This window comes from Zalophus californianus, chromosome 9, assembly GCF_009762305.2.
Source record: "Zalophus californianus isolate mZalCal1 chromosome 9, mZalCal1.pri.v2, whole genome shotgun sequence".
NCBI classification, from domain to species: domain Eukaryota; kingdom Metazoa; phylum Chordata; class Mammalia; order Carnivora; family Otariidae; genus Zalophus; species Zalophus californianus.
The window spans coordinates 95,152,220-95,224,308 of record NC_045603.1 but is presented as its reverse complement, the minus strand read 5'-3'; the positions used below and the strand labels follow the sequence as shown (position 1 = coordinate 95,224,308).

The 72,089-nt window shown below is 35.3% G+C and overlaps 1 protein-coding gene and 1 pseudogene across 4 annotated transcripts; both read left to right on the top strand.

Annotated features, from left to right (window-relative positions):
• Nucleotides 1–28,718: 28,718 nt before the first annotated feature.
• LOC113923317 lies at nt 28,719–28,795 on the top strand (annotated as a pseudogene).
• An 889-nt stretch (nt 28,796–29,684) lies between these two features.
• KLRD1 (killer cell lectin like receptor D1) lies at nt 29,685–67,151 on the top strand. 4 transcript variants are annotated; one of them, XM_027594119.2, is made up of 9 exons: nt 29,685–29,823; nt 33,047–33,265; nt 40,313–40,509; nt 61,471–61,569; nt 62,934–63,026; nt 63,171–63,233; nt 64,757–64,908; nt 65,764–65,867; nt 66,704–67,151. In XM_027594119.2, the coding sequence occupies exons 4-9, from the start codon at nt 61,563–61,565 to the stop codon at nt 66,822–66,824; spliced, it is 540 nt and encodes a 179-aa protein (XP_027449920.1). In that variant the 5' UTR covers nt 29,685–29,823; nt 33,047–33,265; nt 40,313–40,509; nt 61,471–61,562; the 3' UTR covers nt 66,825–67,151. The 4 variants fall into 4 exon arrangements, with proteins under 4 accessions (XP_027449920.1, XP_027449921.1, XP_027449919.1 ...); XM_027594120.2 differs by lacking the exons at nt 29,685–29,823; nt 33,047–33,265; nt 40,313–40,509 and adding exons at nt 44,424–47,054; nt 56,674–56,755; XM_027594118.2 differs by lacking the exons at nt 29,685–29,823; nt 33,047–33,265; nt 40,313–40,509 and adding an exon at nt 44,425–47,054.
• Nucleotides 67,152–72,089: the final 4,938 nt, after the last annotated feature.

Sequence of the window (72,089 nt, the reverse complement as noted above, 5' to 3'; positions counted from 1 at the left end):
AGGGAACACAAGCAGGGGGAGTGGGAGAGGGAGAGGCAGGCTCCCCGCCAAGCAGGGAGCCTGATGGTGGGACTTGATCCGAGTACCCTGGGATCATGACCTGAGCCGAAGGCAGACACTTAACGATTGAGCCACCCAGGCGCCCCTGCATTTTCAACAAGGCTTTATGTATGCAGATGAAATCTCTGGAACCACTAGGTAAAGTGTCACACTTGCCCAAGAATGAGAGAAATTCACAATTCGTGTAATAATGTCCCACAATACGATATATCTAGGCCCCCAAAGAAGTGAAGACCAGGAGACTCATTTGGGATACTTTCTTTGTAGAACAGATTCATTGGAGCCTATCCAAGGAAGTTCTAAAAAGTTATATTTTGGGTTTCTTTTCATTTTCTAATCTTTTTTGAAAACTTAGGCAATATTGGGGTGTTATAATGTGCTGTAATGTAAGGGGTTTTGTTTGTATATCATTGAACAAGATGACCTGTGGCTTTATAACCATGTTGAATTGAAATCACCATCCATCCTACTGAATGGGGTTAAGGGACATGGTGTTTCCTTTTCTGGCTGCCCGTTAGCGCAAGTGGCAAGCATTTAAAAACCACTCATACCAGGGCCCCACTTCAGCATCACTCCTGGGAAGGACACGGGGAGGGTCTGAGCATCTTTACTTTTAACCAACCCCTCAAGTGATCTCTAGTCAGGGTTGTGAACAATTGGGCTGCGCTTGTTGCACAACACATCGGTATCAGTTCTGGCACTAGGAACTTCTCCCCTGAATTTGCTTAATTTTCCTTCTATGTAACAGACAGAATAAGTCTTGCCAGATCCATACTTCCTTCTCCAACTCTTGCAGTGCCGCAGACCCTAAGACAATTTTAGTTAGTGATTTTGATTTCTGCTACAGACGAGTAGAGACTATAGCATGAGGCTTCTTGCACATCTTTAAGAAAATAAGTCTCCTGTCTTCTGTCATCCGTGGCTTTGATGCCATTTTGATCTGACCGAAAGACTTTGATGAGCTAACTTGCAAGGCATCCTTATCCTAAACTCTATCACAGCAAGGGAGTCCAGGTTTTTGAAACACTTGCCAAGAGTTTGTATGTAATGAACACTTATGGCCGCAAGGTGGCGGGCCAGATCCACTTAATAACTCAATGCAGTCGATCTCCAAAGGTGGAGGCTATCATTTTTCCCATTTGTCACTAATAAAAGAGTGTGCCACCTTACCGTAATCAAAGGCCATATAATCTTAGGACTAGACAAAAATATGAGAGGTCATCTTGTTCATTTACCGTCAACTCTTTTTTAATCTTTTCCCAAAGGAGGGAGATGCATTACACATTTTTTTTTAATTGTTATTCCAACTCTGGTATCTCTTTCAGAATCTAGATAAATACCAACACTCTTATCTCAAACACATGGAAGTGTTTCTGCTGAAAAAATTAACAGTGATGTATATCTAAGAACTCAATTGCTGAAGGAAATAGAGGCCTAGTTAAAAGGAAATAATGTCACATGAATTTGTTCCCTCATTTGTTGTTTGAGCTACCTAAAAGGTAGAAAAAAGTGGAAGACCAAATAAAGATTTATAAGGGGAAAAAGCAAAATGCTTAGTTTCAACTCTGATTTTTACACCTCTGAAAGTATTTGCTTCTGTAAAAGTTGAAGTTTTATTTGTAGACTACCATGGCAATTCAAAAAGCGGGTGCCAATTATAAATTCTTTTAAACATCTCTCGAACTGACCTTGCCCTCATTTCCTCCACTTATGGAGGGTTAGAAGCTAATGAAGAACTTCCCGTGCTAAGGTGGCTAGCAGACGGTGAGGCAGGGAAAGAAGGGAAAGGAAAAAGAAATAAACATTTTTAGCATCTTTTTTCCAAATGTACTCTATTCCTTGTTTGTTTAGAGATTAAGCTTTCGTATAGGGATACAAAGACCAGAAACGCATTTTGGTATTGCCTTAAAAAAAAAAAAAAAAAGGCAAACAACATAAAAATTAAAAAATAAAAAGACTTCTGCAGCCACAAAATATATATCTAAGTAACGTTGTTTATAATGTCCAAATCTAAAGAGAGCACGTGTTACAGTTGTAGCCCTCTGCTTATCTCCCCAACAGCATGTGTCATATGTCCATTGCCCTCTCACTAATTAATCTTAAACCACAGTGGTCTTGCATCTGTTTCTGGAACTGTACTAAGCAATTTCCTGTCTCAGGGCTCTGTACTTGCTGGTATGTTTTGTTGAATTGCTCCTCCCTTAGCTTTCTTGTATGTCCCATTCATCCTTACACTTTGTCTTGGCTAAATTACTGCCATCTCTCATCACCCAGTTAGTGATTGTCTGTCCCTCCATTATTGCTCTGAAGCTCAAACCCTTTTCTGTTTCATTTGTAACACTGATTGGAACTTTTTTTTTTTGCCTTTTACTTAGATTTTGTAATTTTTTTTAAAGATTTATTTATTTTAGAGAGAGAGTGAGCAGGAGGAGGGGCAGAGAGAGAGAGGGAGACAAGTAGACTCTGCGCTGAGTGGGGAGCCCGACTCAGGGCTCGATCCCAGGACCCTAAGATCATGACCTGAGCTGAAACCCAACAGTCAGATACTTAATGGACTGAGCCACCCAGGCGCCCCTGTAATTTCTTTCATTAGGAATAATATAGTCTCCCTGAAGACAGAGGCCATGTCTGTTTTTCATTCATACATTTTGTCACTTGAATATTTAATTTGTGGCTACTAAGTGTCAGTGACTATGCTGATAAGCAAGCAGTAAATATTCATTAAATAAGTAACAATATCTCTTTAGAAGGAATGCCTCAATTTTCCATATATGAATTGAGAAGCAAATAGTAAGAGTTTACACTCTTGAATTTAACCTAAGCAGATAATTTCACTTGAATCTCAATGAGAAAGAAATTTAATAGATATGCCTGTTAAATAAGATGAATATGTGAAAAAAGGGGAGCAATTAATTGACCTAATGACTCATATATGTGGAACACATACCGCAGAACCAGATACATCCTAGCCTAGAACCAAAATAATCTAGCCTACAACATTAGTTTAACAAACATAATGATGAGTTCAAATTTGGTGAAATGAGACAGAGCCAGTTCATTTGGGGTCAAAATTAGGGGGATTTCCCAACCTTAACATATGATTATAGTGACCTTTCCTTTCATTACAGTTGTGTGAATCTCCTCTGACAAAGGATAACAATGAGTGGTTTGAAATTCACATTTGTGGTCTCTGGGCCTGAGAATTTTCCAGTTCATCCACCTGCTTGGCCTTCAGAACTTTTAAAGTGTATCTTGGGCATTCACCTAATTATTGCTAAGTTGTTCAAGAAGCTCAGGAATTCTGGAATGCTTGACTAGGCAGGCAGATGAGATGTTGCCAAAGATTTTCCCTGTTGTTTTTGCTGTAGCTTGTCACTTAACTTCTAGCATAATTTAACAAGATCTGAAGATATTTATTTAGTAGCATGCAGCTGAAGTAGGCTTCCTCTGGGCCAATGGCCAAGGATAGGCAGGGGAATAAAGGACAGCTAACATATTCAAAGAATATCTATTATATAGCAAGCAAGCTTGGTACTAGAGGCACCCCGACAACTAATCTCTAGGCATATGAGTTCTAAGAACCCCAGGTACTGTGAAGATAACTGGAGAATTCCTTTCTCTGTCCAGGAAAAAGACGCTATAAGCATGACCCCCTCTCTGGGGATGGTACCAATTCAGCTCCACCATTTCTTGTCTTTTTGGTAGTGCCATCACGTGTTCTGATGTCTATAGTTGATCTACCATCTCTCTATCCTTCTAGCATTACTGCAATACAACCTCTGTAATAAAGCTTTTATTTTAATTTTGTCAATTTTAAGTGAATTAATTTGCTTCCCCTAAGATTATGAAATCACATAGTCATGTAAACAATCTACTGTAGGTGTTTCTTGTGCATCATTTATCCATCCTGGAAAGTGACCATGGAGGCTCTGTGGCTTAACATCAACTATGTACATGCAATTAGACACCCTGATCCAAGGCTCTGGAATAGTAACTATATAGTCAGAGAGGAGTGTTTAGGTACTGAGCAGTCTGCCAGCTGGACCCAACCTCCTCTGTGGTGGCCATGGCCGGTGTAGTTGAGGTCATGTATGTAGGTTCCAAAGCCAGGCTGCTGGTATTCAAGTCCCAGCTCCTCCACTTCCTCGCTGTAAAACTTTGGACAAAATATACATGCTCTCTGCATTTAGATGTTCCATCTGACAAATGGGGATAACTAGGGCATCTACTTCATAGAGTAGTTGTGCGGCTTAAATATTTTACTACATGAAAAGTGTTTGTCACTTGGAAAATATACAACAAATGTCACTTTTTATGTTATATATTCCACTTTTATTTATTTTTTATTTTTTTAAAAGATTTTATTTATTTATTTGAGAGAGAGAGAGAGAATGAGAGACAGAGCACATGAGAGGGAAGAGGGTCAGAGGGAGAAGCAGACTCCCCGCTGAGCAGGGAGCCCGATGCGGGACTCGATCCCGGGACTCCAGGACCATGACCCGAGCCGAAGGCAGTCGCTTCACCAACTGAGCCACCCAGGCGCCCTATATATTCCACTTTTAATTGGGTCTTTTTGCTACATCTTCTCTTTCTTAAAACTTTCTGCCTAATGCTAAATTTCTTTGCTTAGCTTCACCATTGTAATTTGCTTTAGAAGAAAATTACCAAGGGTGAACCTTCAAGGTGTTCTAGGATGCTCACTTCTACTTTATGTCTTTTTCCTCCTTTGTTTATTGCTCAGATTCATGTCATGATCTTGGTGTGTGCTACGACTTGCTTAGTAGAGCGTCTTTCAGGCACGTTCTCTGTACTCAGTGACCAATGGAGAAAAATGTGTTTTTGTATTTTTTAACTTTCTGTGGTGGAAAAGAATTTAAATTTTTTTGTTTGTTTGTTTTGAGGGAGAGTGTGAGGGAGGTGAGGGGGTGGGGAGGGGCAGAGGCCTATAGTCTGGAAAGGTGACCGTCTTACAACCTCTAGTCAAATGGAAGCGATGAGAAAATGGGAGAAAAGTGATGACCTTAATTCCTTGTTCAACTCTCCGTTTTGATACATCCTCTAAAGTGTTGACCATCATATTTGCAGTTGCGTTTGGAATGTCATTGCTGTCCTGATTTTCTTTTACTAGTGTAGAATAAGTTTATAATTTTATGTTTTATGGCGACATTAACAAAATCATCCATAAATATCAACTAAGACACATTACAGAATGTAATTTTCACTTGCCTCAACCTCATGTTTGGACATAAACAAGAAAACACATTCAATCCCTCCTCTCACAAACCAACCAAAACATTATCCCCTCCACTATCTGGTAGATAAAGATTCATTTACTCACAATCAAACAAAGGATATGGAACAATGTGTGAGATCTGGGTGCTGTTATTTTCCTTGTCAGTGCTTAACTCTGTTGAGTAGCAATGTCACAGAGTGAGACATCTCCCCAGGAGAAGAGATGTGCCCACCTAGATGCTATCATGTGGAACACTGGTCTGTTAGGAATTCTCATCGGAAGAGGTTTTTTTATAAACCAGAGTTGAGAAGAACATGATTTCAAAATACAATGTTTCCGTGTTGATTCTGATAAACATGTGATTCACTAATCACTTACTGTAAGTATGTGGGGCTAAAATAAGGTGTTAATACCTCACTCAAGAACTTCAAAGAGCTTGCCAGCTGCTGGGGCTCCTTGCAGAAAACCATTGCTCTGAGTGAGCTGTTGGTGGGCTTCGGTTTTCTCACACTGAAGGAGTCAAAGAATTGTGGCAAATAAGTCACTTCTTGGTAGCCAAAAATCTCAGGCAATTTACTAAGGATCAGGGAAATGGTTCTGAACTCCCCTAGCCAGGAGATTTAGGGGAAAATCTGTTTCATAAAACTTTGTAGTCTATGATTTTGCTGTTAAAACTTGAGTATATATATTAAAAAAAAAAAAAGACAAGCAAATGCCTGAAGAAGGATCAGGGAACAACTTCAGGACTAAAAACCAGAAATTAATCGTTCAGTTAGTAACTACCCCTCAGGCTCAAGGATTTACAAACCATCAAATCACCCATTTACTCACTTATCAGTCTGTTTATGGGATTTGAAGCCCCAGAAACCAGAAACAAACAAAGCCAGAAATAAACATGATGAAAAAGGACTGATTACCAAGAAACTCGATTACATTGAAGGAAAGCATGCTCTTTCAACGAAGTTTGAATCTCATTGATTTAATTTAAATATAACCTCCAGTGATAGTTAATGCTGATTGATGTTCACTACGTGCCTGGCTTTGTATTAAGCATTTGCTTGCATTAGTTCATAAGATCTTTGCTATGATACAATGAAGTAGATCACATTGCTCTCTGTATTTTACATATGAAGACACTGAGAATTAAACATTAACATGCTCAAGTTCACCAAGCTGGTGAACTGCAAAAGTTTATTGTCTAAGAAATGTTTATTGCACTCCAGGTTTAGCACACAGAAAGACAATATGCGTAATTACATTAAAATCCAATTTCTTTTTGCCTCAATTATCCCAGTAATTTTTTAGCTCTCTGGTTGAACTTAGCTGTATAAAAAAGCATGCACATATTACATGTATATTGATTATTGAATCATTAATTGCTGTACATATACTTGTCTATGAACTATATACCTGTTCTCATTGAGCTAAAATATAAATTTTGGCATATAATGAAACTTTGGCTATAACCAAAGTATTTTTAGGAGTGTTGACATGCTTTCATTATGTGCCTTACTTCCCAGTTTCTTTCCTCCCATGAGTTCTGTCCTTTAAGGAGTGTATACTTACTTTAAAAATAGTCAACTCTCCCTTTCTCTATATTAGAATTTTGTGATACTTTTTTTTAAAGATTTTATTTATTTATCTGACAGAGAGAGAGAGAGAGAGAGCACAAGCAGGGGGACCAGCAGGCCGAGGGAGAAGTAGGCTCCCTGGGAAGGATGTAGGACTTGATCCTAGAACCCTGGGATCATGACCTGAGCCCCGGCGCCCCTTGTGATACTTTTTGACATAATACCTTTCACATTATTATTGTATTGCTGTTGAGTGGGCCATTTTGTGATTTCCTTAGAATTTATTTGAAGTTAACTTTTTTGTTTGTTTGTTTTTTTGCCTGAATTGTATGTTGCTCCCTCTTTCAGTTCTGAGTGTGTGTGTGTGTGTGTGTGTGTGTGTGTGTCTATGAGCTTGTGAGGAGGAAGCTCTGACTGGAAAGATGTCAGTTCAAAGTTGTCACTATAGTCTGAATGAAGAAACGGTAAGGAATTTTCCATTCAATATCGATGAGCTTTGTGTTTACCAAGTTCCAGTAAACATAAAATTACTAAGGGGGTAAAATTATGGCAAAATATGGTATCTCTTTTTTAAGAGCTCAGTCCAGTGGAAAAACTAATAAACACACACCAGTCATAATACATTGATATGATGTAGGTGAGGTGTGCATGGCATATAGTCATTAGAGTGTTCAAATCATCCCTCTTGCCTCCCCTTTGACTATTTCATCCAGCCCGCTGTTGAAATCCTCTACTGTAGTTTTGCAGTTCAGTTATTGTATTCTTTAGCTTGGTGACTTTTGTTTGGTACTTTCTTATATTTATATCTCTTTGTATTTTATTCTTTTTTACATTTATTTTTTTATTTAAATTCAATTAGCCAAGGTATAGTACATCATTAATTTTTGATATAATGTTCAATGATTCATTAGTTGGCTATATCACCCAGTGCTCATCATATCACGTGCACTCTTTAATCTCTTTGTAGAGGTTCTCCTGTGTTCATCCATTCACTTCCAAGTTTGGTGAACATCTTTGTGACCATAACCTTGAAGTCTTTATCACTTAGATTACTTATCTCTGTTGCATTAAGGTCTTTTCTGAAGTTTTATTTGTTCTTTTATTTGGGACATATTCCTATTTTCTCATTTGGTGTGATTCTGTGTTTGTTCCCATCTATTAGGTAAAACAACTACCTCTCCTAGTCTTGAAAGAGTGGCTTTGTGTAGGAAGTGAATCTTATTGTCCTAACTCTTTGATTGTCTCTCTTTGCCCTAGCTCTTGATTGTCTCTCAAACCTTTGTGATTGTCTAAGCAGCTTGATTTATTCTTTTTTGGAGGGAGGGGGTGACCGACCCATTTTATTGAGGGGCTTTGGGGAAAGGTCGAAGGGAAGGAGGGCAGGGAGATCCAATGTCCTCGGCCCAGCTGGAACCTTCCTAGCGTCACAGTCCCCAAAAGCAGCAGCTTGACTTATTCTTGATGGATCCCTGTTGTTGAGGATGTGCCAAGACCTGTCACTGTTCCAAGGGGAGGGATCTTATTTAGCACCTAGTTTCGGGCTGATTGGAAGATAGACCATCAGCTAATTTTTGGTACTTTTTCTGAAGGAATTGTTCCGTATGTAGCTGTAGATCTGGTGTGTCCATGAAAGGAAGTGAGTTCAGGATCTTCCTATGCCACCATCTTTAACTGCTCCCTGACTGCTTCAAAATTAATGTAGGAAACAGTCTGTGGCCTGTTGAGAAAAGACTTTCATGCTGTCTCCTAAGTTGAATTTGCCCTATAGGCTTTGGATATCCAAAAAGTATATTTGGTGGTCTTTAATAAAGATTACAGTTTGTGAATTTAATATGAATACATTCTCATTTCAGATAAAAGTACAGAAAAACAGAAAAGAAAAATTAGAAATGATCTATATACTGTATACTCTGTCCTTGGCCTTTTAAATATAGTTGATTCACTCATAGAAACAAACTTTGGGTATTACACGTAGTTATCCAGGTTGACTACTAGACCAGTTACCTCTGCTATTATTTCTTTAATGTTCAAATTTCATACAGTAGCTACAATACTAAGGCCACTCTGTATTTTGGGAATTCATTGGACCTTTCTTGTGTACTCTTCCTGCAAGCATGGAAGGGGTCATATTAAAATACTTATCAACTGGTATAGAAATGGATATTGGCATGCCATATCATTCAGTAGACAAATTAAAAATTTATCTTCCTCTTTATTCTGCAATTATATGTTATAAATGGAATATGGAAGAAGCATGTCATTTGTCAAATCATTTATAGAATGTACAAATTTTTTAAAGAAAATGTTGATGCAAGTTTTTCTTTTTTTTCCTTCACCCAGCTAGATTTCACATGTGTATGACTGAAGTCTATCTTCCATAGTCCATTAAATTGAGAATCAGCTGTTTATATTTTCCATAATAATTTTCTACATATTTCTGCTGAGCTAATAGCAGTTGAATTTGAAACTTGTTTAGCTCTTATCGTACTGATATTTTAATATTTGTAATGTCATTTAAGTCATCAGAACAATTTATTGAAATGCCATTTAGTCAGCTAATATAATTTTTTAAAAAACTTCTTATCTGAGTAGGTTTGCAAACTTCATTTTGCCCTGTTTCATAGCTCAATTAATTCAGAAACTAAAAAGTTTATTCTATTTTTCACAATTGTCATCAAAAACACAATTTTTATATAATTTTTTAGATAATTTAATAGATTTTTACATGTTAGACTTGACATAGTATTTTGCTTCTTTAAAATTTATCATACTTATTTTTATATTTGGCTTCATTTTCATATTTTCCTCTCCTCAATCTATTTCAATAAGTCTAAGGTATGTTGTTTTTCACATTTTAACACCTCTGAAATCAGGATACCTCTTAAAATATATGGAGTCTTATAATAACTGTAGGTCAGAAGACATATGCTCTGTCTTTGTAATTGTGTGCGTATAACTGACCTTCATCATTGATGGTGATAGTGTTCTTCAAGTAAGTTATGTACATTGGTTGTCCTGCATATTTTTGTCAACAGACTGCTTAAGCACCATTCAAGAATGGAATATAAAACCTCTTTTTTTTCTCTAAAATTTTTACAGACAACTTTGACAAAATTTTCACAGATCAAGTAATTATTAATATAAAGCCTGAATAATGAGCACCAAAAGCTAGGAAGAAAATCTTTACAGACAGTAGAGGGCACTCTTTTAAGAAATGCCACAAGATTTTTGTTCTTAGTATCACAGAGGACAATATTGTGTTTAGAACAATTCTGATGACAATAAATACATTTCCTTTACTTTACTGACAGTAATCAACTATTTTAAGATTTTATTTTGTATATGTTTTATTGTTTGAAATGAATTATGATATTTAAATATATTTTCTTATTGAAGATGCAAATTTCTTTTATTTGAAACACGAACTTTAATAGAACATTGTGATTGTTCTGTTACCATAGAAGACTTTTTAACACTTTCATACTTGAAAATACTAATTTTGAATTCAATTTGCATCACTAATTTTCAGGTATAAATTCATATATAGTAAGGCGTAATGACTGAGAATGTATACCCTATTATTCTTGCTATAAAGTAAGCATATCTTCAAGTATGGGGACATTAGCATCAGCCAACCATTGGAGAAAGTCCTAAATTAAGCATAAAGGGGGAGAAATGGGAGTTGCTAACATTTCTTTACATTGGACAATTCTTGATGCCAAATCCTGATGCCTTTACTATATAAAATATTCCCAGAAAGAAAAAAAATGTAGTAAAACTATGCAAAAGGAGAAAAAGGTATTGACTTGAACAAAGGACAATAACAATAGTTCATGCTTTCTCATTTAATACCTAGAAGAACCCTTTGATTAAAGTACTCTTTTTCTCTTCTTTTTACAAATATGGAAATACTGAATTCGTAAGGTCAGCTGGACCAAGATTATACAGGTTTGAATGCACAAATGGAATTAGTATCTTGCCTTATATGATACCAAAGTTGTACTCTTAATCACAACATCAGAACACTTCCAAGAAAGTTAAAAAGAGAGCTTGGAACCAGTGTAGAAAATCTCAAAAAAAAAAAAAAATCAAATTTCTTTTATTTATTAAGGAACAACCTTGAAAAGACTTGAAAAGAAAATGATGAAATCATTTCACACTTGATTTTCTACAAAGAACAAATAATGAGTCTCCTCCCACATGTATCACATATACGAGGTGAGTAGGTGTCATGAGGGCTGTGGCAGTGCCTTTCATCCAGGAAAGGCCATTTACTCTGAACTCCGCTGGGCAGAGGGGTGGGGCTGTGTCACGGTGGTTATAATGAGCTCCTTGATTCAATGACTTTCTTTGTGGTTTCATCTGAACTCAGAGGAGCTGCCACTGCTCTGTCTTTGTGGCTCTCATCTCTTTGGAAATGAAGAGGGTGTCAGTCTTCATGTTTTGTACAAGCCAACTTTTAGGACTGCTTATTGTATAGACTTTGTCCATCATGCTCAGATTCCCTAGGGCTTAAACTTCCACCCTGATTCTCAGTCTATTTCTATATTGGTGAATTCGGCTGTCAACCTGGAAGGAAACATCCCCATCTCCTCAACCTCTCTCTCGAGTCTGTGTCAAGTTCCAAGGTCGTGATAACTTTCTGCTTTCTTTTTTAGATGGTCTTATTCTCGTCCCTCTGAATGGTGCTGGGAGCTAAGAAAGGGTGAGCAAAGGCAAAAGCCCTGCTGGTTTGTTTTGGCTCCCATATTTTAACATATTAACAATCATCCAAAGCCCTTATCGTAATCTAAATGTTTCCTATTGAAGATCCTATCCTCAGTTTGCACATACATGAAGAGAAAGTCAGAGGCATCTGCTCTCATTTTGCATTGTCCCAAACTTTCCTACTTAACCTAGATAAAGCTTGGCTATTAATTTATCAGTTAACTTTTAAAACTTCACCTTTAATTCACATTAGCAACAACCCCTGATTATTCTTCCGTATATGTTGAAACAAGTCAGTAGGAAGTGGCTTCAAAATCAGATAATATTCTTAGAATAAGTATTTAGAGTAATAATGTAAGGTGTCTTGTTATCTGTAAAGCTAGATAAGATCCACACCGGAAGAAAGTTTTGGGCATTTAAGACCATGTTAATGATTCTGCATCGAACATTCCAATGTGTGTGGGCTTTTTTTTCCCATGCAACCAATCAGTTCTCAGACACCAGCTGGTGTTTTCTGTGTTTGGCTCTTCATTCTTCCATCCTCCTCTCTTAGTGGGTAAAGGCGGTCATTCTGAATTTAGTGTTGTTTCTTGTGGTCACTCTTAACCAGAGTCATAACAACACAAACAATGACATTAAAGTGATAATGATCACCCACATCCAGGCTTGCGCACCTCAGTTTTGGGTCTCTTCTTCTCCTTAAGTTTTATCTTCTTCTGTTCTTTGGCCAGGTGCACTGCTGTGACTCCTACTATATTTTTTCAGTTGCTTCTTTTTCTTTTAATCAGAAATGCTGTTGGGGCCCCTGAGTGGCTTGTCGTTAAGCATCTGCCTTCGGCTCAGATCATGATCTCGGGGTCCTGCGATCGAACCCTGCATCGGACCTCTGCTCAGCAGGGAGCCTGCTTCTCCCTCTCCCACTCCCCCGGCTTGTGTTTACTGTTCTCCCTGTGTATCTCTCTCTGTCAAATAAATAAATAAATAAATAAATAAATAAATAAATAAATAAATAAATAAATAAATGCTGTTCCCTTCACCTCATCCTCATGAGACCTATGTAGGTATTAAATGTTTTAAGCAGCAACAACTCTACAACTGGAAGTATTCTGTATTGTACGGTGTGATTTGTCAGCCATACATGTTGGACACACTGTATTGAACTCACTGAGTATATTGAACTAATGCATAATGTCTGAAGAATGATAGGTTGATTGATCCCAAATGACCATTTAGTAGCATTTCTAAAAATTTCAACAGCGTGTCATATCATAATCCAGACAATTCAGTTAAACTTTAATCTCCAAACTAATTATAAGTAATCACCACCTCTATCCTATGAGCCCCAACATATATATATTTAAATATATATTATATATAAGAATATATGGTATTTTTATATGATATACATTATAATCCTTTTAATACTTTTTATGTTTATATATTGAATCATCCTTATGATATACTGCTAATAAACTATTCAGTTTAATTTTATATTTCCCAGATGATGGAAATGAAACTTTTTTTTTAAAGATTTTATTTATTTATTTGAGAGAGAGCACAAGCAGGGGGAACGGCAGAGGGAGAGGAAGAGGCAGGCTTTCTGCTGAGCAAGAAGCCCGATGCAGGGCTCAATCCCAGGACTCTCGATCATGATCTGAGCCAAAAGTGGACACTTAGCCAACTGAGCCACCCAGGCGCCCTGATGGAAATGAATCTTGAGATTATGTATCCTATTCAGGTTTGTAGATCTAACAAAAGAATCAGGCACTTGAAACAACTGACTTTTGATACATCACATTCAGCAGGTTGAAGAAGGAAGGGAAAAGAATTGTCCACTCAATTAGGACAATTAAAAATTAGATTTGAATGTTAAATAATCTGCCTTTGTATTGTCATCCTATTTACTTTTGTGCTGCCAGTTTTCTAGATACTCTGTGTGCATTGTTCTCATTAGATTACCCTACTCGATCATTTGGAATGATTATGAACATCACTGAACAAACCCATTTAATTCAGTTTTCCTTTCCTATGTAATACTGAGACATTGGTGTTGAACTGACCTTAGTTGATTTTTAAGTGTCATGCAAATTCATAATGCTACCCTTCACGTGGTTCCATTTATATATTCATGCATGCATTCATTCCCTGATCATAGAATTATTATTTTTTTATTTGCTGAGGGCTTTTCATATATGACTTTTATGATACTGAAGTATGTTCCCTCTATCCCTATACTGTGAAGAGTTTTAATCAAGAAAGGATGCTGTACTTTGTCAAATGCTTTTTCTGCATCTATTGAAAGTATCATATGGTTCTTGTCCTTTCTTTTATTTATGTAGTGTATCACAGTGATTGATTTGCAGATGTTGAACCACCCTTGCAGCCCAGGAATAAATACCACTTGGTCATGAAGAATAATCCTTTTAATGTATTGTTGGATCCTATTGGCTAGTATTTTGATGACAATTTTTGCAACCATGTTCATCAGGGATATTGATTGGTCTGTAATTCTTTTTGGTGGGGGTCTTTGTTTGGTTTTGGGATCAAGATAATGTTGGCTTCATACAACAGAGTTTGGAAGTTTTTCTTCCAACAGCTTCAGAATAAGTATTAGTTCTTCTTTAACTCTTTTGTAGAATGCCCCTGGGAAGCCATACAGCCCTGGACTCTTGTTTATTGGGAAATTTTTGATTACTCCTTCAATTTCCTTGCTGGCTATGGGTCTGTTCAGGTTTTCTATTTCTTCCTGGTTCAGTTTTGGTAGTTTATATGTCTCTGGGAATGCATCCACTTCTTCCAGATTGTCCAGTTTGTTGGCATATTGTTGTCATAATATGTTCTTATAACTGTTTGTATTTCTTCAGTGTTGGTTGTGATCTCTCCTCTTTCATTCATGATTTTATTTATTTGGGTCATTTCTCTTTTCTTTTTGATAAGTCTGGCCAGGGGTTTATCAATCTTATTAAAATATTTGCAAACCACATATCTGACAAGGAGTTAATATCCAAAATTTATAAAGAACTCCTACAACTCAATAGCAGAAAAATATTCCAAATTAAAAATGGGCAAAGGATCTTGAGATTTCATATGAATTTTAGGATAGCTTTTTCTATTTTTACAAAAAACAAAAAAACAACTCACACAAAGTAAGCTACAGATTCAATACAATCCCTACAAATTCCGAGTGAGTTGTTAAGTGATAAGTTTTCTCATTAATAAACACAGGATGACTTTCCAATTATTTATGTCTTGGTTTCAGCAATGTATTATAATTCTCCATGTATAAATCTTTACCTCCTTGCTTATGTTTATTCCTAAGTATCTTATTCTTTTTTATTCTATTTGTAAATATGATTTTTTTCCTTATTTCTGTTTCAGATTATTCATTGTTAGTAGATAGAAACACATCCCAATTTTGTGTTTTGAATTTGTATCTTACAATTTACTAAGTTTCTTTATTAGTTCTTACAGTTTGTATGTGTGTTTTGTGTGCATGGGGAGGGGTGGAAGATCTTTGGTTTTCTCTACATAAGTTCCTGTCGTCTATTACATCTTTTTTTCCAATGCTTTTTTTTTTTTTTGATACCTTCTCCCTCTCTCTCTCTCTTTTTTCTTTCTTTCTTCCTAATTGCTTGGGCTAGAACTTCCTCATACTATGGTAAATAAAAGTGACAGAAGTGGGCATCTTTCTCTTGTTTTTAGTCTTAAAGGAAAAGCTTTGAGCATATTAGCTGTGGGCTTTTCATATATGAATTTTCATATATTTCCTTCTATTTCTAGTTTGTCAACTTCTTCATCATGAAGAGGTGTAGAATTTTGTCAAATGACTTTTTTTTGTGTGTAAATTGAGATGATTGTGTGATTTTTTTCTCCCTTTAGTCTGTTAATTTGATGTATCATGTTAATTGATTTTCATATGTGGAACCATTCTTGCTTTCCATGAATAAATCTTATTTGGACAATGGTATATAATCTTTTTAATATACCACTGAATTTGGTTTGCTAGTATTTTATTGAGGGTTTGTGATGGTTAATTTTATGTGCCAATTTGATTGGACCATGGTGTGCCCAGATTAAACATTATTTCTGCATATGTCTGGGAAGGTGACTTTCTGGATGAGTTTAGCATTTAAATCTGTGAGCTCTGTAAAGTAGATTTCCCTCCATAGTGGATGGTATCATCCAGTCTCCTTGAGAGCCTGCTTATGAAGAGGAAAATTACTCAGAGCAGACCCAGGCCGGCAGGCCCCAGAAGATGGGAATTTATTAGAGATAACCAGAAGCCCCCCTGGGAGCAAGAGATAACCAGCCGTTTCTGCTTCTGTAAGCAGGCCTCCCAACACGAGCTTCCTGCACTGCCCTAACCACTGCCCTAACCGCTGTTCCTGCCTAAAGCAACTCCCCCACCCCCATCTAAACCCATCTACCAGCAGTAAGCACAGCCCTTGGAACCTGGCCCTCTGCACTGTCCTATAAAAAAGTGGACGAAGGAAGGATTCCTTCCTCTTCTGTCTGTCTGTTTGAGGTGGAACATCACTCTTCTTTTGCCTTAGGCTGACATTTACATTATTGGCTCCTCTGGTGTGTATATCTTCATACTTGGACTGGAACTACACCCACTAGCTCTCCTGGGTCTCCAGCTTGTAGATGGCAGATCATGACAAGATCTCAGCTGGATCTCACTTCTCCAGCTTGCACGTCTCAGGTTCTATAATTGCATGAGCCAATTCCCATCCTATTGGTTCTATCCTATTGGTTATGTTTTCCTGGAGAACACTGACTAACACAGATTTTGGTACCAAGAGTGGTTCTAGAGGAACAGGATTTTAAGATGAGTTTTCTGAATTGGTTTTGGGGTTACTGGAATTGGTTCTGTAACCTGATTCAGTTTAAAGATGCTTAGACAGTATTGTTAATAATAAGGAGAGCATTGATAGTCCATGGCATGATCAGGTGATAGAGATATGAAAAATACCTGCATTGGATATTTCTAAGCAACCACTTAGAAGAATCAAGGAGCTGAGTAACTCTGTATATGATACTTTCAAGCATTTTGGGAAACTAATGATTATAATGATGCTGACCAGTTGCTCCTAATGTCACTGGATAAAGTGATAAAAGAAAAAAATAAGTCCAGGGGGTTCACATTTTGAGCTCAAGATCTGGGTTGTCACTCCCACCAGACCAAGGTCATGCCATATCAGGGAGACTGTGGGACAATGGCAAACAAAAATGCCACAAAATTCCCTGCTGTTCTGAATGTGGCTTTTTTCTTGGTTAGACACTCTGCAGGTCTTTGACTGTTTCCCAGAGCACTTATACAGTAATTTTAGCTAGTCTAATCATTTTCAATATTTTTATGGGGGAAACAAGGGCCTGGAACTTCCTAGTCTGCCATTTTGTTGACATCACTCCAACTCTCTCCAATTTTTTGTGATGTATATATATTTTTTTATCTGTGACTAAAATATTTTTTTAAATCTTGGCTTCTCTACCTTACATTATAAGTATTTTTATGGTTGTAGAGAGAGAAGCTTGTTAACTTGCTAGATGATTTGGTGAATCCAACTCAGGTCAGATGATCCTTGCTACTCCCATTCCCTCTATAAACATATGAATCTGAAGGAAATCAGAAGTCTTTTCCTGTTGTGCAATGTATAGTATGTTCAGTTATGCTCAGCCCAGGCTCATCTTTCTTTGGTCTGATCAAAGTCTGTGGCACCACGTGTTATCCTTAGTTTTCTTGTGCCTTCTTTCATGAGTCATTTGTGGCGTTTGTCCTATTGAATTAGTAGACAATTTTTTCCCATCATGGGACATAAACTACTCTTTCCCAAGATAATGGCCTTTTGGAGCAAATTCTGTTCAGCAACTTTGGGGTGAGGGGTATCTTCTTTTGAGGGAACAATAGTGGGACATTCAGCCTAAATAGGATAGTCAGTGATAAAATGATAATGCGAATTATGTCTGGGGACTACAAAATCCTGTTGCAGAAGATCTATTGAAAATAGAAATTGAGATAATACATATGTTTCAAATCTCAGCTATTGAAACAGTTGGAAGAATCAATTACTACCAGTTCCACATAGAGACAAACTAGTCTTTACAGAAACAGATATGTCTCAAGGGGAGGAAATACTGCAAAAGAGACTTTTGAAATTTATTGTAGGCCTTCACTTGAGACTGAAAAACAAAGGGAGAGCAAGAATAATGTGAAGATGAAGCTTCTAGGGGTACCTGGGTGGTTCAGTTGGTTAAGCATTTCTCTTTGACTCAGGTCATGATCCCAGAGTCCTGGGATCAAGCCCCACATCGGGCTCCCTGCTCAGCAGGGAGTCTGCTTCTCCCTCTCTCTCTGCCCCTCTCCCTCGCTCATTTTCTCTCTCTCTCTCTCTCTCAAAAATAAATAAATAAAATCTTTAAAAAAAAAGATGAGGCTTATTAAGATGTGGCTTCCTCACAAAACTACATGGCTATTTTTCTAGAAAAAGAGGTTGAGAATATATATTGTGGGTTACCAGTCTCTCTTTAAAGCTGAGGTAAGTGATTCTGTAAGAACTGTGGAAAATTGTGACTCAGAGGTACCTGGGGATGCTTTCACTTTTGCCCTTAGAATCAGTCATTCTCATTCTCCAATATCCACCCTCAATACTTTGTGGGCCCCTGAACACTCAGAAAGGACCCAAAAGATAAGGCTGAGGTTCTTGTTTGAACTCCTGCATCTTTGTCTAAAAACGATTCTGATATGAAATCTTTTCCTTCATTGACTTTATTGAATATAATTCTACTAATTAAGTTATTCAATAAATTATTGTTCCATTAATTGAGATATATTCCTTCACTATATTCATAGTTTTATAAAATTTTGTTATTATTTTAGTGTTTATCCTGAAAATCCCAACATGTGTCCTTGACTTATTAATGTCCAATATAAATAGTTGTTTTACCTCTTCTTAGACATTGTGATAAATTTAGGTCCTTTAAACTCCACTTATCCCCCTTTTGGTTTAATTGCTACACTTATAGTGTACTTTAAAAAAAACAAACCTTTTATTTATTTATTTGAGAGAGAAAGAGAGCACACGAGTGGGGGGAGGGGCAGAGGGATAGAGAGAGAGAGACAGAATTTCAAGCAGGCTCCACACTCAGCATGGACCCTGATGCAGGGCTCAATCTCATGACCCTGAGATCATGACCTGAGCCAAAATCAAGAGTCGGATGCTTAGCCGACTGAGCCAGCCAGGCACCCCCACTTATAAATGTACTTTGATTTTACACAATTTTAAACCATAGACATTAATATTATGGTTTTATATGGTCACTGTTTCAACTTATACCCACATTTACCTATTTCATTGTCCCTTCAATGTTCCATTTGGAATAATTTTCTTACACCTAAAGAACCCACTATAGTTTATATCCTTAGTGCAGACCCAAAGTAGTAAATTCTTTTTTCTCTATCTTTAATTACCTTTATTTCTTCTATGAAATATGATCATGTACCCATACGATTCTTATATATGTAGAATATTTCCTCTGGGAATAGAATTTTAGCATGGCACTTTTCTTTCAGTAAGTATGTGGCTTTCATGTGGTTTTTTTTTTTGTCTTTTTATTTATTTATTATTTATTTTTTAAAAAAATTATTTATTTAAGAGAAAGAGAGAGAGAGAGAGAATGAGTGGGGAGGAGGGGCAGAGGGAGAGGGAGAAGCAGACTCCCCAAAGAGAAGGGAGCCTGACATGGGACTCAATCCGGGACCCTGGGATCATGATCTGAGCTGAAAGTAGATGCTTAACCAACTGAGCCACCCAGGTGCCATCTTTGCCTTTAAGAGTTAGCTGCCAATTGCTCATTTAAAAGTAAATTCTATTTTTCTCTGACTGCCTTTCAACCTTCTCCTCTCTTTGGTTTTCAGCAATTTACAAGATACACATAAATTTGTTTTCACTTTGTTCACCTTCCTGGGGTTGATAGGCTTTGTCAATATGTAATTTGATGTGTTCTGTCAGTTCTGGAATATTCACAGACATTATCTCTTTCACTCTAGTTTATAGGTAAACTGATTTACAAAAGTGAATTTTGAGGTTTAGGAGACATTACCTTAGCAAACTCATTATATACATTTTTATATGCTTTTCCTGAAAGAGTTCACTGATGATCTGTATATACAAGTTTAGTTTAAAGCATAGTGTGTGGATGAGATGAGAGCATCACCACTGGGGAAAACTTTTAGCTGTGCTTTGTTGAAGATTACTCAAAGTGGAGTTCAACCTCAGGAAGGAAGAGTGTTCTAATTATGAACGAGCCTTCCCCAGAGCATCATGTAGAAATCGTCAACATATATGCCACAAATTTACCATCGCAGATGTAGATTGAAGTCTTTATTAAAGGCAGTAACAAGTTGAATACAGTGCAAAAGAGCAACAATATAAATGCAAGAGTCACATATTGGAGGAGAATTAAAAATAAGGGAGATTTATATTTTTTAGGCTTGTTAGAGTCTATTAGGGGAAAAAATCCCTTCTATTAATCTTTTTTTTCATATTCCAAAGAATAATTAATATAAACATGTCACTCCTCACGAACAGCTATCATGATATTTGATTCTTGAAAATTCTTTTTATTTGTCCCTTTCTGAAAGATACATCCAGGGGAGAAAAATATAAATCTGCTTGCATAAGCATATCTGACTATTTCCAACAAAAGCAATATTCTTACAACTTGGTTTAATATGATCTATTGTTCTGGGGTTAGCATAGCATAATGATTATGCTAATGATCTCTAGAGTAAGACTATCATGGCTTAAATCTTGTTTCTAATTCTTGCTAGCTACATAATCCTCTCTGGACCTCAGTTTATTAATATGACAACAGTAATGACAGTATTGTCTCATAAGATTATTGGGGCAGTACATGCTTTAATATATGTAATCACTCAAGTATTACTAGGAATATTAGAAACAATCAATAAACATTAGCTATTTTAAGGTGCCAATTGTGACCAGATTCCCTTTAGTTTGTACGTCTTATGTGATTTCTACTCCTCCCCATTTATTTACTAAGGTATGAAATTTTTATATATTAGTATATACTTCTATATGCAAATATGTTAATAATTTTAAAATCACATAAACATTTTAAGTCCATTTTTTAATATTTTCAGTTTGATTGAGATCTCTGCTTATAATGTATTGAGTTGAGAATCTTGAAATCACACAAGATATTAAAAAGTTTATAATTATCTTCTCTATAAGAAAATATGGTAATGAATTGATTATGGGCTGCACAGAATGTTTTGTTCTTCAGTGTTGTTCTACTTATATATTTTTGTTTTTGTTGACTGTGCTTATTGTTTCATATCCATTAAACCAGTACCAAGACCAAAAAAAAAAAAAAAAAGAAAATATGGTAATGAATATCATGTCATACACTTCCAATTCTTCCTTGCCATTTGTCTTGATAAGACTGGAGCTCAGTACTTCAGAACAATTTCCTTGTTGCCAAGATTTTATTTTTCAGTGGAAATAAAATATCAATTTTCTTCAGAAAAGACCAGTTACCTTGACAAACAAAAAGTACATGCATGAAGATAACTTTGTCATCATGTTTGCTCAATGTATTATGATTTTTGTATTATTATTTTTAATTATGCTCCCTAATTTCAAGAGTTACATGAAACTTTTTTCTGATACCTATGCCATAGTTATCTAACTTTGATGTTATATTTATTAATTGCATATATACATCTAGATTTAAACAGTTTATATTTGGTGCCAAGATTCCCATTGCAATTCAATACATACCTCTGCTTTGCTATATTATTTTGCAATATGTAGTGTCATTTTGCTTAGCGGTTTCATGTGTCATCAGAACCCCTTCTAGACAATGAACTGAAATTCATAAAATTTGCAAAGGAAAATACATTTTAAGACTGTTATCATTTTCAAACAGTGTTGCAAATAAAATAGAAATCTAACATTTCTTCAATATAACTTAGCCATTCATTTTTTTTATTATTAACTGAGGAATAAATTGTAAAATATCAGCAAGTAACTGATCTAAAATATGAACTTTTCCTTATGGCACATACTTATGAGTTAATTACTGGTGCTTTGATAATTGTAATTTTCTACATCTGATTGATGCCATTCTAAGCAGTTAGTAAACCTGGACAGTCAAGACATAATGACCTAAGTTATATTTGAAGCAAACATCTTAGACATAGCACACATCCAATCAAGCACAAAGTACTATTTATTCTATCACTATTTATTCTATCACATTGCTTCATATATCTGTTCCCTTCTTCACAGTACCATGATCTTTTTCCTATTCAGATTTTCATTATTTTTGTATTGAGCTATTATAATATTCTACACTGTTTCTATCTTTACCTCTAGCGCTTTCTTATCACTATTTTCTTCAAAATGCCTCTAGAATTAACACTTCCAGTGCACAGCTTGAGTTATGCTACTCTATCAACCATCTGCAGACTATCAATTGTTTATATGCTAAAATTCAAACTAAAAGGAAAAGTTTACAAAATTGTATCATTTTTCTTCACAGCTCCATTTCGAGCTATCTTCAAATAGGAAAACTTTAACCCACATCATTTCACATTGATGTGCTTTGTTTTATTTTGAAGGATCTGGAATTCCAGATGGCATGACCTGAATTTAAAAAATAATACGCAAACAATGAATCATGGAACACTACATCAAAAACTAATGATATAATGTATGATGACTAACATAACATAATAAAATTAAATTAAAAAATAAAATAAAAAAAATTAATAATAATGAAAATAAGATTGAGTGGAATGTTCCTAGCTTAAATTTATTTTAGTCTGAATGGCTCATGGTTACTTCTAACAGATTTTGGAGACTTCACACAAATTATAAAGAAAATCTTCCTGCATGCTTCCTTTACCAAGATTTGATTTCAGTCCAATTAGAAGAACATGAAACTTGCTGGACATGGGGCTTCAACTTAGTCAAGCGCAGACGCTTATCACCATGATTTTAAGTTCTCTGGACCATATTACTCCAGCTTGAGTCCCAAATGCGTTTCTGGACACATGGGAATCAATGTAATAAATATTGCTGGGTCATTCCCTCAACAGACCACTTAGAGTATTAAAGTTGAGTATTTTTGCTATGCCAATTCAATGGATAAAGAAGATAGTATTATCATCAACTTTCCATTCCCTCAAACTTGCATCTTTCATATTTGTTTCCTAAACTGGATTATTACATATTTTAAACATTTTCTCCTGTGAAGGATGCTGCTAGTCACTGATGGGATGTTAGTTGAATACAGACCTACAACTTTTCTTTCTTGTTTAAAATGAGAAGCCAAATAATTAAGTTAAATCTTATCAATTGAATAAGCAAGCCATGCTTAATTAAATTTTGGACCAAGAACATTCTTGTTTGTTTACAAAGTTGCCCCTCCATTTCTGCCATATGTTTATTCATTCCTGGTTCATTTACATACTAAAACCTAAGTATCCAGGAAGATCTTCCTTCTGATTGGTAATTCACAGATAAGATTAGGTACTTGACACAGGGAAATACTTCTGCTGGTTCAACTGCTTCTCTCTTCTCTCCTGCTTATTAAGACAAAGTTTACTAATAGTGAAACAGAAGAAAAAGCTGTGTTTATTAGGATATTTCACCAATTTATTTTATTTATTTCATTCACAAGTTAGTATTCCATACCTAAATTATATTGGTGTCTTCATGACTTTTCCAAGATATGTTGATCAAAATAGTATGTGCAATTGCTTCTAAGCACAGCTTGGTCCTCACAATAAAATAGTCTTCTATACTTAGTGATTATTTTAAAACAGGCTTTAAAAGCACAATATCTTAGATGAGTACCCATCAGAATCCTAGTTATACTTTTTTTTTGATATTTACTACCCTATGTCTGTCATACCCAAATACAATTTCTTCATTTCTAGAATATAATATTTTTCTTTTTAAATTATTTTCTCTTTTACACAAGTAATACATGAATTTATTTATTTTACAAAAAAAGTGAGTAAATGTATACACTGTGAGGAGTAGAGAAGAGTCCCTTTCATAGTCCCTACAATACCACTTACTTCAGCAAAGACAATTCTGTAAATAGCTTTATATATACCATTCTAATTGTTTACATGTCTAAATACTCTTTAATATTTCCATCTTCCATATTAACAGACTATTGCTTACTTTCATATTAATAATTATTTCCATATTAACAGATAATTATATATATGATTTCTTTTCTTTATATATGTGTATGTATTTGTATGCATGTATACTTCATCCTTATTTTTTGTAAATAAGCTTGATAATTTCATACATCAAATGTGTATGAGAAAAAAATGTGTATGAGAGTGTTTACTGTCAAAGTATTAACCCAAACCTATTGTTAAATATCTGTCATTTTGAAAAGCTTACTGTATTATATACTAAATATATATATGCCATAGGTATGAGCATGCATGCATTTATTTTATACCAGTACTATAATGTTACTTATAGCTTAATAACTTTATAGACTATTTTGATACCCGACAAGACTAGATCTGTACCTCTCTTGTCTATATATTTCAATCTGTATTGTGTTAATCTCATACATTTTTACTTCTTTGTATAATTTTAATTAATTTATTTATCATGAAAATATACTTGCCTTGGAATCACATAAATCTTAGATGAATTTGGAAGAGTATTATCATCTTCACACTATTAATCTTCCTACCAAGGAGCATTTAATATATATTTAATTCATTAATGCCCTTCTTTATGCCTTTTAACAAAGTATTATAATCTCATATACATTATTACGTATATGAATTTATTTAATAAAAAATGTTCACTGAGTACCTATAATGGGTTACCATAATATTTGAAAGCAAAGGATAAAATGTAGAGCAAATACAGACATGAGCTGTGTTCTAAAGAAGCTACCAATCTAGTGGGAAAGACAGACATTGAATAAATAACCACACAGATATACAGGTAAGACTGTGAAAGATGCTACAAATGGTGGTACATAAGATACTGTAATAGAGGAAGCTGGCTTAATTATAAAATTATAAAGGAAAATTTATTTTCTGGGACAATTGATTACTCTAGGATTTAGTTACTCCAAATAACTGTATAAGTAAGGCTACATAGGGTAAAAGGAATAGTTTATGCATATGCTCAGTAGCCAGAGAGATCATGGATCAAGTTACAATTCATGTCAATCTGCCCAGAGAAGTCCTGATTCATCCTTGTCGTCCCAGAGTAATTATTAACAGCATCTAACGCATTCTTAAAATTATCTTTGTCTCTTTTTTTAAAATTATCCTTGTCTTTACAATGGTAACTTTAATCATGAGTCATTTAATGAACTAAAAGACGGCAACTGTGGCTGGAGCCTAAAGAGTGAGAAAGTATGTGGTACTAGCTGGGGTAGAGATCCATAGACCGAGTAAGAAAGAACTTTATAAACCATGTTAAGGATTTTTAGATTATATTGAATTTAGAGTATTAAGAAGCTAACAGTAAAAGTATGGTGAGTTTATAAAATTTATATTTTTGAGGAGGTTACTCTGGAAATTGATTATAAGTCATGAGTGAATGTAGTTAGATCCCTTGGCGGCTTGTAGAGTAGGAAGAGAGAGGAAGGGAGAAAGAGAGAAAGGGAAGGAGAGGGAGAGAGCGGGTGAGGAAGAAGGAGATTGTCTTGGATTAGATGGATAGTAATGCAAATGTAAAGAAGTGTATTAATTCACTAAGTTGAGATAATTAGTAGCAGTTAGAAACAGAGATGACTCCTAGGTTCATTTCACTAAACATCAACCACCAAGAAAGACAATAGTATTAAAGCATCTGATTTTTCCCTTGATGTTGGTAAGGATCCAGGTTGGGAAGATAGTCTGTTTGGAAATATAGTATGCTAGTTGTTTTTAAAGATATCTCAGAAGAAATGTTAGTAAGAGACTTAAAATGAGGACCTAGATATTGGACCTTAGTTCTTGTTTGTATATAGTAACACTACATTAACTTTGTATCTAGCTTCCTTATTGAAGTGTTCTTTTATTCTGATTTTTTTCAATAGATTTCCTTGTAATATATGGGTAAGAATGCACATCATCTGCAGATAATTTCAGTATTTAACTTGTAATATTTATATTATATCTAAATAGGTTCTTCTGTATGTTTGCTTTTCTTTTGCCAGGACATCCAAAGAAATGCTGAAGGATAGTAGTTCTATCAGTCATCCTTGTCTTCCTTATTCTATTGAAAATGAGTCTAAATTTTTACTATGAAAGATATTTGATTCTTACAAATCAAATTAAATATATTTCCTTCTACTTGGAGGTATTTCTTTTTCTCCTCAATATGACAAATTTCTTGATAAATATACAAGCCCATCCATGATTTTAACCAGAATTTGGTTATCACATAATATCCTTTCAGTATAATAGTGGATTATGTTAGCTCTTGTATGTAGGATTTTTGCTTCTATGTTTGTCAAGGGTGTTGTCCTAAAATATTTTCCTGTGTATGGAGATAATTTGGAATAATGCTATGCTTCTCTTCCTGATCTGGTTGGCACTTTTCTTTCTTTTCTTTTCTTTTTTTTTGTTAGTTTATAAACAGTTTATCTCAAAGTCAGATTAGTTATTAAGATATTTTCAAATTCATCCTTTAAAAGTTATCAGTCAGGGACGCCTGGGTGGCTCAGTCCATTAAGCATCTGCCTTCGGCTCAGCTCATGATCCCAGGGTCCTGGGATCGAGCCCCGCATCGGGCTCCCTGCTCAGCGGGAAGCCTGCTTCTCCCTCTCCCACTCCCCCTGCTTGTGTTCCCTCTCTCGCTGTGTCTCTCTCTATCAAATAAATAAATAGAATCTTTAAAAAAAATAAAAAAATAAAAGTTATCAGTCAGGTATCTACGTGAAGGTATATCACTGATTATTTATCTACAGAATATAGAATATATTTATCTATAGAATATAGTTATTTTATCAATTTTTCTACATTATCTTGAGGCTTTTATCATGTGTCTTTGCAGGAAATCATACATTTAAACAAGTTTTTTGTGTTTATTATTAAAAATTATATATTTTGCTTTATTCTGAAACAATTCACTTTGAGATTATAATTGATTTAGATGTAATTATGCTTTTTTAATAAATTTATTTGCTATGTGTTTTGAATTGCTCTTTTCTCTGACTTATAAATCGTATTTATCTTACTTTCTATATTTGATGAAATTTTTCACATTTCTGTCCTGTTAATAGTGCTGTGTTATAGATTTATTCTTTTAAAAGCTAAATATTTTTTGTAATGTAATGAAGTATTGAGTTTGAGCAATGTGTAGGCTCAGTCCAGTATTGTGATCATTTTGCTTTATTTTTTTGATGAATACCTACGCACCATCTTTTCTTTCCTCTGTTAAATTCTCTTTTTCAAATTACTTGATTTGATGCCCTTATAGTTCATTTTTAACTGCCCCGATAGATAAATTCTATAACTGTTTCCAGTTTTTATTACATCTCACAATTGGTGAATCTAATGTTGTTATGATATTACAAAATATAGAATGCTGCTATTATTTTCCACTTTTATTAAAATACCCAACTATTCACTGACATCTTTGATAAGATCACTTGGGCCTTTGCTATTGATAATTCAATAAATCACTGATTTGATAAAATACTCATATAATTAAAATATATGAAATAAGAAAATACCTTCAGGAAAATATTGCAATCAATTTAAAGACCTTTAAAAATTATATTCTAGTAATTTAGAACAAATTAATGAAATAGCTCTAAAAAATACTTACCCTTAGCTGTCATAATCGCAGCTAGTCCCAGAAAAATAAGATAAAGGAAGGCAAATAATATTGCCACAGGGCACCATGGAGACTCTGTCCAAAGAGAGGGAAGTGAGCTACTATGATGATCAATGAAAACAAGATTCTGTAGTTGGGGTTAGAAAGAATTTTGGACAAGAACATTCAACTCACTTGAATTGGACTGAAATCTAAGCTTATGAGAGCACTGAATTGTGGGAAAAATATACCTCAGCCTGAGAAGGTAACTCCCAGACTTATTTTGCAGGTTTGGATACAGCCAGAGAATATATGAATATTTTTATGTAGGAACGGATTATGGACTAACAAGTTGCCCTATTAAAGAATTCTTTTAAAGACTACAAATGAGTATTTTTAAGTCATTTTTAAAAAAATGACTTCTTTGTTTTTATAGTAGAACTAGGTTAAGAACAAAATTCCTGCATTAGCTGTTGGTCCAGACCGATATTCTGTGACAGTTTTGATAAAAGTTTATTTATCATGAGATATCTCATAAGCTTCTTTTTTTTTAATAGAAATAATACAAAAGGGACACTGTGCAAGACTAAAATATCAAACTGAGAAAGGTATATATGAAACATTTTTTTAAATTATTATTCTATGGGTATGGTACATTATTCTAAGCCATGTGGCCATCAGTGATACATTGTCATTGGCTTTTAATGCAGCCCTTCATGTCAATATGACCATTTTAAAGGTGTTGATATGAGAGATGAACTCCGATTCAGAGGTTTGTCCAGGAATATTTGTTTTTATGATTGGTTCATTAAAATATTCAAGCAAAAAAGGGGAACCTAGAATTTTAAATGTTTTTTACCGTTCATCTTCAACTTGCTAGTTGTTTTTCTCTTCTCAATACTTGAAGAGCCATGAGCTCTGACTTCTGAGTAAGTTATACTTTCGTCACAAAACTCTAGAAAATATATAAGAAGAACACATAACAACTATTTATATATAATTAATATATGTATGTGCATATACATATCTGATACACAAACATACAATTGAAAAGCATACTAAAACTGGAAACAAAAATTATGTTAAAAAAAGAAGAAGATAGTAGGAAGGGAAAAATGAAAGGGGGGAATCAGAGGGGGGAGAAGAACCATGAGAGACTATGGACTCTGAGAAACATACTGAGGCTTCTAGAGGGGGGTGGGGTGGGGGGATGGGTTAGCCTGGTGATGGGTATTAAAGAGGGCACGTACTGCGTGGAGCACTGGGTGTTATACGCAAACAATGAATCATGGAACACTACATCAAAAACTAATGATGAAGACTATACTTTCAGGGATCATTTCTATAGTTCGTTACTAGAAAAACTAATGATGTAATATATAGTTATTAACATAACATAATAAAATAAAAAAATGTAAAATAAAGAAAGAAAGAAAGAAAAGAAAAAAAATTGCCCCATCCTATGCTTATGAGAAAGTATTAAAATTTGCTCAATCATGTAGCTGCTTTGTAAAATATGACAATTCTTTGTCTTTTTTAATTCTTAGTTTCTTTATAAAATAAAGATAACCATTCATAGATATATTGTGGAGATTAAATGTATATAAAATCGATAGCATACTGTTTGAAGCAATCATGTACAAAGGTATATGAGGAAAAAAATCATGCAAATGATCTTATTATTGTAGAAGTAGTAATAGTAGCCATGTAGAATAGTGATTGTAAGAATATAATGGGCAGTAGCATTAAGAGTAACACTGGTTGCAAAAGCAAGAGTAGAAATATAAAACTTAATTTAAATGCCTATCTTGCCCCTTCCTCTAGTTGAATTTAATCTTAATTAAAAGAGCGTGAAAAAAATCATCTGATTCTCATTAGGTAGGTAAAGTCCCTTAGCAATATATTGCATGTACTCCTTTAGTATACAAGTAAAGTAGAACTCAGCCACCAAGTCAGTAACATTTTCTGAATGATCTTAAATCTAACCCCATTGTAAATATTTACTTATCAAATGATGATTGTCTGAAATTTAAATCATCTTCAACTGGAAAATCCGAAATTGATTCATACAGAGAAAAGATTTTTAATTCCTCATTTGAATGTATCTGGCTATGAACTTTGTTGTTTATAATATTATTTTCTCATTAAATAAAGGGACTACTTAGCAATAACGGCAGTATCTGATTTTACCTGTATTTATTTCATGAAATTCCACTGGCGAAGCATGAAGATCAAGACAAGGACGGGACAGTGCCGATGTGTTTGGTTCCATAGTTTCGATCAGATTGCCCGGGTCAGATGATGAGCAGAGTGTTAAGAATGAGACAGAATCCAGAAAACAGATCTCCATATTGCATCATCAGACAGGATGTTTACTCTAACTTTATATGTAAACTACTTTCTCCACTTAAGAAAATAAAAGGTAATGTAATCCAGTCCCTATAGATTAAATTTGTTATTCTTCTATGCATAATGAAGCACATTTTTATTCCCAAAAATAACGTTTAAAATTATCTTAACCATACTAATTTCTTCTCTGCCATATTTTTAAAAAAGAATGAATAAACAATAAATACTAAAACATTTACATAAATAAATGATATACTGTATTTGAATAAGATTATAACAGATACTGATTTTTGGAAATATCTTTTTTATAGTTATAAGTATCCATTCTCATTACAAATAATTGAAAAGATATTAGAATGACTCCTATAGAAAGTGAAAATGATACAACCCTGTTTCCTCAATGTACTGTTAACATAATTATTCATAACTTTCTAATTTTTCAAGTGACCAATGAATGTTTTGTTTAAAAAAGTAAAAAGAATAATTTAACTATCAATAAATTAAATAATTAAATGAATTATAATGTCTTCCCTCAGTAAAGCTTATACAGTCATTAAATATAAATAAGGGAGTTCTTCAAATACAGATATGGATAATATTCCATAATATATTAAGTGGTGAAAAGTCACAAAGTATTTCATAACATGATTTTATATTATATTTTGTAGGAAAATAAATGTTGTTATGCATGTGTTTCTAATACAATAATATCTGCCTAACCTGGTAATTTAAGATTGTAGTGTAATAATATTTAAGTGACTAACTTGGTAGATTTTTAGTTTACCTATGTGGTTTTCCATTTTTGTGTGACTGTTGAACATTTATTTTTATCGTTGGTAGGAATAAAGTGTTTTATTTTCAGCTAAAGTATGCTCTGATATATTCACACCACAGTGACCACAGGGGCCCCTGCCCTCACCTTTGATCAATAGAATTAAACTTCACAACAAAAGTATATAATTTGGGAGACCATAGACCATTCTTGGGCCTTATATTGTTTTGGAAGAGTGTAAAGATAATGATCAATTTCAGACACTGATAATTTGAGTACACATGCATTAAATTCTAGAGTAAATGCTGACAGGATGGAAAATATAACTTCAAAAAAAATTAGGGAAGAAACATAGATTGAGAAAAATAAATAAATACAGAAGAAGCTAGAAAGGAGGGGGGAAAGCCCAAGAATAAGTAGGACAAAGAGAAAGCACAAAATTATGATATTGGTAAAAAAGAAAATATACCTGGGATGCCTGGGTGGCTCAGTCAGTTAAGCATCTGCCTTTGGCTTAGGACATGTTCCCAGGATCCTGGGATCAAGTCCCACATCCAGCGCCCTGCTCAGCAGGGAGTTTGCTTCTCCCTCTGCCTGCCGCTCTCCCTGCTTGTGCTCACTCTCTCTCTCTCTGACAAATAAATAAAATCTTAAAAAAAAAAGAAAATATATTGTCAATAAATGTGAACGCTCTAAATGCTCCAGTAAAGAGATAAAAATTAGCACATGGCTTTAGAAAAAAATGTTATATGCTATTTACAAAAGCCGCATTTAATAGATAAGTATGAAGTGTTTGAAAATAAGAGATGAAAATATGCATGATGCACACAAATTAAAGCAATTATAGCTTCTAAAATCTGACAAAATACACTGTGCAAAATGTAGTATTTAAGGTAGATTTCTTAATAATTAGTATAAAAGTTTCAATTTGGTAGTAATATATCACAATTTTGATATAATATTTTTTAACAATTTATTTATTCATTTTAGACAGAGAGTATGAGCAGGGGGAGGGGCAGAGGGAGAGGGAGAGAGAGAATCTCAAGCAGACTCCCCACTGAGCATGGAGCCAGATATAGGGCTGGATCTCACCACCCTGAGATCACAACCTGAGCTGAAACCAAGAGTTGGACACAACCGACTGAGCCACCCAGGCACCCCTAATATAATCTTTTAATATAACTTCAAAATATAACAAAGATAAATGATATGTGTATACAGAAAGAGAAATAAACATAATGCAATCATTTAAGGAAATTTTAACATACTTCTGACAAACATCAAGCAGACCAAAGAGATCAGATTTGGACAATCTAATGAAGTTTCAAACAATACTGTTTCTTTATTGAATAAAAATGCCAATTTCTCTCAGGTTTTGTTTGAAAAATACATATTTTTTTCCCTCATGCTTGGGAAACCCGCCTGGGTATTGAGTTTTATCTTGATTCATTTTCTGTCGATATAGCACATGCATCATTCACTTTCTTCTTATTTCCATTTTTGCTGTTGAAACAGCAGGTAGAATATATGTTGCTTATTTGCAGTAATTGCCTTTTCCTTAGTGCTGCTTTTGGAAATTTATCATTGTTCTTGGTGTTCTTCAGTTTCTACTATAATGTGTTTTTTTGTGAAATTCTTTTTTTTTCTTGTATTCTGCTTGATGTTAATTAGACTTCATAAATATGTGGGGTGGTGTGTCATTATCAGTGGATTGAAAAAGTCTTCGCTATTAATTTCACAGAGACCACATCTCCTCTTTTTGCTTTTCACTCTGAAATGCTACCTTTGACATCTAGTGAGGTTGCTTCATATTTATCTTTTTCTTTTTGCCTCTATATGCTATATTTTGACCAGTAGTTGCAGAAATGTCTTCCAATTCATTAATTTTCTCTTCATCTGTGCCAAGGTAGATGATAAATCTATCCAATATTTTATTTATTTTATTTTATTATTTTTTAGAAATTCTATTTAGTACCTTTTCAGACCTATTTGATCATTTTTAAAGTTTCTTGTTCTCTAAACACATTTCTAAATTCACCTTATATTTCTTTTTTTTTTAACTTTTTATTTATTTATTCATGAGAGACAGAGAGAGAGAGAGAGAGAGAGAGGCAGAGGGAGAAGCAGGCTCCCAAGGAGCAGGGAGCCTGATGCGGGACTCGATCCCAGGACCCTGTGATCATGACCTGAGCCGAAGGCAGATGCTTAACCATCTGAGCCACCCAGGCGCCCTCACCCTATATTTCTTTAAACATAGTAAATACAATTAAAATTAAGAATATAAATATACATATAAATTTATACAATGTGTTTGATAATTGCAGTAATGATTTAAAACCTTCAGCTGTCATTTTGTTCCTGCTGCTTCTTTCCAAAATGACTTGTTACTTGTGTGCTTAATTTTTCAGTATGTTTGTTTCTGGCACTGAATTTCTTATCTGCCTTACTAATTTATTTATGGGAATTTAATAAGCCTGGGATGAAATGAGTTGTTCTAGAGAATATTTACACTTTCTTCTGTTAGGTGACAAAGAAACATTACTAATTTTGGATACTTTTAAAATACTGGGGGAGTGATGTCATCAAGATGACAATAAAAGCCATTCCTGACTTCCATCCCCTTCAAAGAAGACCAACCAGCAACTATCCATAGACAAGACACCATAGGGAAAATCCTAGAACACAACAGTGAGGGTAAAGTACCCTTTTGGACTACAAAGACCAAGAAGGACTGCATTAAAAGGTAAGAGTAATTGTTACACTCTGATCATCACATTAATAGAATGAAAGAAAAAAATCATATGATCATATCAATAGATGCAGAAAAAACATTTGGTGAAATAAACATCCGTTCATGATAAAAACTCTTAAAAAATTAGGTAATGAAGTCACGTACCCCAACATAATAAGGCTATATATAATAAGACCACAGCTAACATTGTACTTAATGGTGGAAGATTGAAAACTTTTCCTTTAAGATTAGGAATAAGACAAGCTACCCACTCTCACCACTTTCATTCAACAGAGTACTGAAAGTCCTTGACAGAGTAGCCAGACAAGAAAAAGATATAAAAGACATTAAAATTGGAAAGGAAGAAGTAAAATTATCTCTATTTGCAGATGACAAGATTTTATATATACAAAATCCTAAAAACTCCACCAAAAATCTGTTAGATCTAACCAATGAATTCAGAAAAGTTGCAGGATACCAAATTAATACCTAAAAATTGCAGCATTTCTATACAGTAACAACAAATAATCTGACAAAGAAATAAAGAAAACAATCCCATATACAGTAGCATCAAAAACAATAAGATACTTAAAGTACTTAGGAATAAATTTACCCAAGGTGGTGAAAGCTCTCTACTCTGAAAACCATAAAACATTGATGAAAGAAATTGAAAAAGGTACAAATAAATAGAAGGATTATCTCATGTTCATGGATTGAAAAATTAATATTGCTAAAATGTCCACACTACCAAAAGCGATACTTCCTGATTTGAAGCTATATTAGAAAACTGAATTGAAACAGTATGGTTCTGGCATAAATACAGACACATAGACCAATGGAACAGAACTGAGGACCAAGAAATACACCCTTGCGTATAAGGCCAACTAATATTTGATAAGGAAGCCAAGAATACTCAATGGAGAAATGCCAGTCTCTTCAATAGTGTTTGGAAAATTGGATATTCACATGCAAATGGATGAAAATAGACCTCTCTCTTAACTACTCACAAAATTTAACTTGAAATGGATTAAAGATTTAAATGTAAGGCCTGTAACCATAAAACTCCTAGAAGTAAACATAGGAAATAATCTTTACATGGGTCTTGGCAAAGATTGTTTGGACATGGCAACAAAGCAGAAGCAACAAAAGCAAAAGTAAACAAATGGGATTACATCAAATCAAAAAACTTCTGCACAGCAAAAGAAATGATCAACAAAATGAAAAAGCAACCTACTGAATGGGAGAAAATATTTATAAACCATATCTCATAAGGGGTTAATATCTAAAATATACAAGGAACTCGTAGAACTTAATAGCAAAAAACCCCAAATAATCCAATTAAATAATGGACAAAGGACTTGAATAAACGTTTTCCCCTCTAAATATTCAAATGGTCAAGAGGCAAAGGAAAAAGTGCTCAACATTACTAATTTTTAGGAAGTGCAAATCAAAACCATCAGATATCACCTCACACGTATTAGAATGACTGTAATAAAAAAAGATGAGAGATAACAAATGCTGATGAGAATGTGGAGAAAAGGGACCCTTGTGCATTATTGTTGGTAGTGTAAATTGGTAGAGCCACTATGGAAAACAGTATGGAGGTTCTTCAAAAAATTTAATAGAACTACCATATCATCTAGTGATTCTATTTCTGGGTATATATAAAGGAAATGAAATCACTATCCTAAAGAGATATCTGCTGTATGTTCATTTCAACGTTATTTACAATAACAAAGACATAAAACAAACTAAGCGTCCATTGATGGATGAGTGAATAAATAAAATGTGGTATATATCTGTCATGTAATACTGTTTAGCTGTTAAAAACAAGAAAATCCTTGGACTCTGAAAAACAAACTGAGGGTTCTAGAGGGGAGGAGGGTAGGGGGATGGGTTAGCCTGGTGATGGGTATTAAAGAGGGCACATTCTGCATGGAGCACTGGGTGTTATGAACAAACAATGAATCATGGAACACTACATCAAAAACTAATGATGTACTGTAGGGTGATTAACATAACAATAAAAAATTAAAAAAAAAACAAGAAAATCCTGCCAATTGAGATAACATGAGTGACCTTGAGGGTGTTATGCTAAGTGAAATAAGTAAACAGTGTAAGACAAATACCATATGCTCTGACTTATATGTGAAATCTAAAGCACACACACACAACAGACTCATAGAAACAGAGATCAGATTTGCAATTGCCAGATGTGGGGTGCAGTGGGTGGGGTAATGGGTAAAAGTGGTCAAAGGTATAAACTTTCAGTTATAAGATAAATTCTGGGGATGTAATGCATAGTATAATAATTATAGTTAACAATACTGTATATTTGAAAGTTGCTAAGAGTAGATCTGAAAATTTCTCATTATAAGAAAAAAAATTGTAACTATTTGAAGTAATTGATGTTGACTAAACTTATTATGGTAATCACTTCATAATATATACATACATCATATCATTATGTTACACACCTTAAACTTATATGATATTATATACAAATTATATCTCATAAACTGAAAAACAAAACAAAAAAACACACAAAATAAAATCTTGGCCTAGTGACCTTTTTAACCAGAGAAGTGCTATTAATGTAGCCTGGAAATCTACATGAAGCCTGCCTTCAGGGAAGCTATTTAAATAAGGAAATTGTCCTTTTACTGATCTGGGTAGCTGATTTAGTTTTAGCACATTTTTATCCTAAGACTTAGTTGCCAGATTTAGCAAACAAATACCCACTTGAAAAAAATGAAGATGCTTAGTCCCTACTGACTGGATTCCTAGATATGATCTCTTACTAAATTCATGAAATTAATCCCCTTCCAAAGGCCACAGTATATTAAAACATCACTTTTCCTGACAGCCAACTAGAGGTTTGGCTAATTAGTTAACCCACATAACAATAGTAGACTTAAATAGATCAGATACATGGAATACAAAGCAGAGCAAGAATTATTCTTTTAATTGAAAATAATATTTTTGGATATAATGTTATTTTAATAACTTCAATATAATGTAAATTATGAGTTTACCAAAAATCTCAAAGCTATCATTGATGTGACAATGGGTTGTTTTTAAAAGATGATTTCATGAAAGGTAGAATACTGAGAAGTTAGGGACGTGAATATTTTTTTCACAAACTAGACATAATTCCTGATGCAGAATTTGTTTAACAACAACAAAAAAAAGTCTTCTGATTGCAAGGTGTTACATAGTTAACTGTCCAGAACTAACATTAATTTGCATTTCTCAAGAAGCTGAGGTAGACCTCTTTTTTTTTTAAGATTTTATCTATTTATTTGAGAGCGAGAGAGCATGAGTGGTGGGGAGGGGCAGAGGGAGAGGGAGAAGCAGACTCCCTATTGAGCAGGGAGCCTGACTCATTTAGTCTAGATAACAAACTCCTGGCAAGACTCTCTGCCTTATCTATCTTAGAATTAGGTATCAGACATGGATCACTGTCATGAAAATGTATATGCTTATCTCAATAGAAATAACAAGTTAGACATTTTCCAGAAGAAAGTCAATCATACTGGGCTAATGAATCTGACAGTAAAGATTAGCCTTTCCAATTAGGTTATATGGCGGACATTTAAGTAAATTAAATAAACTAAATCTGCAGCTCCAAGATTTTAAAGAACATTTATCGAGAACATGTGAGAAAATGAAACTGTTTCATTAAACCTGTTGTAGTGGTATCTCTAGTATGTCACATGGCCTGATCTCAGTGTTCCCAGTGGCTCCTCGGACTTTCTGGAATGTGTAAATTATGTGAGGTTGGTGAGAGTGGATGGTGAACCCATCTTAGTTCATTGCAGTGCTGGAACAGGTCCAATTGGTGTGCTGGTCACTGTGGAAACAGCCATGCACCTCATTGAGAGAAACCTGCCCATTTACCCCTGGATGTTGTCTGGAAAATCTGAGACCAGTGTGCCATGATGTGCAGGCATCAAACCAGTACAAGTTGGTATGTGAAGTGATTCTTTGTGTTTATGAAAAAGGCTTAGTCCAAATCCTGGATCCCATTTAAGACAACTGTGAAAACATTCATTCCTCTTTTCCAAGGATATCCTCCTTAAGGACAGACCTTCACTCTGGAAGAAGCAAGAGGACTTTGTAGGCCATGGGAAAGGAATGAGCACATTTGAACCCAGATACTTGAAATGTCTATAGAAGAGGTATCATGTACATAGAAACTGTGTAGATAATCATGCAGTTACACCATCATTTAGGCCCCTTTTTCCTCATATAGAAATAAGTAAAAGGGGACCTCAGTTTGGGGCTGGAGAAACGAAAGCATATTATCAAGAGACAGAAGCTTGCTTATGTAATGAATTCCTATAGAGAATAGTGAGGATACACAAAAATAAAGCAAGGCCCCCTTTCCTGATGAACTAACAATCCATAGGGCTAGACCAACAAGCCCACAGTTGTGGTTTAAATATCTGGAGGTATGCTATGGGTTTGAGAAAATGAGAAGGTGACAGTAAGCAGTCATAAAGGATTAAAGGGAATAAGCCCTGTGGATAGCAGGGGAATACCAATTCCAGAAATGAGAAACAGCAGTGTTAAGGCTGCTATGTTGGAGGAACAACAGCAAGGAGACTAGTGTGATTGGTGCGGAGTGACCCAAGTTTGAGAGTAGTGTGGGATGAGTTGGAGAAATAATGGGCATAGGGGCAGGTGCGGGCACTGTGAGGATTATGGTTTTCATATTGAGAGAATTGGGAAGCCATTGCAAGGTTTTCATCAGAGGAATGATGGGATCTGAGTTGTGTTTTAAAAGGATAATTGTAGGTACTGGATGAGAAAGAACTGGAATGGGATAAGGGGAGATGTAGAAGATACTGGAAGTTGCTATTGAAGTAATGCAGACCTCAGGTGATGATGGTTTGCAGCAGGTAGGGAGTGAAAATGGTCAAAAGCCAGACTTTGGAGCTGTTCATTTGCTCTGAGCAAATGAACAATACTGTGGCCATCAACCAAAATGAGGGAGAGTGGGGAAGGAGGAGGTTTGGAGAAGTAAGACGTTAGGAGTCCAGTTTCAGATATGTCTTACATTCAAATGTTTCTTGTTCATTCAGAGTCAAATATGCCTAAATATATATTTTTTATAACTTCTGGGTGTTGTCTTAACACATATCTATGCATAACCACAGCAAACACCTACAAATTATGGATTCCTGCATGTATAAAAAAGTTTGAATATTCAAAAATTCAATCAAAGTCCAAATTAAAATCAGTGGCTTTAAGGGCACCTGGGTGGCTCAGTTGTTAAGTCTCCGACTCTTGATTTCAGCTCAGGTCATGATCTCAGGGTTGTGAGATCAATCCCTCTATCGGGCTCTGTGCTCGGTGGGGAGTCTGCTTAAGATTCTCTCTCTTTCTCTCCTCCTCTGTTCCTCCCCCTACTTGCACTCCTCTCTCTCTCTCTCTCTCAAATAAATAAATAAATCTTTTAAAAATTAAAAAAATAAAACCAGTGGCTTTAGTTTGATCGACACATTAACAAATATCCTTCCCTCCCCACAAACAAAAAGTTTCATGGAATTCTCTAACACAGAAACCAAATAGAATATTCTTTTTGCTTATAAATTATTGCCTATTAAATCATATCTAATATGGTTCTGTTTGATAGTCACCCATGTCATCGTGACACCAAATCTTATGGGGAAAGAGTATACCCTAGTTTCAGCTGATGGAGTTGTCAGGATTCACAGTGGGAAAGCAATGTTAACAAGATCTTATAGGTGGTGACTTCAGGGCCAATTCAATATTCTGCTCTTGTTGCTTCTATGTATGAATGTATAGTAGGAATTGATGTATTCTATGCTGGTACTTCTCCATTCCATCAGCACCAGACGGGTTCTCTTGATCAGAAGAGACCAATGTCGAGCTGTTCGAGAGGGGCAAAATCCCTGGCATTTGCCACTAGTGTATATGTGTGTGTGTATGGGGATGGGGTGTAAATCGGGATTTATAGGGAATGTCTTTACCCACCAACATCGAAAGCAAGCATTCACTATATAGATGATACTCTCTTGGGTGGAAAGCCAGAAGCCTTGGCCTCAACAGGCCTGGCTGCAGTGTTATCATATCTCTGCCAGGATTGGGGGACTGAAAGGGGTGTTGGTAAAACCCCACAAAATTCAAAAATTTGCTCTCCAACTAAAGTTTCTTGGGGCAACATGGATTGGTTCACAATATTAATTTCTCCAGAAGTCAAAAAACACTGCTGTCTCTTCATCTCTATTTCCACATCCAACAAGGAGGTCCAACACCTTACTGGTTTGGAGAAAGTATTGGGCGTTCTACTTGGTGGGTTAACCTGCAAATCAACATACTTTAAGTGCTTGTTGGAAGCCACCCAGCCAGCTGTACCATGCTGATAGTGAGAGTTTGACTTCTTTGCCGATTTGGATGCCTTTTATTTTTTTGTTGTTGTTGTCTGATTGCTGTGGCTAGGACTTCTAATACTATGTTGAATAGCAGTGGTGATAGTGGACATCCCTGCCATGTTCCTGACCTTAGGGGAAAAGCTCTCAGTTTTTCCCCATTGAGAATGATATTCGCTGTGGGTTTTTCATAGATGGCTTTTATGATATTGAGGTATGTACCCTCTATCCCTATACTCTGAAGAGTTTTGATCCAGAAAAAAGGCTGTACTTTGTCAAATGCTTTTTCTGCATCTATTGAGAGGATCATATGATTCTTGTTCTTTCTTTTATTAATGTATTGTATCACATTGATTGATTTGTGGATATTGAACCAAACTTGCAGCCCAGGGATAAATCCCACTTGGTCATGGTGAATAATCCTTTTAATGTACTGTTGGATCCTATTGGCTAGTATTTGGGTGAGAATTTTTGCGTCCATGTTCATCAAGGAATCTTATGTTTTTATTGACTCATGGATGGATTGTTGCCAGTGGCCTACTGATGTGGCCTAGATTTGGAAACCTACCCCCAGGGGGCCCTTAAGACACTCCACTTCTGGGCTGTAAACTATAGAAAGAATCTACAGCTATTCATTTAACTGTCTGTGTCTCTCCTGTAGATGCTCATATTTTTTGAAAAGAATGATAAGAATCAAGCTGTTGATTGAATCTGCACTATTGATTGCTACCATTGCTGCCTGGATCCATCTTCATACTGGACACAACATAGGGCCATCATAGACTGCCACAAAATATGGGACTCTGTTTCTGATTCAGAGACTACCACTGCGTGCCAGACCTGTAACCCCTGGCTAAGGTGATCCTATTGTTTTCTGTTGGAAGAGACCACAACATGTAAGGCATTGCCCCACCCCCTACTGGCAGATTAACTACATCACGTATTTGACCTCGGAGTTATCAGTAGTAACTCATTGATGTCAGCAGGTGTCTAGACAAAACTGCTACTATTCTAGTCTGATTAGCCAAAAATTTGAAAATAATCTGTGTCAGGTTTTCAGCTTTCCAGATCATTTGCAGTCTGACAATGGTGTACATTTTATTGTCAAGTCATTCGAAATGCCTAATATTTAAAGTATTTGATGGATTTTCATGCTCTCTACCATCCACAGGTATTTGGTATTGTTGAGTTTTGGTAAGGCCTCCTCAAAAATACACAAAAGAAATGTCTGCATCTATCTTTCTCACCCCTTCTTGGCCCACATAATATGTACTTAAGAACAATCCCTGAAATAGTGATGTTTTAATAATTCCTCTTTATTTTCTGACACTTACTTCCCTTGTGCATTCCATACGGGCTGTGTTTCATCATAAGCATGGATTTATAAGCCATTAGCACTATTTGCAAAGGAAGTCTTTAATTTTAAACTATATTCTTCTTAAAACTGCCACTTAAATGCAGAGTTTTTGTTACTGATTGCTAAGAATGAATTGTTTCTTTCAATATATTCAGCAAACCACAGCTATTTTACCTACTTATTATTTCAGAAATTATTTTTATCATGGCCTAGCTTTCTGTTTCTCTAATATGAATGCCTGAATGTGTTTTACAAAAATTTTCTTATCCATCAATTTATTTTTGTAGAAAGTTTAAGATTATAAAAGAGTGTTTCATATAAATAGTATGACAGGGATTCTTCTATGCATTTACTTTCTCATTATTTTTATTTACAAAATATGTTACTTAAATAGACCCAATTGAGAAGAAATTTCCAAGAAACACATATTTGGAAATGATTAACATTTACATAGTCTTATGTAGGACTCGCATCAGAGATATTTTCTTTTCTTTTTTATTTATATTTTTTAAGATTTCATTTTATTTATTTGAGAGAGAGAGAGAGTGAGAGAGAGAGCACAAGAGGGGGTAGGGTCAGAGAGAGGAGCAGACTCCCTGCTGAGCAGGGGAGCCCAATGCTGGACTCGATCCCGGGACTCCAGGATCATGACCTGAGCCAAAGGCAGTCGCCTAACCAACTGAGCCACCCAGGTACCCCTCTTTTCTTTTTTTTAAATTTAAATTTAAATTTTTTATTTTTATTAGATTTTTTAATTTTTTAATTGACAGAGAGACACAGCAAGAGAGGGAACACAAGCAGGGGGAGTGGGAGAGGGAGAAGGAGGCTTCTTGCAGAGCAGGGAGCCCGATGCGGGGCTCGATCCCAGGACCCTGGGGTCATGACCTGAACTGAAGGCAGACACTTAACGACTGAGCCACCCAAGCTCCCCGCATCAGAAATATTTTCATCCTCATGTTGTATCTCAGTCTCATTACATCAAAGATTTTTCTAGCCTCATGTTATTTCACTTTGTGAGGTTTCTCTTCATTCTTCCCTCCTTCCTCTTTCAAAGAAAAAAGCAGTCATGATGCTGAAGCTAATGTTATTAATTGTGATGATGTGTGTCCAACTCATAAGGATGGAAATGTGACTGTTACAGTGGTAGTGATCCCTACATCCAAGCTTGTAAATCCCAGTCTTGATTTCCTTCTCTTCCTTGAAGCTAATTCTACTGCTTCTTGGCCAGCTACTCAGGTTTTACTTCCAATATCTTCTACAGTAGAATTGTTTTTTCATCAGAAATTTCAATCTCTTTTACTATAGCCTCCCTTGTGATCCCCAAGAGTCATTACAAAAACATCAACAGTGGTTTAGGTGCTAAACGAACTTTCAAATATTAACAACACTGTGGTTGGAAATATTCTGTACAGAGGAGTGGACAGTGAGTATATATGTCAGCAACAGCTTTAGTACTTAGAGCATATTGACCAGAAGCATGATGATTAAACTAAAAATAACCGCTGGGCTAAATGCTAAAGAAAATGTACCTTTCTGAAAAAATGCCACATATATCATTTCAGAATACAGATGGTTTATTTATTTAGTAATTATATGACAAATATTTTTTAGCAGCCAATATTCTAGAAAACTACCACAGAGCACTTTATCAGGACTCAGTTTTTATTCCTTAATGAATAGAATACATTGATTTTTTTAGTAATATATATCCTAGGCAATGTTTTGTAGGATAATGATCATGTTGTGCTCCACTGTTGAGTGTCAGAAGAATACCAGGAGTTCACAGGGGCAGATTTTAGCCATTTCCAGGTCCTGATTAGTCAGGGAGAAACTGAAGAATTAAATAATTTGCCTACTTTCTCCTCTCACCTTTCCTGTCGATGTCTCCCCGTGATTGAAACTAGCCAGAAGCCAAAGCGCAGGGCTGGCTGAGTGATGCAGTTGATACAAGTTCAGCTTCCAGGAGCATAGAATGCAACAAAGAATTACGGAGAATGGATGTGGGTGTGGCATTAGGAATAAAAGATATTAACATCATGCCCACTGAAGTAGCCTATGGGACAGAGTAGTGAAAGTTCCCCTGAGAACACAATGGTATGTCTGCAATACTGGGATAAACTGTCTGAGTGTTTCTTGTGGGCTAAAAAGGGCCCAGGTGGGGGCAAAACTCAACTTGGGGCATCTTGGGTTATATGGTAGTCTGAATAATGGCCCCCAAAATATCCACATCACAATCACTGGAAACTGTCAATATTACCTTCTATGGCAAAAGGACTTTGCAGAAGTGATGAAGTTAAGAATCTTGAGATGGAGTGAGTATGTTGGATTTTCCAGGTGGGCATGAAATGTAATCACAAGTATTTGCAGAAGAGGGAGGCAGAGGGAGATTTGAGTACAAAAGGGAAGGCAATGTCATCATGGAAGCAGAAATTGGAATGATTCAGCCACGAGCCAATAAATGCTGGCAGACATGAGAGCTGCATGAGGCATGGAATACATTCAGCCCTGCTGCAACCATGATATGAGCCTTATGAAACTCTTTTGGATGTTTAGTCTCTCATGGGACACACGGTGTCTTCAGTTCCAGGGAAGAATCGGAACTAGACCACAAACCAGTGGAGGTTAATGGCCCATGTCATAGGACCTGCACATATAGGGTTTCAGGGGGACTTCTCCAGGAACTCCCTGAGACTGCAGTGGGACAAAGAGAGAAGTCAGACACACCCCTTATTCTGTGCTGTTTTTCTGGTCTGAGTTCAGCTGAAGCTATAAGAAGGAGAAAAATTTAAAATTTACATTACATTTCATAATTTTGTTATTGTACTGAACTGGAAATTTGAACTGCTGAACTGGCATGTTCTTGTAGTTGACAATAACTGAAAGATGTAACTCTCTGAGAATTACTTATATTATTGGAGACACCAGGGAAGCAGGTAAAGAACAAAACTACATATCAAGTTCAAAGGAAATTGAGAGAAACCTTGACCCTAAATTTACACAGGCAGTATCTCAATTATTTTAATAGTTTTACTTTTATGAACAGGATTTTGGAACCCTGAGTAACACTGATTAACCCAGAAATATACTCCTTTTTATCTAAATTCTGTTAACAATATCAATAATCTAAAATCTCTTTTGGTTCCAATCTTCCTAGGTTATCTGGTATTCTTGTCTGTTTGAAAATCAACTCTTCTGGTAGTTAAATGTCCCTGTTTTGTTTATTCTATTTATTAAAATCAAACTATCTGATCTCTCTAATATCTGTCAATATTACCTAGTCATAGAACTGTCTATAAGATAAAGTGCCTATAAAGATATAGACATTCAATAAAAATACACTTGACATAAAACTTACATGTCAGAATACATTTAAAATAGTGAATCACTTTAGATTTTGAATTTCAGTTGTTGGTCCTGATGAAGGAATTTTGGCCTCTTCATCTGTCACAGGAAATATTATAGATCATATAGAATGATACAGGCACAAATTAAGGTGTGGTCAGAGAGGTTCACATCTTAAAGGGGTGACCTTTGAGTAGGTCCAAATGAAGTGAGGGGGCAAGGCTCTAAAATAGTTGGGGGCGGAACCGTACAAACAATCCAAAGACTCTAAGATGTAAGATTGCATGCTTTGTTTGAGGAAGACTAAGAAGGCATGGGGGCTAGAGCAGTCAATGAGGTAGGAAAGGAAATCAGAGGACTAGTCAGGAAAGTGAAGGTGTGGCAAATAGTTTGAATCTTATTTAAAGTAAGGTAGTGTGCTGGTGAGGATCCAGCGGGTAAACAAAGCCTATGGCAGATCATTAAATGGAGGGAATTTAGTATAGGAAAATGGAGGGAATTTAATATAGGAAAATATTTATAAAGCAGTTGGACAGCCCAAAAGGTAACAGGAGAAAGAAGACAGCACAGAGATGATCAAAACAGAAAGCTTGTGCCATTCCTAGAGATGGAGGGACTGAGGGAGGAGGAGGGGTCCCCAGAACCACATGCTGGGAACTGGAACGACAGTGGATGGTTCCTGGTGGGAGCTGGGAAGAAGAGGCAATTGTGTGGCAGGACCACATTGTATGTGCAGCCATGGCAAGAGATAAAGTCCGAAGCAGAGAGAGGGAAGAAAAAACACCATGCTTCTCCCCTCTTCCCACCTTCCAAATATCAAGCCAGTTGCTCCCATTGACTAAACCTAACTGAAAGTGGGTTGGCCATGGAACCTATGAAATGTGTTTTGCAGGAATTATGGGCAGAGCAGGGAAAGGCCATGGAGACCAAAGAGGAAAATGATTGTGGAAGAAACCAGATTGACCATGGCATAGAATCACAATATCTGGGGACAGATGTTTCTCATATCCAAATAAAAATATGATTTGTTAGCACAATATTCTGTAGAGAGTAAATGTATCTTATCCAATTTGTGTCAGTCTCCTTACTGTACCATGTGGGTAGGATTTCTCAGATAAATTATCAGTATGAAACTACATATGGAAGGGTTTGGTAGGAAGGGGAAGGATTTTGGAAAAAAGGTTTTGAAGAAAGAATTGAGTTTACTTTAATGCATATATTGACTAGGGAGATACAACTTCCCACTTGCTTATCTATAATGCTAAAAACCAAATATCTATAAGATAAAATATTTTTATTAGTTTGGCTCCAAAACCTGAACTCAGTTGATTATGAGTTTGGTTTTATATATTTTGCTAAGGAAATATTGTTGTGCTTAGTTATAGGGTGAACCACCACCAAATTCCACTATTATTGTTAACTTATGAATATGCACAAATTATATTTTAAAAGACAAAATTGTGAATCTCTTAATACATTTATTTCCAGGGATTTTGGATACAGAATTGGGGGCTATATTTGTATTTTGCACATCACTTAATTTTCAGTTCTATCTCTTTTAAAGAAATGGTGAGAAACCACTGTATAAAAGAACAACCTCTGATCTATTCTGCTTGATTTCTCTGTCTGTCTCTCCATCTCTCTTAGTTTTTGGCTATATTGGTGTTATTGGTACACTATGATAGTGATGTTGCATGTTAACCTGGATTAGAATAACATTTTCTTATTTTCAAAAAGACGTTACTATTTACAAAATAAGCTCTCACCTTTAGATCATGTTCTTGATAAAATTAACATTTAAGTATGGTGTCTTGCTACCTATTGCAAAGAATGGGTTGCTTCTTTTAAAACACCCAGCAAAATCATGACTGATTCACTTGTATTCCTGGAATGATTTTTGCCATATACTGACTTCTTTTTCCTCTCACATAAATTGACTGTCTATTTTGAAAACTTTCTGTTCCAGTCACTGTGTTGTTATAATAACAGTTCAGGAGGAGCTCAGGGAGAAACAATTCTTTTCACAAACTTTTATATACACAGGCACTCCAGTAACTTTTGTATTGTATTATTTAACCATATTATTTCTCCATGGCAGCTTAAATGTTAGTTTTTTGTGTCCTTACTTATTTACCTTTTCCATCTATAAAATATGCTACTGGTAAGCATTCTATCAGGAGAAAAGTCCAGATAAAAGAAGACCACATCTAAAATATAACTCCAGTATTTACAGTCTAATCAATGATTTATGATCTTCATGTTATTTTTCTTTGTGTTTGGCTCTTTCCTCTAACTTCCTCCTCTCTTAGTGGGTAAATGCTGTCATAATTCTGAATTTAGTGTCATTTCCTGTGGTCATGTTTGCCCAAATGATAATGACACAGATAATGACATTAAAGTGATAATGATATCCACATCCAGGCTTGCAAACCTCACTTTTGGTCTCCTTGTCTCCTCCTTAAACTTTTTTTTTTTTGAAGATTTTATTCATTTATTTGACAGAGAGAGACACAGTGAGAGAGGGAACACAAGCAGGGGGAGTGGGAGAGGGAGAAGCAGGCTTCCCACTGAACAGAGATCCTGATGTGGGGCTCGATCCCAGGACCGCAGGATCATGACCTGAGCCGAAGGCAGACGCTTAACGACTGAGCCACCCAAGGAGTCCCATCTCCTCCTTAAACTTTATCTTCTGTTCCATGACCAGGTAAACTGCTTTGATTCCCAGTATCTTTTATAGTAGTTACAAAACAGCAGACATGCTATTTCCTTTGCCCAATACCCATTTACCATCCTCAGGATGGTACAGTTATGTCAAGGCTAGTGTAAGCATTAAATGTTATCTCAAGCAGCAACAAGTCTGTGGTTAGAAATATTCTGTACAGTAAGTGCACCTTTTACACACATAATGTGTACTGAGCTGCCGATGAAGTCTGACCAAAAGAGCCAGAGTCATATCCGAATCCAGACATCCTTCTTGAAAAACTTTAATCTCCAAACTGAATGTAATTAATGGCCCCTGTCCATAATATATGTACATTATATATTACATATACATTATATGTGTATATATCCTAATGTTTTTGAGCACTTATTAGATGTTAAAAGTATTTATAAGTTATCTTTATGTTGATACATTAAACTATTCTTACAATATATTTTAATAAACTATTTCCTTGCATTTTTACCTTCTCTGATGATGAAAATAAATATCAAAAGGGTTATGTAATCCATTCAAGTTTACAGATCTAAGAAAAGAACCAGACTCAGACACTTGAAACTACTGACTTTTGACACCTCATGTTTAGCAGGCTGAAGAAGGGAAAAAAATGATCATCTGATTGGGATCAATTAGAAATTGGTTTTGAATTCTAAACATTCTTTTTTTAAAATATTGTTTTGCCTTTGTATTGTCTTCTCATTTAGCTATATGTTATTTTTCCAGATTCTCTGTGTCCCTTGTTCACATTAGCTTATTCCACCGATATCATAATTTCCATGGTACTGAGACAGTTGTGTTTCTTCAGACTTCATCTGGTTTTTAAGTGTCATTCAGTTTTTATACATCTACTTATCACCTGATTCCACTTCTATATTCACACATTCATTCATTAAACAAATAGTTATTTTTTAAAAATCTGCTGTGGTTTAGGCACGATTCTGGGAGCTATAGACACAGAACTAAACGAAAGAGATACAATCCCCACTCTCATATTATTTTTTTCTGTCAGGCCTACCAGAGATAGGTAACGACAAGACAGGAGCTATTTTGTTTTTTATTTTATTTTTTGAGATTTTACTTATTCATTTGAGAGAGAGATAGTGAGAGAGAGCACGAGCAGGGAGGAGAGGGAGAAGCAGGCTCCCCGATGAGCAGGGAATCCGATACGGGACTTGATCCCAGGACCCTGAGATCATGACCCGAGTCAAAGGCAGACACTTAACTGACTGAACCACCCAGGCGCCCCGACAGGAGCTATTTTAGAGTCAGACTTCAGTAACATGCACCTGACCTTTCCTCCCTCACCCCCTTTTCTGCATACTCAGATCTGTATTAACAGTATTTAATGATTTGTCACACAGAGGAAGTGATAACAATTTCTTAATTGAAAGTAATTTGTCTTTTCGCATGTTTTAGGTCCTGGGTATGCCATAACTATTTATGTACAGTTCTGTTCATATAACAAAACTCATTGGTTTTTTAGATGATTAAAAACCCAGGAGAGACCAAGATGAATATGCAGGAGAGGACATAGTTTTGAAGTTAGATCAAAGAGCCACTGCGGGAATGGAAGGGTATGTCTGAGATCAGTATAGTTATTAAATGAGTTATTACTTATAAAGTACTTAGAAGCGTGCATGACACAGAATGCATATTTGTTGGTGTTCTTAAAATAAATATATACATGCATAAATGCAAATTACTTAGAAAATTCTCTGGACCAACACTCATACTTCTCAGTGACAGGTTGCAAAAAATATGAAAATGAAAGAGCATTTTCCCTTTCTGTTATGTGGTACAGTAAGCACATAAAATATCAGAAACATTCATTCCTACAGTTTCTTTAGCAAATAGAGGTCATATTGACATTTTCTGCAGATGTATGTAATTTCCAGCATCTCCATGTCAGTTGTGAATTTTTATCATCATCAGTAGTAGTGATGCTTTAGACAGAAATTGGCAACGAGGCTTTTGGTATCAGAAGTGTTTGGAAATATCCCTTTAGCAACCACCACAGGAGATGGTTTATAAGAGTGCAATGTGGTCCAGAGACGTAACATGTTTGGGCACCTCTAATTTAAGAAAAACCTATCCTTTTTTTTTTAAATTAAAAACACATATACTGTGATATTTTTCCATCATTGTTTCTCATATGGCTTAAACCACCTGTATTAATTCTGACTGTTAACCAAAGTAACTAATTTCTATTCCATGGAGAAAAGTCCTACGTGGATAGTTGGGAACTCTCTCTTATGCAACAATATTTTCTCAAACTAGAGGAGCTTGTGAACACACAAACACAACTTTCTACTGTTATATTGATCCATTTTTCATAAAGTGACAAAAATAAACACATTTGCTAACATATTAATTTTTTAAAAAAAGGTTCATGGGACACCTGGGTGGCTCAGTCAGTTAAGTGTCTCCCTTTGGCTCAGGTCATGATCCCAGGACCCTGGGATCAAGTCCCACATCGGGCTCCTTGCTCAGCAGGGAGCCTGCTTCTCCCTCTGCCTGCCGCTCCCCCTGCTTGTGCTGTCTCTCTCTCTCTCTCTCTGACAAATAAATAAATAAAAATCTTAAAAAAAATAAAAATAGGCTCATGCCTTCCACTGTCTTCAAGTTTTGGAAGTTTTGTCTACAACTCTAGAAGTTTTAAACCTGAGAGAATATTGTCAAACTCCAGCTATTGTCAGTAACAGACTGTAACATCGTATGAGTCTCCATTGGAGGGGTATTATCAGGAAATGATCAGAATAACTTTAATTTAGCTTGTTTCAGTTTTTTAATTATCTATACCTTTGTTATGGACATTATTATTTAAAAAATAAACATTTATTTTCATAAAGTTTGAATCCACCTAGAGGAAACATCAGTAACACCAAAAATCAAAAGCACGTCAATGGGCCACTTTTCATTCAAAAGAGAGGGAGGTACTAAGCTCCTATCCAGGTCCTTGAGTTTCCTCAGTACTTTACTGGTGTCCAGAAAAAAGACTGATTCCAAATCTAAGCAGTGATTTCAGTGACAAAAGCAAAGTGTGCTTTCCTCGCCCTCCTGCCCCTCTTTCCTCATTCTCTAGTTCCTGTTCTCAGAGTAGTACTTGTTGCACTCTGAACCAGCTCGGAATCTTGCTTATTCTTATATATGGTTTAACGTCCCCTATACTGTCAGTATTTCCTGCAACTTCAAAGGGTGTGATGAGAAATGGTATTCACATCAATGAGCACAAATCCAGCGTGACATCTCCTTTGAATGACTCTAGGATTGTTTGTTATCCAGACAACTGTTGGTGGTTGCAGAAAGGGAAATGGCCAGCAGGTGTGGAATAACCTTTACTATTTATCTGACATGCAGAAACCTTGCGATATCAGCAACTACAGAACACATTCTGCCATGAAAGGGAGGAATTAGTGATCTTCCTATTTTGTCTTCTGTATGATATCTGCATTTATCTTGTCCTTTTCATCTGACTACCACTAATAAAACACCATCTATCTTTTGTAGGTCAGCATAATTATTTTGTACCCTGTAATTTACACTCATTTTATTTAGTCTTCCCCAAACCAATGAGTTAAACATATAATTTTAGAAATTATGAAATTCTGGCTGAGTAGTTGTGATTTATTTAATTCACCAAGCTAGAAAGTGGTAGAGCTTCGCTTTGAATCTAGATCTTTCCTATTTCAATGCTAAGCCTGTGAAGCTCTGTTATTCGTGCTGTTTTCTATTTTTAAAGATTTTATTTATTTATTTGAGAGAGACTCAGTGAGAGAGGGAACACAAGCAGGGGGAGTGGGAGAGGGAGAAGCAGGCTTCCCGCAGAGCAGGGAGCCCGACGCGGGGCTCGATCCCAGGACCCCGGGACCGTGACCTGAGCCCAAGCCAGACGCTTAAAGACCGAGCCACCCAGGTGCCCTTATTCATGCTGTTTTATTCACTATGTTGGCTGAGGCCAATTCAATTCGGTGAGTAGTTTGAATACAGAATTTTACCTGTAATTAGTGCATCTCATTTAAGGAGAAAAGTGAGAAAAAAATAGCTTAGACTCATTAATTATAAACTCATACAACAGATCAAATGGGAAGAAAAATCTTTTATCTCAAACTCTAGTTGGTTCAATCAGAACTAACCTGTTCTCATAAAAATGTTTCTATTCTTTTATTTGAAAAAATGTAGATATTAACCATGCAAGCTGTCTTGATACATTATCATGTGCCATTCAATTATCTTTTAGTTTTAATGATATCTGAAAACAACAAAGGGAAAGGGATGGAAAGAAAATTACAATATAAAATCATCCAAATTCATCTTTTACTTTTCCATTAAAAAAAATGGATGTCAAATTTTATTGTTAGAAAACTGCTACTGGACGCCTGGGTAGCTCAGTTGGTTAAGCGTCTGTCTTTTGCTCAGGTAATGATCCCAAGGTTCTGGGATCGAGTGCTATGTCAGGCTCCCTGATCAGCGGGGAGTCTGCTTCTCCCCCTCCCATTGCCCATCCCCCCCCACACTTGTGCTGACTCTCTCTCTCTCTCTCTCTCAAATAAATAAAATCTAAAAAAAAAACAAAAGAAAACTGCTACCATTTTAAACATAACTGTAATCCTGATATATGCTTTTTATTATTGTTAATTTTTTAACACAGTTTTAAACAAGTATTAGATCTACTATTAGAGTTCAGAGAAAATTTATTTGAATATTTTTTTAAAGATTTATTTATTTATTTTAGAGAACGGGCAGGGGGAGGGGCAGAGGGAGAGGAAGAGAGACAATCCTCATGCAGACTCCCTGCTAAGTGTGGAGCTTGACTCGGGGTTCGATCCCAGGACCCTGAGATCATGACCTGAGCCAAAATCAAGACTCAGTTATTCAAACCGACTGAGCCTCCCAGGCATGCCTAGATTATATTTTAAATTTTATTATTTATATTTGTAAAAAAATAAAGGGAAATAGAATGAAATAAAATTGTAAATGAAAAGAAGAAAATATGTATGTAATAGTGATCATATTAAGATGAAATATCATACAGCACAAGGAAAATGCTAAAGACAGGACCAGAGGAGATAGAGATTAACAATCAACAAGACACTTTAGATATGAAGGTAAATTAAAGAAAATCTGTGATTAATGAATCAGATCCGTTACTGATTCCAAATAATGACTGCTCCATAATCCTTGTTTTAAATTAAACATTTTATTAGGTTTAATGTACAAATAATGTTACTTTTTGGGGCGCCTGGGTGGCTCAGTCGTTAAGCGTCTGCCTTCGGCTCAGGTCATGATCCCAGGGTCCTGGGATCGAGTCCCACATCGGGCTCCCTGCTCGGCAGGAAGCCTGCTTCTCCCTCTCCCACACCCCCTGCTTGTGTTCCTGCTCTCGCTATCTCTCTCTCTGTCAAATAAATAAATAAAAATCTTTAAAAAAAAAAAAAAATAATGTTACTTTTTGAATATATTTTATATGTGTGATGTGACTGAAACTAAGAATGTACTAAAATTAAACTTTTAATTAAAACTGAAATGAAACTGAAGTGTCCTAAATAGATAAGATGTGATAGATTTCTTTGAAATGCTTTAGATAACATATGTAAAAATGATATACGTGAAGGAATGAAAGGACATACAACTCTTAGAGAAAATAGTGGAACAAGACAATGTAAAGATTTCAAATGGGTAAGTTCTTTTTTCTTGGAGAGAGGCTTTGAAACTACTTGTGTATCTCATACTGTTTTGGTTATCTATTACTGTGTGTCAAACCACACCAAAATTTAATGGCTTAGAGCAACAAATATTTTGTTTCTCATGTTTCTGTGGTTTGGCTGGGAAGCGCCCAGATGGGATAGTTCTTTCTGTTCCATATAATGTTGGCCGGCTTCATTCATGGAGCTTCATTCATGGAAGTAAATCATGGAAGCCTCCATGATTCCATTAATTCTGTCTTGCCCTTCAGCTAGGATGGCTGCAAGGCTGAGGCCTGTCTCTCCTTGGTCTTAATTCTCAAAGACTTCTTTCCCTTCATGGCTATTCATCTTCTGTGACCCCTCTCACCATGTGGCCTTGCCAACATGATAGCCCAGACTGCTTGGTAACTTAGTTCTTCACAAGACAGAAAAAGATTCAGGGCCTCTTAAGAGTTTGGTTAGAGAACTTGAGAAAGAAACATCATGTCCACCACATTCTATTGGTCAAAGCAAGTAACGAGGTCAGTTCAGGTTTAAATGGAAGGGAAGGGCACAAGGGCATGAATACAAGAAGATAGTATTTGGGGGTCACATTATAACAATCTGCCACACATATTAATCATTTATCAATTTAGTCTTGAGTCAATACATGTGAAAACGAACAATGAACGTCTGCTGTGGCCCATTGATATTAAGAGCCAGATATGCAAAGAGAGTAAAGCAGTCCAAGCCTGATGTTTACAATGTTATGGGTTCAGATTCTTTATGGAATTTAATTCAGTCAAAAAGGACTTATTTTCACTGTATTGGTCTGGTTCAGAAAAAAAAAAAATCAAGCAAAATCTAGCAATAGGAATATAGTTCAAGCAGATCTACTAAATTTTGAGTATTAAAACAAATAAATATATAATTTCACTCATAGAATTTAAGAAGCAAAGAAAGAAAAAAAAGAGACAACAAAAAGAACAGATTCTTAAATATAGAGAACTGGTGGTTGCCAGTGGGGAGATGATGGAGATTAAGTGAAAGAGCTGATGGGGATTAAGAGCACACGTACCATGAAGAGCACTAAGTAATGCATGGAATTGTTGAATCACTATATTGTACACCTGAAACTAATATAATATTGTACATTAACTATACTTCAATAAAAAATCATAGATTTTGAAGGTTAGAATGGATGTTGATATCTAAATAAGTTGCTTCTAAGTTTTAAAAGTAGCAACCTTAGATCCTCCAAAGCAAGTGTGGGGAGAGTTAAATGGGAGGGTAGTCCTGGCTTCAGTAATAATACTTCTGGGTTGTGTGTATGTTATTGGTTTATATCTCAACTTAAAATTGTATTTATATAAAAGTTCTGCTCTAAAAGATAAAAGTAGGAAAATCGCTGATTTAGATCTAAGCACTCTAGCAGTGCTGCAGTTGATACCTAGAGGGGTGGCTTGTTCTGAATCACGTCCTGGTTGGTTGTGCAACTGTGAAGTTCTTGTCTTCTAAGGCCCCCTTCAGCATTTTCCTCACTGTTTCTTCCTGAATATAGATGTGTTTGATTAATTTATTTTGATCCTGAACATGGAAAATTCTAATTATTTCCTTTTTCTCCTAAGAATTAACATTTTAACATATAAATAATTCATTAACTAGTTATTGCTTTAGTCCTTCAGGAATTTTCAAGGACCAAATCGGTGTTTTTATATATCAAAGGTTAAATTTGGAGCTGAAAAATATTCAAAATGACATAAATTGATCTCTGATAAGAAATCTATAATAAATCCTAATTTGTTACCCCAAACATTTTATTGTAACCTTTTGTTGTGTTTCCTTAATTTTTAAATGCATATCTTTTGTATCTGTGGCGAAAGATGTTCACTGTTGACTTTTATTCCCTTAGCATTAAGTCTTTTTCTTAGTGTTAGCCTACTGTAGGATATTGTGAATCTAGCTTAGGTAAAATTCTTCCTGACATCTTCAACCTCTTTATAAACATATGAATCTGAATGAAGTCAAGATTGCTTTCCCATAGCCCTATCTACAGTGGCTTTGATTGTACCCAGGCAAGCATGCCTCTCTATAGTATGAGCAGAGTCTTCTGCACCATGTACATCCCACTATCTCTGAGTTTCCTTGAGTTGTATCTTGTGTCTTTGTGGTGTTTGTCCTGTTTCATTACTGTTAGTGCCCAACATGGGACAGAAACTATTCTTTTCTGATATATGGTCTTTTGGAAGTGGAACAAGTGTTTTGCATCCACTTCAGAAGGGCGAGTCATCTCCTTTTGGGGGGAAAAGTGGTGAGCATTCAGTGGAATGGGATGGTCAATGATAGGATGATTCTAGGAATATAACTTGGGGCTACAAATAATGAAGCAGGGGATCTACTGAAAAAAAGTAGAGATCCAAGATAATAAATTTGCTTGAAATCTCAGCTATTGAAACAGTTGGAAGAATCAACAGGGGCGCCTGGGTGGCTCACTCAGTTAAGCCTCCGCTTTCGGCTTGGGTCATGATCTCGGATCAAGCCCCACATTGGGCTCCCTGCTCAGCAGGGAGTCTGCTTCTCCTTCTCTCTCTGCCCCTCACCCCGGTCGTGCTCTCTCTCTGTCCCTCAGTCTCTCGCTCTCTCGCTCTGCTCTGTCTCTCAAATAAATAAATAAAATATTTTTAAAAAAGAACCAACAAATACCACATCTACAAGGGGACAGATTTATCCTTTTCAAACCATATAAGTCTCAAAGGAAGGAATAGAACAAAGGACATCCTGCAAGTTTATTTCAGGACTTCACTTGGTGCTTGATTGAAAACTTCCATGTTCTTTGCCTGACTGAAGGCTTCCATGTCCTCAATGAGAGGGGCCCATCTGGACATTGTAACCTGAACTAAGTGCATTGCTGTTACTGCCAGCATGTGAATAAATTTCGTAGTGGCAGCTACTAAAGAGATTGCCTGCCTTTCACTGCATGCTTCCCAAGCACAGCTCACCAAGATGGAGGATCACTGTACAGTTGTAAGGACAGTGATTTGAAAACACTTGTCTGCTTCAAGATGGTATCTGGTATTCATACACACCAAAAAACCCACACTTTGCTCATGTTTGTCTATGATTTCAGTGTATTACAGCCCTAAAATTATGGACCACTGGCCCAATTCTTATTCCTGTGCAGCCACTCTCCTATATTTCCTGGAATTTCTTCTAGTGCTAAAATAGTGACTCCTAGGTTTTTGTTGTGCATTTCGGTTAGGGTAAAGGACAAAAGCCTGACCTTTCCAGAGGGACATGACAGATCTGCATTAGAAATATGTGCGTATATTTGATTCTGGGAAGCAGGTAGAGGTTAAAGTGTGAATAACTTTTCCTTTCTTCGTATTTCAGGTATAGATAGGCTACCCTAATCATTCCTTTAGTACACTGAGTGAGACCTTGTCATCCTTGTGGCCACTGATTTTTGCTCTTCATAAGGATATTTTGTCTGTTTAGCTTATAAAAATTGACAAAATACTATAAATATATCAATTGTAGCCCACCCTTCCCCTGAAATCATAAATAAAAATCCTTTTTACTTTTTGCAACTGATACTTTGTTATAAGTAAAGCATCAGAAGTTGGGTAACTGTCAGAAAGCTTGAGCACAGCTATTGGGTGTTTCTGATTAAAAGTAGATTCATCTGTTTTGGAAACAAACTAAAATCTTCTTGGCATTCTCTAATGAAGATAACAATTCAGGATTCTTGACTGAATTTTAGGCATTCTTTCTTGGTATAGCTAGATTAAATACAAGGAAGCACTTCTGGGCTTTCATTGTACATTTCCTAGTAACAGCTGCAGGCTCATGTTATACAAACACAGTAGTCTTCTCTACTAAAGAATTAGGAACACATTATAACATTTTTAAGAATATTCCTTTATATGCCTCTTTTCCTTCAGATTTAGTTCAGGCTACTGGATTTTGGAAATGTATAGGTTAATTGATCTTCACTGGACAAGAGATCAGTACGAAAACTAAAAGGTGAGTTTTCCAGACTTATACAGGTTTTTACTGATCTGAGTAACCTCCTGTTTGGTACTTATGTGTCTTACTATTCTTAGGGAATTCTCTTACTTCCCCTGTTTTTTCTTTATGCTCAAGTTTCATCAAGAGATACTGATCATAGAGCTTTATAATGCATGTATTTTTGTCTAAAGTCAAGAAAGAGGCTCTGTGTCATTCCACAGATATTTAGTAAAAATACTTCAGTTTTAGACTTTAGGAAGTAAACAATGTGTCACTTTGGTGTGTTATTTCAGAGTGAGAACCTAAAGACCCACCCAACAGCTCACCACAGACAAACTGTTTCCATCTACATGGGGACTGACAAGCCACAGCTGCAGCCAACAAGGTCTTTGCAACTCTTACATGAGGTCTTATACTCTACCGAAGTCTCCTGTGAGGAGACTTATTAATTAGAAGACATATGCTTTAAAGGCTGAGATTAAGAAATTTTGAAACAAACTGTATGTTTTTTTTCCCCCCATTCTGGTTTTATAAACCCATCTCTTCCCTTAATAATCAGAGAATACCAATGTTTTATCCAAAATCTATGTTACCAATTAGGACATTATTTTGAATGCTTCTTTTCCTGTGTAAACATCTTACTTTATAAAACAGCTATTAGGCAGTCTCAAGTGCTGAGAAAAATCTAAATATATCCAAAACCTTCACATTATTGTTTTTTCTTTCATCTGAATCTGAATAAGCTCTTCCTGAACCAGATGCAGAGTTGATTGTTTCTTTGGTTTTGTTGCTTTTTTGTCTACTTCTTTTGATGGGTAGGAGTTTCCTGGTACTTTTAATTTCATGGGAAAAAAGGGAAACATTCTTGTATAACATCTTTGGTTAATATCCGTGATTGAATTTAAACTGTCATTTAAATCACAAATGTAAAATGATACCCTACTTGTCAAAACAACAATGCAGTATCTAAAACCCATAATGTAATTGCACAGACATTGGGTAAAAAATCCGAGATCAAATTAAAACAATGTATTAAATAAGAACTGAAAAATCAGCATTTCTACTAATGGCAAATATTTCCTCACTTGATGGAGCTACAAAATGATCATCTCAACCTCTTAGAGAAGGCCAGAGCAAGATCCTGTAAGAAACAATCCTAGTCAACTCTTAAGAAAGCTTTATTGGTGGAACTGAATGACCAATTAAGAATCTGGTTACTCAATTTAAAGTGATGTCAGGATCTTTAACTCTAGGACAAGAATATTCAAAGGTGGGAAAAATGTCAATGATTTCCTATTGCTATGTTTACTTGTATAATCTTTACATTAGAGAAAGTATTGGATAAAACAGAATTTCTGGTGTATTAATAAATTTCTACATCAATGAAACAGTAGAGTGCTCAAATATTTTACCAGGATTAAGTGTACTGATACTGGTAAATGTGTACTCATGCACTTAATGAGACATTCAATTAAACAGTAGAATAGACATGTGATATTTGCTCAATAAATGTTAAATTTTTCCCCCACTAAATCAATTAAAATGAAAATTGGTAAACAAAGGAAAAGCTCCAGTCATTTACTTTGTCTTTTCTTTAACAACCAAACTTCAGAGTAACAAAATAAATGGTGGTAATTACTTTCTAAAATATAAAAACAGAGATTATATGATAGTGGTTACACAAATTTATACACAAGACAAAATTGCATAAAACTATACACATACACACACACTCAAGCAAATAAGTGCATACAAAACTGGTGAAATCTGAATAGTTTATGGATTGTATGAATGTCAATGTCATGGATTTGATATTATACTCTAATTGTGTAAAATATTACCATGGGGAGAACTGAATGAAGGGTACCAGGGAACTACCTGTACTTATTAATTTTGCAATTTTATGTCAATCTATAAGCATTGCAACATAAAAAGTGAAAAAAAGAGGTTAACAGAAGATAATGTATTTATTCTCTTGGTATTAGCACTAGCTATCTTTTCACTTTCTTATGTCTCAACTACACTATCCTCTCTCTAAAGTCAAATTCTGTTATATTCTTTAATAAAACATTCATTCCACCTCAGAAATAGTAAATTCATGGCACCTGGGTGGCTCAGTAGGTTAAGCACCTGACTTGATCTCAGCCCAGGTCTTGATCTCAGGGTCATGAGTTCAAGCCCCACACTGGGTGTAGAGCCTACTTAAAAAAAAATAGTAAATTCAGAGATGGTGGATGTGCTAAATGTTTTCAAATCAAAGCTCATGGAAGTCATTGCTCATCTTTATAACATTGTTTCTTGATGAATCTGGACTTGAATTGACTATAATTGGTACACAATAAGAAGTTCACTCTTTGTGCTTCAAAATAAACTTTTACATGTTGATCAGTGGTAGACTCATTCATAAAGACCTATTTTAAGAAAAAAATAAAGGAAATAAAACAAACAAACAAACAAACAAAAACGAAAAATTATTGAAAGGGGTCAACAATTTCCCAAAGTTCATCTTTCTAGAAATTTAGTGCTTTAGATTTCCTTTAGATGATCATTACTATTCATTTTGTTTTGAGCAAAGTTGACCCCACTCCAGTGTCCAAATTGGACTCCAACTGATTCAAATCAATCAATGTGTCTTATCCACTAGCCACGGTAATTTGCATATGGCCTAGTCAGTGTCAACAAGATGGAGAGGGATCCTTGGGTGACTCTCTCAAGAATGTGAGGAAAATAAGCTAGAAACAGAAGAGTTTATTTTATGTTGTTCTAGTTATATACATTTAAAAAATGGGCAAAACTAAACTATGGTTTGCATTTGAGGTCAAGATAGTTTTGGAGTCAAGATGGTGGTGATATCTGGAAGGAGAAAGAGAGTAGTAGTACCAGTTTAAGTGAGGAAAGATCTTGGGGGTGCTGGAAATGTTCTATTTCTTGATGGGGGTGGTAGTTGCAGGTCTTGCCTTTGATAATTCATTAGAATTTTTGCTTTTATTACTTTTCAAAATGTATATTTTATTTAAAAAGATGGGAAGAACATATGTGTGTCGAATTTTTTCCATCTTATTTAGGTATTGGTTTGAAGCATGTCTGTTTTCTACTCTCACTGTAACTACAGTTCTGTATTTCCAAGTCCAATTTATCCTACAAGCTCATGCTCACATTTCAATTTTAATATGAGTCCTTTCTTTTTCTTTCTGAAGTTATCTCTCTCGCCTCTGTTTCTCTGTTCTGTTCCAGAGTGGATTGGGAATAGACTCAAGGGCTACCTCCTTTGTAATGAAGTAAAAATGAGAGAGAGCTGGGGTCTCCTGTGATTGAGGATTCATTGAATTAGTGTATTGTTATATTTTAGACTTTTAGTGTATTTCGGTTACAGAGTAGAGGTGAATCAATATTTCCTCAAACTGAGTGTCACACATTTTCCTTTGGGTGACATTGAAAAACACTTCAAGATTAAGCTGAATGTTTTTGATTTGATTGTTAGATTATTGAATGAACATTTGAACAAATTATCTGGTTGTTCCTTGTACCCTAAAATAGTTATTATAAAACTGACATAAGGTGCCTTACCAATTACACGAATAGCATAAAATTCAGGTTTCTGGGAAAAGGTTAAGAAACTCATAAAAATTTACAATGAATAAAAATAAATCATTATTAAATATTAAAATACAGACACCTGTGTTCCTACGAAAATAAATTGTTTTAATTATGAATAAAAATATGTATTCTATGTTCTTACCAGGTGATGTTTCATTTAAATCAAGTGATTAGGTTCATGTTTCATACTTTAGGTGATTGGAGATAAAATAGGTAATCATAATTCTAACATGTGGCCTTAAAATAGAGTAGAATTTCATTTTATCCACTGTTTTATTCAACAACCAATTAAACTTGTTTTGAATCATAACAATTTTAACTCATTTCTACCATTTGTTTTAAAATAATGGGGCTTTTTTGCATCTCTGAAATAAGATGTGGAGCCATATTAGAGGTATGAATATGAAAACTAGTCCATCCTTTTAAGAAAAAAAAGTTCTTGCTATGGCTGCATTTAAAACTTTTGCTGACTTTAGAAACTATTAAAAAAAAAAAGAAGATAGCAGGAAGGGAAAAATGAAGGGGGGGAAATCGGAGGGGGAGACGAACCACGAGAGACTATGAACTCCCTACCATCTTGGGTGAGACATTCACTTAGTACTTGGTTTTGGGAGAATGGCTCCACTTTCTCCCATAATTTGTTAAGTGTCAGGTAGTTCTGGTGCTCTTCTGAAGTCTTTTTTTGAGTTTAACCTCAGGTAACACCAAAGCAGTTTTGTAAAATTGCCCTCAAGATAGAGCCTCAGGGTTTGAAATTTGAGACAAGAAAACAAAGGAAACAGGATAACAATTTAACAGGATAAAAAAATCTACCTAGATTCCCAGTAAACTCTAAGGATGAAAACCATACATGTGTGTTTTCCAAATGATGTTTTAAAATGACTTTGATATTCACACATTAAAAAAAGATCCCACTCATTTTCTTTTATGATAGTCAAAGGGCTTTCATTACACATGTACTGTGGTAATTTCCTGTGTTGTGGTTCCTGGAACATTTTAGAAGCTAGTGACTTTACTGCTTCTTGTTCATGTGATACATTCACCAATAGAAGATTCAAGAACATTGTTCAAATAAATAATTTTTCTCTTTTTTTCTTTTAAATTTCTTCATGCATGACTTTTGGATTGTTTAGCCTCCAGCTCAGCTCTGTGAACCAACACAACACCATCCTTCTTGATTAAGCACACATTGTACCTTACCGGCATCGATACTGGAACATTTCTCATGGCAGGTATGTGAGGCCCGAGTCATAATACTTTAAAAAATGAAATGAAACAGAAAAGGCATCTCAGGGATATGGCTAATTTCAGGGCAGTGTTTTTAGGAAAAAGTAGACATTTTTACGCTTTCTATGTATCAGCGCTTTCCACTTCTGATTCTTTATCTGTAACTTAGAAATGATTTTGTGAAGATTTTCCAGCAGGTTTAAAGAGTGGCTTCTGACAGGGATAGCTCTAAACTCTGAATGCAAACTGAATTTACCAGGTTAAATTATGAACAACATAATGCTAGCACCAAAGTGAATAGAGAATGCCAAGTATTAGTGACAATGCTTACAAGTGTTTTTTAAAAATTTACCATTTGTGCTGTGACACCCCAAATCACCTAGATTAATAGTTTGACACATTGGACTGTCTGTTAGTGATTCTTTGGGAGTATGCTAATGTTAATGCCAAATCTCCTAAATTTATATTATTTTAGGGTAAATGCCAATAAGCAGTAATTTTTGGTATGAGAAAGCATAGTGTTCTTGTAAAAAAATGGTTGCTTATATATCATAATTTAATGTACTGTGAAATGAATCCAGGTCCCCAAGGTATTACCCATACATCACACCAGGTCTGGAGTGCTCCTATGTCTTCTCTTCCCTATAAAAAAAAAAAACCTCTACAAAGCTACAAGCAACCGGACATTTCTTAGGTAGAGAATGCACTAAGATGAATAGAAGGGCACATTTCCAAGTATACTATTGTGGCAATGATAGAATTTGCTAAGTAAAAGACTCTGGGTAGACAAACTTTCATTTGATTTCTGACTTGGATACTTACTAGCTTTGGTATCTGGAGAAAATAACATTATTAATGGACCTTAAGGTTTTTTTTTAATTTTATTTTATTTTGTTATGTTATGTTAGTCACCATACATCATTAGTTTTTGATGTAGTGACCTTAAGTTTTCTTATCTACTTAATGGGAATCATATTATCTTGTGATTCTTGTTGAGAAAATAAAGTAAATACCTGTTACGTAAGCCCATAAAACACAACCTGATGCCTGCTGATGTCTTCTTACTCCAGATCCCTAAGCTTCTTTGTGGAATTAAGAAATAAATGGTAAGTCCACTTTACTGGGACAGGATTGGTAAAGGAGAAAAGTTATAGATAATCTCGGTAATGAATAAATTACACCACATAAAAATTTGGGTATTGGGGCGAGTTCTGATGGGAATATTTTCATTTTCCAGTGTTTCATTGGCAAGATGATTGGGTTATCAAACCAAAAAATGTTTTGGATTCTCTCTCACTGTGTTGCTTTTAAGATCTTCAGCTCCTGCCTTTGTTCTTTAAATAACCACTGTATCTCTCTTTCACTACAGCTTCTCAGACCACTCCATGGAATTTGATTTCTGGGATCTTAGGAGTAATCTGCCTTTTTTTGATGGCTACTATAGGAATTTTGTTGAAAGATTGTAAGTTTTTCTAGGCAAGTTTGTATAAAGACCATAACTGTGGTGAAACCATTTAATACTAAAGGTTTCATTTTATTATGTGTAATATTTTATTATTTCATAAGCTTGTATCTAATGAAGTAAATTTTTAATCATTTCTTACAGTATATCCCAAACAAAGTATTCAGCCAACATTGTCTCCAGATGCAATCACAGAACTCCAGAAAGGTAGGTTCCATACTTTGGAAAACCTTAGTGTTGGTAGAGGATGAAATAGTTTCTTGTTTTTCTCACACAGAGCATAATGGAATAGTACACTTGGTAATACAAGTTTACCTACTAATTGTAAGATAGTAACATTTCATTATTCTCTAATGTAAAAAGCATTAAATTACATTGAACATGGATCATTTACATATTTAAGTAATAAGGAAAATATTAGCCTGAAATGACATTTTTTTCCTATATGAGTGCTCATGTTTATGTAACAAATATGTTACAGTAAATACTATGGTTAATCCTAATTACCTGCTGGTTTGCTCATAGCTCATATTTTTATATCTCTTTACCTTTGCTTCCGCTTCTTGCTTGACTCAGAATATAGTGCACAGATTTCTGTTATTTTAAACCCTACTTATCCAGTGAAAGCCAGCTCAAAGTCCAATTTTTAAGGTATTTTTTTCCAAATGGTCTCCAAATTGTCTCACCATCTTCTGTGATCATATTTATTTATCTTTTTCCCTTTTGCATTTTTTCCATCCATATTGAGATATTACTGACATATAATGCTGTGTAAGTTTAAAGTAATCAACAGATTGATTTGATACACTTATATGTTGAGATATGATTACTACCATAACATTTACTAATACCTCTATCATGTCACATGATTACCATTTCTTTTTTTATGGTGAGAGCATTCAAGATCTACTTTTTTAGCAACTTGCAGTGTATAATACACTATTGCTAACTATAATCATAACTGTGTGCATTAGATCCCCAGAACTTATTCACCTTCTAACTGGAAGTTTGTCCCCTTTGACCAACATTTCTTCATTTACCCCACTCTCCAGCTCCTAGTAACTACCATTCCACCTTGCACTTCAGAACCATTCACTTGACAAAGATTTGAGTGCCTACCATGTCTCTCGACTTTTATCACTGAGGATAGTAAATGTTCAAGACCCATCATTGGTAAACTGTAGTATTAGACTTCAAGCTAATTGTTTTATTTATCTCTGTTTTGAAAATAAAATATCCAAACATCAGAACTCTCCAATTTGTGCTATATTCTTTTCTGACTCAGGAAATATGCTAAAATATTTCACTTTAAATATCTCTTTAATCTGTTTATTCCTATTTACACAACAGAACTCAATTTGGGGTCACTTCTTCAAAAAGCTTCTTTAGCCGCTCTCCAATTTATACTCCGCTACCCAATGTTTTAACATACTGACTTATTCTTGTGTATACTTACCAAAATTATCATTAAATATAATTGATAAATGATTGGAAATTATATAGTTCTGACTCTCTATCTCGAATATAATCTCTATTAGGAAAAAGGGTTATGTCTGACTTGTTCACATTAATAGCCCCTGAACTATGGTATGTGTAGTAGATTCTCAAAGAATATTTGCGGAAAACAGTGAAGAAATAACAAATGATTTTTGAATGAGTAAATAGCATTGAAAAAACTGAATGTCATAAGTCATGTTTTTTGTTTTTTGTTGTTTTGTTTTTTCTCTTAGGCCCTAACTGTTGTTCTTGCCCAGAAAGGTGGATTGGGTACCACTGCAACTGCTACTTCTTTTCTGGTGAATTAAAAACCTGGAAAGAAAGTCGTGATTTCTGTGTGTCTCAGAATTCCAGTCTACTTCAGATTGAAAACGGAGATAAATTGGCATGTATTTAATTCTGGTTTCCTACCTTTTCTTTGACCTAGGGAAATATGCTACCTAAGTAAGCTGAATACTCTTGTTTGTCTTTAATTATAGTAAATGGATTGTTATTATTTGAACTAATGACTTACTAATTTGCTATATCTTGAAACAATCATTATAAAACCTACAAAAATTTCTCAAAGATTTATATTATAGGAATAAAAATCAAGTTACATTCCAGATAAAGCACAAGGAACATTTTAGAGCGAATTCAAAGAACGAATAATAAGCCATTATTTTTATTCAAAGACTAATAAAATAACTTTATAATTTTTAGTTCATTAATTAAATTTATAATTTCTTTTGTAATTATATCTTTTGTCATCACTCTGGGATATAATGTGTGATAAGTACGGACAGTATGATAAAAAAATTACCCAATTTAAGAAAAAGTGAAAAATTTCTCTAGCTGCATGAAGAAACTGTCCTGAGTATAAGTTAAGTAGACTATATCTATGAAATCTATCCTCAAGATACTGTTGATGTGGGATCAAATTTGATTTAATCTCTTTGAAGGAGGTGTTCCATGAAAACTCTTACTTCCTTCTAATGTCTTATTCCTTTAAGAAGTGATATTTTGTGGCATTTATTTCTATATCTTAAATGAGTATTTGTGGAAATTAGTGAATAAATAACATAAGGAAGAAAAGGAAGAAATATGAGGCATGTGACTATACTTTCTAAACTGGACATTAAAAATTATTTCAATTTGTGTGATTAAAAAGCTAAATCTGATGCTGACACTTTCTTCAAAGTACATTATTCCCAGAATAGATTCAAGTTTGATTAATGTGTTTGTCTTTGTTTCCAATCAGCATTTTATGAGCTCCATTAAATATTTTTACTGGATTGGACTCTCTTACCATAAAGAATGTGATGCCTGGTTGTGGGAAGATGGCTCCAGTGTCTCCCAAGATCTGTAAGTTTCTGGCAGCCAAGTTTCCTTTTAGTTCTTTCTTTTTTTTTTTTTTTTAAGGTCTTTTTAGTTTTTTATGAGTTTATCTGTAGATCTCACCAGAGACTGTAACATTTGGGAGCACTGTAGCTAGGATAACCTGTCTAAGGCATGAAGATACAGAAAAGAAGGAGATCTAACAATTTTAGCTCCATGTAGATCATCCAAATTTATGCTCAAGTGACACGAAGTTAGTGTACTTGTGACCATTAAACAGCTTTTGACTTTTTTTGTTGTTGTTGCTTTGTATAAGCACTTGGATGTGTATGTGCATGTACAGATGCTTATCTTCACAGAAGCTGTCCAGGGAAAATAGAATATTTATTATTTTCTTTACTCTTCTTGAGCCTGTTATTTTCAGTATACTCCCATGTTTCAAATATTCTGAGCTTATTTTCTGTATATTTGTAATCTTTAGTTCTCATTTTCATTCATAAACGTTGGATGTGCAGCATCAGACAATGACAAATCTTATGCTTGGATTTGTTTTCCCAGGCTAGATTATCGAGTACATTTTTAAACAAAATAGAAGTATACAATATATCAAAACCATTAATAACAACAACAAAAACACAAAATCCTTGGCCTTAATGCTGTTGATAAGTGAGGCAATAGCTGAGTTTTTGTAATACTGTGCTCTGAAATTGTTAAAACATGGCTCTTGGATAAAAATCAATTGACTCAATATGTTAATATCTCATTTAAGTGCTTTAAAAAATCTATCATTTAATAAAAAAACACAATCCCTAGATATTCTCATTTCCTTTTCTCATATGTTAACATTTTATTTTTCATTACAGATTGCCATTAGTTCAAAAATTAAGTCCAGAGAAATGCGTAATCTATAATGCAAGACAAAGTGTTTTCGATATATCCTGTGACAATAAATATCATTTTATATGTAAACAAAAATTTATTTAGTGTTTCTTGGAGTGGAAGGGGTGGGTGGTGAAGATTCAGTAGTATAAGAACATGACTTTACCTCTTATATTATTGCTAATTATCTACTTCTGGGATTTGTAAAATGTTTCAAATCATGTCTTGTGATACAATTTTCATATATTTGAAATAATGTTTTAAAATTGGTGGAATTTGTTCACCTATATCTGTAATAACAATGAATCAAGGTAAAGAATTTCAGTACTGTTGTGACTTAATGTGTATGTTTAATATTAAATTTAATGTATTTTATGCATATATTCTTGTAAATTTTCTTTGCAGAAATTCAAATAAAATAATTTGCATCAAATGACCTATATCAATGTCATTTCAGTTCTTTGTAAGGCATAGTAAATTGGGAAGTCCCATCTTCATTTTACTTTTCTGGAACTTAGTTCTTTCTAGATATCTATATATACATATCTATATGTTTTAATTCAGAGCTTAAAGTGTCATCAGACAGCTTCCTCATGTGTATCATCAGACTTTAGAGGGGAACATATTGTGTTCTTCTCTTGATGGTCCTGAGTTCTGTAGAATAATTTTGAATCTTTGTCCAAGTAGTGGTTCCCATCTGATTGTTTTTAGACTTTGCAAGGGTAAACGGAATCCAAGCCTGATCACATAAATTTGAAATACTTATTTTTCTATCCTACACATCTTTCTTGCCTTATGGTTATCCACCAGTAAAAAGTCACTGAGATGTAAATTGAAGATCTTAATCTCTAATCAAACCCAAGCCTTTTTCCTAAAAGTTAGGTGTGAAATACTGAACAATTCCCTTTTTCTGTCAGGGGAGGGAGCAAACCATTTAACTGAGGGGGTTCTGACTGTGTCAGAGAAGCGTGGGAACATAGTACGGTCTGATGTCTGTGACCTGGATGGGGTTTTCCTAATCTCACAAATATCAAAACCCAGTTCCCTTTTTTAAAACTATTGCATATACATCTCTACAAATTTATATTGACACATCTTTTTGTTTTATATTTCAATTAAATTATAATAATTAAGAACATCAAATTGATTTTTAAGAAAGAGCCAGGAAGAGAAAAAGCCCTGTGTTTTAGTTCTTAAAATATAAGTATAATAAGGGGCGCCTGGGTGGCTCAGTGGGTTAAGCATCCATCTGCCTTCGGCTCAGGTCATGATCCCGGGGTCCTGGTATTGAGCCCCGCGTCAGGCTCCTTGCTCAGCGGGGAGCCTGCCTCTCCCTCTCCCTTTGCTGCTACCCCTGCTTGTGCTCTTTTGCTCTTTCTTTCTCTGTCAAATAAATAAATAAAATCCTAAAAATATATATAAGTATAATAAGGCTACGAACTGCACTCTTCACATTCTCGTATGAAGATTAGGAAAAATGCACTTGTTATGTTATGAAAACTACAAGACAATCTAAATTAAATGTTTAACTTGGACTAGGAGGACACACATTACACTTTCTGGATATTTAAACTGTTCTGGCTTTGGGGCGCCTGGGTGGCTCTGTCGGTTAAGTGTCTGACTCTTGATTTGGCTCAGGTCATGATCTCATGGTCTTGGGATCAAGCCCCACATTGGGCTCCACACTCAGCAGGGAGCCTGCTGGAGATTCTCTCTTTCCCTGTCCCTCTGTCCCACTCTCTAAAATAAATACATAAATAAATCTCTAAAATGTTTTGGCTTTGTTGCCCATGTCAATTAAAAATAGTATATTTTTAATTAAATTATAAAACAGAGATAAACATAATGAAAATTAATAGTTTTCCCTCCCAACTATCCCATCTCCTTATAAGGCGATTTCCTTTTGGTTTTTTGTTTGCTTTTCTGCTTGGGATGATTTTCTCTGAAGTGAACCAAGGATGGTCTATTTTTTATAATTTTGTCCAGAATGAATCTCAAGTGTTTTCATTTAGCCACAGCCAAGTATACCTTCAAATTGTTACTTTTCATATCATCACCCTATGAGGTGCCCAGAGCCCTATCTGCCTTTATTCTGAGAACTCATGAACATTCGTTAAGATTGCAAGAGCAATGAGGAAACAGAAGGTGCTAAATATGATGAGTTATATCTAATTTCAGAGTGTCTGCTAAAAAAAATTGTCTCTACTGAGAGAGGAAAATTCCTGTAGCCTCCCATTATAGCTTAGGTGGTTTTTTCAATTCCCATGTAATTTCAGGACATTTATGATGGAAACTCCTGGATTGAAAGGAAGATACTAGTCCTCCACATTAGGGTGCCTTCTCACAGCATGATCCCGTCATGTTAGTGACACTGAGTCCATGACCATTAGGCCCATTTTATTTGAATTAGTCTTCCTCCTACTCTTCCTTCATCCTGAAAATATCGTTGTCATCGTTGGGATAGGAAAGACTTCTTTTATATAAAGGTCTTCCTATTAAATATCTCTTTTCTCTTCTAACGTGATTTCTGATATATTTTCTGGGGAGAAATATTTTTCTTTTGTTCTTTGTTTTATTGTTATGAAATAGGCTAATGCACATGGAAGGATCTAGTTGAGTGAATATCTCAGTGTTGAATGTAAAACTAATGAAAGAGGGTGAGGGAATGTCCACCGCCCCCAATAACAAAATAATATTGCCAAGAGTTAGCTTATCCTTCCTTAATTTTATCCTGTTACCTAAGTGTATTACTCTGAATGTATTGGTGCATGACAAATCATGATAAATTTGGAAACTTAAAACAGCACATGTTTGTATGTCATAGTATCTATGGATCAGGAGCTGAGCGTGGCTTAGTCCTTAGCTCAGGGCTTCACAAGGCTAGAATCAAAGTCGTGGCCACATTGAATTCTCATCTAAAACTGAGTCCTCTTCCAAGTTTATTCAGGCTGATGGCAGCATTTAGTTCCTTATGGTTGTAGAACTGAGACCCTTGCCTCCCAGTGGCTGCCCCTCTTCATAGACGGTCACACCGTGGATGCTTGCTTCTTCAAGGCCAGAAGGAAAGCACTCCTTTCTCTCTCACCTCTAGAGTCTTTTTTAAGTATGCAACTGATTAGGTCAGCTGTACCCACAATATTTTCTTTCTGATTAACTGAAAACTGATTAATTTAGAACCTTTGTTACATCCGAGAAATAGCCTAATCTTTCCATTTAATGTAATCTAATCACAGAGCAACCTCCCATCATCTACATAAATCCCACCGAAATTCAAGGGCACATGATTATACATGTGTACACCAGGGCATGGGAATTTTGAGGTCATCTTAGAGCTGCCTACCATACCAACATAGTCCTTAAAAATATGCTGTAAGTGCTGCTACATAGTTTATTGAATTTAAACATTGCCTTTTGATTCATGAATTGAATTCATACATGCCAGGACAAATAATACTTTAAAAATTTTTTTCCAGTGTATTAATTCTTAGTTCCTCCACTTACTGACATCTAAGTTTGCTTATTAAAGACAAAGTTTTTGTATAGCTGGATTGAGACAGCTCTTTGCTTATCTCCAGGGATGCTTGAGAGTTGATTTTTGACTCTTGGCCATGTAGGGCAGTGAGCTAGCTAACTAAGTAACTAAGTCAGTTAACATAAAAACTAACTAGCATAAAAACTAATGGTAAATTTTTTAAAAGTTCAAACTTCCTGTGTGGAACCTAGAACCAATTTGTTTATTTATAACATACTTGAGATAATTAGTTATATATCCTGTCTCTGCCATATAACCAGACTATGCAGGAAACTTCTGTCTGAGCTCTCCTAAAACCAAGTTTTTGCATATAAGAATCACCACAAATATCAGCAGTTTTATTCAGAGATGAATCATGTCTTTGTAGAAGTAAAAACACTGGGGAGCTTGTTCCTACATGGTTTTTTGTTCCCCAACTGCTTATTTGAATTTTCTCCTGCTGTATTATATTATGTGCCTTTTAAAAAAGCCTTATATGGGTATGCTTACTAAAATCTTATGATTTCTTTCAATTATCTAAACCTGGAAATCTTTGGAACATTTATCTTTTTTTAAGATTTTATTTATTTATTTGTCAGAGAGAGAGAGAGCACAAGCTGGGGGAGTGGCAGGCAGAAGGAGAAGCAGACTCCCTGCTGAGCAAGGAACCTGACATGGGGCTCGATCCTAGGACCCTGGGATCATGACCTGAGCCGAAGGCAGACAGTTAACCAACTGAACCACCCAGGAGCCCCTCTGGAACATTTAAGCCCCCTTTTTCATTTCCATAATTTTGGACCTTTTGAATTTTTTCTCTTTATGTTTTAGTGTAGGAGTTAGAAAGCCTTCTCTGAAGAACTGGATGGTAAATATTTTCAACTTTGTTGGCCAGTCTGTGTTCAACTATTCAACTCCACCATGGTAGTGCAAATGAAGACACTGATAATACATAAATGAATGGTTTGGCTGTGTTACAAAAGAACTTTATTTATAAAAACAGGTGGTGGGGTAAATTTAGTCTGTAGGTGATAGTTTGCCAACCCCTGCCAAAATGGCTAAAATGAGAATATGTAGGCACAAACCCTACTCTCCACTTTGCCTTATCACCTCTTAGCAGTTGTAAATGTACTTATTAATTTCACTGTACAAAACCAGTTGTGTCTTATCAGTTCATTGTAAAAGGTAAAAATCCATAAAGTATGTGTGTTAGCCAACCTGCAGTGTGTCTGCCAATGATCCTTATCTTCTGGTGTACATAACTTTGTATAATTTCCTTCCACATTATACCAGGGTTGATCTGTGTCACCAGTGGAATACAGTGGGAATCATAATATGACACTTCTAAGGCTAAATCATAAAAGATAGCACGGCTTCTTCCTCTTTTTCTCTCTCGCACATCACTTGAGATAGGGGACGCCAACTACTCTATCATGAGAAACCCTATTGCAAGGATAATGCGACAACGAACTAAAGTATCTTATGTATAGTGAGCAAGGAAACCAAGTCCAACTTCAGGTAATGAGACTTCCTCTTCCTTGACAGCTTCTAACTCTCCAGCCTTAGACAAACCTTCAGACGACATAGTCCCAGCCAGCATCTTGATGGAAACCTCGCAAGAAACCTTGAACAAAAATTCATTTTACTAAGTTGTTCCAAGATTCCTAACCTTCAGAAAGTGTGTGATATAATACCTGTTTATTTTTAAGCTACTAAGTGTTGGAATAATGTATTACATAGCAATAGATATTTCACATTTTGGTACCACAAGAAACCATAAAGAAACAGAGTACTTGAACCATGACAGTGGATAGAAGCTGGGAGGCCTGGAAAGACCAAAGCCTTCTGCCTGCACCTTTTTT

Bases quoted from the DNA above. Each gene is read 5' to 3' on its own strand.
- KLRD1 (XM_027594119.2), top strand. The intron at 63,027-63,170 runs GTAAGTTTTTCT...CATTTCTTACAG, and splicing joins AGGAATTTTGTTGAAAGATT to TATATCCCAAACAAAGTATT. The intron at 63,234-64,756 runs GTAGGTTCCATA...TTTTTCTCTTAG, and splicing joins AATCACAGAACTCCAGAAAG to GCCCTAACTGTTGTTCTTGC.